This window comes from Equus przewalskii, chromosome 7, assembly GCF_037783145.1.
Source record: "Equus przewalskii isolate Varuska chromosome 7, EquPr2, whole genome shotgun sequence".
Taxonomy (NCBI): domain Eukaryota; kingdom Metazoa; phylum Chordata; class Mammalia; order Perissodactyla; family Equidae; genus Equus; species Equus przewalskii.
The window spans coordinates 71,138,394-71,210,482 of NC_091837.1; the positions used below are offsets into that span (position 1 = coordinate 71,138,394).

Sequence of the window (72,089 nt, forward strand, 5' to 3'; positions counted from 1 at the left end):
TTTTGTTACCTAAGAGTGAACCTCAAAGACTTTAAGTAATTTACAAATGTTCAGCATTAGCAAAATCCAGAAGCTATTAAGTATTCCCTCAATCTGATTCGAATCTTAGCTTTCTTGTTTTAGATTTATCTTTAAGGTACGATGCCAAGGTTCTACACTTCAGCACCTTTACACCCGACTCCAGTGGACTCGAAACCACGACCCCAAGCAAGGCTCTTACGATGCCCTGGTAATTCCCCTGAAACTGCTGGAACAGATCATATCACAAGTTCCCGTTTGCTTTTGATCTTGGGAAATGTCACGGAATAGACACAAGTCTTGGTGCTTTAAATAGAGAAATGCCTACAATTTATTTTCTAGTTTTAAATAGTTATTACATTCTTATAGTTCCAGGATCACACTTAAAAACCCTCAAATTTTCATTTTGAATAGAGGCTAACTCTCGTCGACTTATCCAAGAATATTCTAATTCAACAGATCCTCCCTACGACTGTCTCTGGGGCATAGGTCATGTCTATTTTTAGGTTTTATACAGCCTTTAAGATGGTGACACTTTTTTCCACTTGATGTTCAATATTAATATATGCAGTAAATTATGCACAACACTGCTAGAAGCTTTTAGTAAACACTGAAATGTTACTGGTAGGCACTGAACAAAGATTTACATAATCTTGGCCTTCATTTACTGTCTCAAACTAGCAAGCTTCTTTTTACCACGCCAGTTCTTGTTTATTCAGCTGAGTATCATAGCTCCTTGAGACTTTCTATTTAAAAAGGTGTTTACACACTCTTACACAGATTGAAGATTTATAACTGTAAACACAAAGGCAGCAGGAGCTCATTAGGTATCAGTTACAAACATCCCCATTTTCCAATAGAACTCTAAAAAACACCCTGAGGGCCTAAGAATGTGTGGTTTCTGGTCAACTAAATTCTCCTCTTTTGCCTTCCAATCCCCATGTCTGATCAATGAACTCTACTATTTAAAATGTATACCCACTCGGCCTCCCTACGGATGCACTGGCGTGCAAATGCTACCTTTAAAATGCAAAGCAGATAAACATTAATATGGAGACAGCATAGAAAATCCTAAATGGCAGGAAAATTTAACATTTTTTCACAATTTTCAATTATTTCACATGGTGAGCTGAAGTCACTTAATGAGAATAATTACTCTTAAGGTACCCAAGTAGTAAAGTATGGCAGTTTAAAGAGATCAGCATTTTTTCTTTAGGTGAGGAAGATTGGCCCTGAGCTGACAAGTGTTGCCAAACTCTGTCTTTTCACTTGAGGAAGATTGTCCCCGAGCTAACATCGGTGCCAGTCTTCCTATATTTTGTATGTGGGATGCGGCCACAGCATGGCTTGATGAGTGGTGTGTAAGTCTGTGCGCCTGTGCCTGGGATCCCAACCCACGAACCCTGGGCCACCAAAGCAGAGTACATAAAGTTTACCACTATGCCACTGGGCTGGCCTGAGATCACCTATTCTTAATCTTTATTAAATGGATCCCCTTATTAGGTCTCAATGACCCGCCCTATATTTTGTCAGTGCTCCACTGCCCATAGGTACTTAATCACTAACAGAAAATGGCTAAGGTATGGAATAGTCATAAAACAGAATATTACAGCAAACAGCAAATTATGTTGTGGAAGTACACTGACATGGAAAAGATGTTCACAACATCTATTATACACATATATTAAATATATTATACACACATATATTATAAACATCCCTAATTCCCATTATTAAAAATTTTGGAATGAAAAGAAGTTGTTTAAGGGAGGAGGGATTAGGTAGCAGATTGAGAAGCAGTATCTGTCTTTAAGCTAACAAGTCCACTAATAATAATTTCAAGTGTAGTAACATATCTGTACCTATTTTCTAAATCTAATTATTCTAGCCTTCTTCACTCTTGCTGAAAACCTACTTTGCAAGGGAATTCTTTTGATAAAATCCTTTATAGAAAGAATTACATATCGTTACAGTACCTAAGCTGTCTAGCCAAACCAAATGTTTTCAGTTTAGCATCTATCCTCCAAGGTCATGAAAGTGGAATAATGTCAAGTCCTTCAACAGGTTTGCCTAATCCTTGATTATTCACACTGCAGATTATCCAGGGTGGTGCAGCGATTACCTAGTAACACAGGTCCCCAGGGTTCTGCACCCTCTCCATCAATACTTCCATAGCAAGAAAATTAACACAAACATGCAAGGAAAGCAGATCCAGAGTAAGAACTTGGAGAAGTGCTTATCAGTTTTGCTAACATTAATTTCAGACAAAGTTTAGGCTTTCTCTGGCAAGGAAAGCCTCCAAAGTAGATGATTTTCAAGGTCCTCTGAAAGATCTTGACCTTATATTAGGTAAAAGTTAAGAAATTCATATTTGCTGGTCATTCAAGCTATGCCGGCATTGCATAAAAACTGTAACACACCCAAATAATTATCGTTCATACTTCTGGAGGCTAATTCTAAAAATAGCAAAATAATTCTAGGGCAATGATGTTTTCCATCATCAAATCCATATACTCCAATCTTTTGGACATGCCTAAGAAAGTGTCCAAAATCTACAACAGGAAGACTTACTATGACCGTCTAACACCTCTAAGCACTAAGAAGGAATAGAATTTTGGTTTCTTTAAAACAATCTTAGAAATGTCTTTATTCTTGCTTTTTAACAAATGGCAACAATTTACTCCAATCAGATCAAATCAATTTCATTAATGGAGTAATGTTTTTTTATCAACCAAACAAAACCTTTCAGAAGGTACTTAGCAACTGAAAGTTAAAAACTTGCACCTTCATATTAGAAAAAAATTAGTTTTACAGATTTGGTGATAAGAATCCATAACAAAAGACAGAAACTGAGTAGAATCTAAGTTGGACTCAGGATTTTAGTTGACATTAATGTATAAAAAGTCATTTACTATTTTACTTAGAATTCAGTTAATGATGATTATTTGTGGTCAACTACACAAATATGCAACTAAACAATCTAAAACTACCTAAATCCCTAATTTTACCATAACGTACCACTCATTTAAAGAAAAAGCTAAATTCAGATAGAAGCATTAACAACACATTCAACACTAAGAACACACACACAAAAGTCACTACCAGAAAGAAAACAGGTAGCTAGAGACAGAGAAAACTTTCTAAGAGGAAATTTTCAATTCTGGCAAACAGCTAGCTATCGTCCAGTCTAAACTAATAATTACATGAAAAACACCAAGGAGAATACATTCAAGTTAATGGAAACAAGTCTTTATTAAGTAACTTTTAATATCAGAAAAATAAAACTCTTATAATTCTCTTTACAGCAAATATATAATATCAGTGCTTTGGCCATCTTAAGTTAAAGGCCCTTTATCATAAAATATATGGTTTTAAACTTTACTCAAATTGAATTTATAATCCCTATGACTTCCCTACATATACATAACAAAAGAGTGTAGTAAAATTAGCAAATACTAAACTATATTGATAATTTATCATTCTTAGTTTGTGGTTTTTAGAAACAGTACACGCACCTAATATATGTCGATTCCTTGGCTTATTAGTTGCAGTGTACAATGCAACAAAATACAAAATACATGCTTGGTGAACATTCGTTCATATCTACAAGACGGCAGCTAAAGATTAGGTTTCAATACTGACATTTAACTATTCTACAAGCAATTAGCATTACATCATAATATGCCATCAAGGCAATTTTTTATACTGAAAAAATCAAAATAAAAACCGTTATTTGTAAACTTTTATACGAAATGTAACTCTTCAAGTGGAAATAAAAAATAAAATTTGTCTATTTACTATTCAATACACATAGGATTTCAATTTTTGTTATACTGAGAAAAAAAGCTCTTTTGTGTTGGGAAAATAACGCTTCAAAAAATAATTAGTAGAAAAACCCACCAGTATCATGTTTTGTCCTTTCAATGCCAGCACAGATTTGGGAACATACTGAGGATGAAGTTATGGACATCCACAGGTGAAATGTAAAAGTGGAGTTTACAGAGCTCTTTCCCTGTGATTGGAAACAGTTTTGAAATGAAGTAAACTGACGGGAGCTCGTCACAGCTGCTTTTGTGAATTATGCTAAGGGCGTTATTATCCCTGTCTCCCCCTCCCCCAAATTACTAAAAAATAAAAATATATTTATAATGTGCAAGACAAGTATGGATTGAACATAAAATGTTTCACATTTTGAACTATAACCTAAAAATTAATCAATAGCTTGATCAGACTAATGAATGGAATGTTTGCATCCTCAATTATTAGCCAATATAGGTGCATCCCAAAGCCCTTCCTGAAATGGGAAAACCCAGGCGGCCATTTCCACATTCACAGAGGGAGGCAATGGGTAGGAATTCACAATTGACACAACTGCATTCCTGATCCACTGATCATACCAGCCGTGAGCACTCTGGGCGAGATGAAGGTCAATGTAGCAGTTTTTGTCCCAAATTATAACCAGTGATTGAGTAAACTGCCATCAGCCCTGTTATTACCAATAAGTAATCGCAATGCATTAAAAAGTTACTTGCAATCCTGCAGAATTAGGCATAAGTTGTTGTAAAATAAAAAACAAACAAACCTGTTTTGTCAAAACTGGCAGTGTAAAGAAGGCAGCACTGGAAGTGTCTGAATCATCTGTAATGCCAAGTACCCTCCATAAACTCTTAATGTGGTTAGGCTTTGGGACCCATTGTTTTGAAATCTTAGACGTATATACTTTTCTCATAGGCTCACACAGCCTATGATTATCTTCACTCAGCCGAGTTGAACTTCAGCATTAGCAATTCTTATACAAGCTATGTCTCTGGGTCTACAGGATAGTATTAATAATTCAAACCAAACTAATAGACAAGAGACCACTTAGGTTTAGTGTTACCATAGCAGCCTTTTATAAGTTTACTAACAACTTTAGCCTAATCCCAATAAAGCCTGATAACAGTCATAAGAATTCATTAGGAAGTTTACTGGGGGTACCATTATACCCATGCCTTTACGAGTCCATATAGAGATATAGTATTTATGTATATATATATAGTTAAGAGTGAATTTGGATTGCCTGAGTAACAGCTGTCTGGCAAACTGGACATGATGGCGTTCTCTTTTCACAGATCTTGTTGGCACATTCCATGCAGAAGAGGTTGTGGCCACATGGAACTAGGGCAGCAATAACTTCATTCTCAAAGCAAATCACACAGTCGTGCTTTCTTCTTGATTCTGGAGGTGAGCTAGAGGTGGAACCACCATTCGAAGAGGAGTAACTATTGGTACCATTAGAAAAAGCAGGGATGTATATTGGAAGGCCAACATGGTTGCCTGTACTAGGTGGGTCGCTCCTAACCCTCCGAGCAAGTGGGTGTTCAATGCTCTCAGGAAATGTAGGAGACAGACGAGGAGTAGATGGCTGACTTCCTCTACGCTGAGTCTTCATGTTACCAGAAGGATCACTCCCAAAGCCAGAGAGTGGGTTAACTGGTTCAAATGGAGTCCAGATAGTTTGAGCGGATGTTGGTAAAGAGTCAAAGGCAGGAGAATCAACTGCAAGATCTTCTGAGCCTACAGATGGTAGTGTATCTCCAAACCAAAAGTTTCCTGTGCTAAATGGGCTTGTTGGACTAAAGTCAGCCAGCCTATTGCTTCCAAAGTAGGAATCTGTGGAACCACTTCCCAGAGAACTGGAACTATCATTTCGATAATTTGATATCATTCTTGCACGACTAGGAGGAACTGGATTGGAGGAGAGCCATGCAGAGCCAAGAGTGCCACCTTCAAAGCTTACATCGGTACCGTTGTAATGGAAATCATTCTCTTCATTGAGCTCAATGTAGTTTCCTGTACGCATGGCAATATGCATTTCTATTTCTTCTCGTGCTCGGTCAACATTTTCGGGCATCCCTGTCACTTCAAAGACGGGCTCCTTGTCTCTGCTTGGAGTTACTATGTATGTGTGGGTCTGCTGCTGAATTCTTTTTATAGTTGCTCCTTTGGGTCCAACTACCAATCCTACCACACGATAGGGGACCCTGACCTGAACGGTGGTCTGACCAGGCAGATTAGGACTACATGACAACCCTCCCAGGGCAGGGCCATTTTTGTTTCGAGATGCACGAATCATGGAGAAGTGCTCTGCAGCTGAGAGGATTTCTCTTTTGGCCATGGCAACATCTTCTTTCCGTCCAGTGACAACAAAAATGGGCTCTTCACCACGAACAGGTGTCTTGATATACGTGTTTGTCTTGGCTCTCAGTGCTTTAATTTTACAACCTGTTAGAAAGAAAACATTTCAGAAGAATCAACATTTACTTCAACAATATTTATAAAAACAATCACAGAAAGCTCCTTTCAAGCTAGATAGTCTGTTCCTGGGCAGTTTTTTTTTCTTTAAGTTTTAGAGTTTTCCCTTTATCATTAAAAACATCACTAGATGATGATAATGCTTTCTAATCCACTAATGCTCCTAGATCTTGTCTGCTCGTCTTTTACTTGGGAAGAGGTGGCACCTTGACTGGGAGGTCCTAACTCAGAAGTCAGGCTTCCCGTTTTCTTCCTCTCATTATTAGTCATTGCGAATGACGCATGAAGAGCTCTACACAGGCAAGCTCTACCATGAGTGGCTCTGACTTTCAGAACACTACTAGTTTACTACCTTGCAGAGTGTTGGTGGCAAAGAAAAACCACTAATATATTTTCTCATTTAACCTACACAATAACTAGACTATGACAGTCCTTTTATTGCTAAGGAAAATGAAGTGCAGAAAAATTGTACAACTTATCCAAGTTCACAAAGCTACTAAGTGGCAGAGCCAGAGTTAAACCTCGTCTGACATCAAAATCTATGGTCTTTTTTTAGTCCAAAAGCCTCAAATTTTGCAAAACTATACGATAGGACAGAAGTTCTTTAACTGATTTCCACTTAACTGTCTTATTTTAACTTAACATTACTCTTTCCTCTGTAAAACTCAACTGATGACAACAGCAAAGTGCTCATCTCACTTCTGCTCCTATCAGTTGAGTTTTAGGATTACTACGAATCAGCTGTGTTTATCTCCATCTGTTTACGCTAGTTGTACTCCTACCATACATTAACTAAATTAACTATTACATAAGCCAGCGAAATATGAATGCAAAAAGACGTGCTTGTGTGAAAATTAAGTTGATTATTTTTGAAAATTTCAATAAAGATGAGTACCTTAAAGAAAAAAAAAAGGTGCTGTTGAACTACATATGAGTGAGACAAGTGTAAAAGCCCGGAATAAAAAGCTAAAATAGGATGACTTTTCACTCACTGTAAAGTTCTTGCTAAACTCAAAAGAAACAAATCAAAATTGTATGGAATATGGGCATTGGACATGGTTTTACTGAAGGACTACTTTGATTGGCAGATCCATTCTCAAATAAAAGGCTTTGGCCCCAAATCCTAAGTATATTTAAGTTAAAATAAAATATCTACCACACATATGCATAACTATCCCTAATTCTCAAATCAACTTTCTGAATAATCACCCATTACCAGTGCCAACTGTGTAAGATTAGAGGGCTTCAAACTGTAACTTAAAATGCCAAATATACAACTAAGGCATAAAACTCTGGGATTATACTTTTCAAAGATCTCAATATGAAGCTTGCGAGAATAGATGGGGTCTCATGAACATATCATGCTATTCTTAGTTCCTCAAAATAAAGAAGTTAGCTGCTGTTGAAGACACATGTCACAATTTGGACAGGTCTTTTTCTTTCTTTTTTTGCCCCCAATAAATTAATAATGTACAAAAATTAAGTCTTTATATACATAATTTCTAACATGCATAACTACAATATGGCCCCCTCCCTCATCAAATAGGTCTTATTTTCAGTGTCCTCATTCCAATCCATCCTCTATATTCACTATAGTCAGATGATGCTTTCTAAACAAAACAGACCACATGATCACTTCTTTGCATAAAGTGCGTTAATGGCTTCCTTTTTACCATAAGGATAGAGTCCAAACAATATTAGCAGACAAGGCCCCTCTTTACCTGGTACCTGATCACCTCTCTAGCTTTCTCTACCACTCTCCTTTCCTCTCCCTCACTTCCTAAACTCTGCAGTATGCTTCCACCATATTAAAACTCCCATCCATGCTTCCTCGCTTCCATGACTGGAATGTTCCTTTCTCCTTGCCTTTTTACTCCCAGCTCTGCTTGTCTAACTCCTGCTAGCCCTTCAGATTTTAGTTTAGATGTCTCCTCCTCTAATGAAGCTTCCTCTCCCTCAGGACTGGTTTGTGTCCTTCCTGAACATTCCCAAAGCACTGGATGGTTGACTGTAAGTATCTGCTATGGGGTGGCCATACACCATTTGTTGCAACAGAGATCACTGTTTTTAATATAAGAACACTAGGCCTTTCTTGTACATATTGCTTTGCATCTAAGTTTCTTTTGCTGAGCTTTTCAAGACTTTCACATTCTGGCCCCATACTGCTAATGCAACCTTGTTCAAGGGAGTTAATTATGCCAACTTCAATTATAGCATATTCAACAGAACTTTACTCAGCCTACCATTGAACTTTTGAATCTTAACCGCAAATGAAGATCCTGTTCCCCCGTCTAACAAACTGTGGAACTTATGAAGAAATGGCTGCCTTCTCACTGCTAAATTCTCGGTACTTATCATGAAAACACTTTCAGAGTCAGGTTTACTCTAACCTGAAGGCTACATTCATTTGAGAAGACTCAGGGGCAGGCGGCAGAAACTGGCTAAAAGCAAAACTGCAAGCAAAGCACTTAGTACAGTAACTAGATGAGGTAAGAAGGGCCAAGGGGAGGGAGTGGCTTGGGGGATATCAAGAAATTACTACAATGAATCCAACTTATGCTACTGTAAAACACGACGACTGCATTTTGTGCTACTATAAGTTTACATCCACAATGAACTACAAAGAAGGTTAAATTGATAGCGTAACTTTTGAGTATAAAAAAATGCTATACCTGCTTTTGCTCCATGATAGAAAGTGAACTGGGAGACCAGAGCAATAAAACTTCCTTATCTACTTATCATCTATACCGGCTCAATCTCCAGGAGACTCCCTCACTCAGCACAGTAGGTACTGCTTGGGGCTGAGAAGTGAGATCACTTTCCTTTGGGTAATATGTGACTGATGGAGAGACGCCTAAGAAATTCTGAAAGGGGTGATGTGAACGTGTAACTGTTCATACTACACACGCAGGGCTGTTAGTGTTATTATCCGGACACATGAGTTTATACTCTGGGCTACAGCTTGACAAGAAGGCAGTCTGCTAGCATCACATTCCTAACAAAGAGGGTCCTGATCATGCAGAAAAACACTGGGCAATTTCCATTAAGGAAAAAGAGAGAACTAGCCTAAGGGTCTAGGGTTGGCCCCTCTCAACTCTTACTAATATTGACCATGAAAGAGTTGAATTAAGAAACTTCTCTAGGGGCCAGCCCCGTGGCCAAGTGGTTAAGTTTGCGTGCTCTCCACTTCAGCGGCCCAGGGTTTCATCGGTTTGAGTCCTGGACGTGGACATGGCAACGCTCATGAAGCCATGCCGAAGCGGCATCCCACATGCCACAACTAAAAAGATACAACTATGTACTGGGGGGTTTTGGGGAGAAAAAGGAAAAATAAAATCCTAAAAAAAAAAAGAACTCTCAGAGATACTTTCACAACATTGAAAGCACAAAAGAGAAAATACTAAAAAAAAAAAAAACCTCAAATACTTCAGACTACAAGCAACTATCAGTTGCACCTCAGTAGAATACTTTTTGTTTAATACCCAGTAGGTATATTAACTAAGAAAACATGTCTAAAGGTACACAGAACACTATCTTAACTATGGTTGGTACTAATAAGTAGGTGTTTAATACATGGATCACTAGGAAGACATAAGACGAATGTTTTGACCACGGACCACTTCTGAAACAGGGGAGTAAGACAGGCCTACCCTGCCCAAAAGAGCCATGTGCTTAGGTTTTGCAGATCAGGGGAAAGAGGCAACAGGTTAGCAAAGCCAACTCCTTTTAAGCCACTCCCAACAAAAATCCAATAAAGTGTTCTTTCTCTCTCCTAAATTTTACAAGACAGTTTTAACAGAGTAGCCTAAACTCTGATTAGGACTATAGGAAATCTCATCAATCATAATATTGTTTCTATAGAAACCTACATATTGTTCAAAACAACCAACACACGATTTCTTGAAAATATATACATTCTAAAGTTGAGGACAATTTGAATAGGCAGAGTTCTAAATAGGTGACACAAACTAAAGGAGACAAAACAAACCGATTTTATTATTTTGCAGGTGGAGGTCGTAAAGAGCTTCCTGGAGTATTTTAGATTGAGTTTCTATTTGCAAATTCAAAGGTATTTAGAAAATCATGGAAGAATTTATAATCTTAAGAAGGGCACAAAATTCAGAAGCATAAAAGTACTGATAAGTTACTGTCCTTTTTTTTAATTGCTGCATGGTAAAAGTCACCAAAAACAAGGTAAAAAAATTAATGATTTACAACTCACATCACAAATGATTAATTTCTCTCTCTCTTGCACACATACTCATACACTCATACTACATATCAAACCACCAAAACAACAGAAAAAGTGGTGAAACAGTTTACAGAAAAGGAAATATGTAAGTGGCTCTAAACTTGAAAATTCTCATTTTCATGTGAAATGAGGTATCATTTCCTACCTATAAGACTGTCAAACATTAAAAGCAAAGATCAAAAACAGTGCTAGTGAGAATGGGGCAAAGGACCCTCATATTCAGCTACTGAGAGTATCAGCTGCCTGAGGGCCATTCGCCACAGTATCTATCAAAATCACAGCTGCAGGTACCCTTCTGCCCCTATGACCTCACTCATAAAAGGGATTCTGTAAAAGACTTGCAAAACAGCTTTTGTATTATATTACTTACTGTATTAGTATGAGGCTAGTACAGCTTATAATGGAATAACATGCAGTCATAAAACTAGTTGACTCTGGGTAGGAGGGAGATTTAATTTTCCTTGTACACTGTTATTTTTTATAAATTGTGAGCCATACAAATGCATTACTTTTTCAAATAAACATAATTAAGTTAGATAATTTTTAAAAATTAAATATAAAGAAATCATACATTTTACTAGACTTAGCATTTTAGACTTCTGGCCAGTACTGAGATTATTTTAGAATTGTATGAACAGTAGGGTAAATGACTTCATAACCTCAAAGCTGAACAAGGGTTTTTAATTTTAAGAGTAAGGACTAACAATTGTTTTCTTACAGCTACAGATAAAAACCAACATATGGCAAGCCGTGTTTTCATGTTATAATTTTATTTTGATTTGGAAGTAAATTCCGCAAATAAAAAAAGCCTCCCACTTACCTCCCTGGCATAAGAACCCATTTCCCCTTTCTATAGCACTGTGGCTGCGGCTGCATTTCACCTGAAAACCCTCTAGCTGCAGCCAGAATTCTGGTCCTCTCACTCCCTGGTAGAGCCAAAGGCCTGTCTTGCTTTTCCAGGGTACAGGGAATCTCCCCTACCAGCGGCCTCAGCAATCAAGAGGGAGAGGTCCTCTGATGCTGGGAGAGGAGTTGAAAGGGAGAAGGGGAATTGAAAAGATCCCATCTTCAGTGTTTCTCAAACCACGGCTGCAATCACCATTTAAAAAAAAAGCAAAGAACTCAATGTCTTCCAAATATTTCAGTGATGTGCACAATGGGCTGCAACATAAAATGTTCGTCTGCTGAGGGGTCACAGTCAGAAGTTTAAAACTGCTAGACTAGATCATCTTTAAGGCCACTTTTTCGTTCCATGAAACATGTGGAATGATGTACTTATAACAAAAGAGCCAGATGTGGGGCTGGCCCCGTGGCCGAGTGGTTAGGTTCGCGTGCTCTGCTGCAGGCGGCCCAGTGTTTCATTGGTTCGAATCCTGGGCGCGGACATGGCACTGCTCATCAGACCACGCTGAGGCAGCGTCCCACATACCACAACTAGAAGGACCCACAACAAAGAATATACAACTATGTACCAGCGGGGCTTTGGGGAGAAAAAGGAAAAAATAAAATCTTTAAAAAAAAAAAAAAAAAAGAGCCAGATGTAGAATTACAGTCTGCAATGTAGATGTAATTACGGTCCAAATCATTCACCTTAAAAACAGGAAGACTATCCAGACTATCTGGGCGGGCCTGACCTAATCGACAGTCGTTTAAGAGTTTTCTCCACCTGATCTCAGAAGCAGCAGTCAGAGAGAGATGCTCTGGCTAGTCTGGAAGAAGGCAAACAATCCATATTGTGAACAGCGTATGGCGACCTCATGGCTAGGAACTGGAGGTGGCCTCTAGGAGCTGAGAGCTAGAAGGAAAATGGAGGCCTCATCCAGAAATCTCTTTCTGTTCCTTAACTGCTTATTATCCACTTTAGTTTTCTAATGCTACCATAAGAAGTTACTGCATACATTGGCTTCAACATGACAAATTTCTAATTTTTACAGTTCTGTAGGTCAGAAGTCTGACATGGGTCTCAACAGGGCTAACATAGAGGAGGATCTATTTTCCTTGCTCCTTCAGGTTATTGTGAGACTTCAGTAGCTTACAGTTATAAGACTGAGCTCCCTGCTTCCTTGCTGGCTGTCAGCTGAGGGCCATTCCCAGCTTCTAGAGGCCATCCACATCCCTTGGCTTGTGGCGCCCCTCCTCCATCTTCAGAGCCAGCAATGGAGGTTGAAACCTTCTCACGCTTTAAATCTCTCCCCTTCTCATTATCTCTGACCCAGCTGAGAAAGGGTTCCCACTTTTAAGGACTCATGTGATGACACTGGGCCCACCCAGATGATCTCAGACAACATTCCCATCTCAAGGTCCATACTTCACACATATATTCACAGTTTGCAGAGGATGGGAGTGTAGGCATCTTTGGGGGAAGGAGGTTTATTTTGCCTACCACATTACTATTTTCCTTTCCTCCAATTATTTTCTCTTCCTTCCAAGTCCCTGGCTACTGAAGCAAGGAAAGTATTTGGCTCATGAAAATTTTAAACCCTAACCCAGGAATAGTAACCCAAAGCCCGGGAAAGTGGCTAGATTTAGAGGGGAAAAGTTTGGGGATCACAGGCATTTGAATAGGGAGAAGGGATGGAGCGAAAATTCAAAACAGGTAGTAAAGAAATGTATAACCCAGGGTTTTGAGAAGACAGGTGTTTATATCAAGAGGTGAGTAATTTGGTAGGAGATGCACAAGTAAAAGCTGGCCTCCACTTATCCTAAGGGCTTTGCCTAGGTGTTCCTAGCTAAATCTCGCCATCCCTGGCCCAAAAACATTCACCAATTGTGACAAAAAGGATCAGCCTAATCGTTGAACTTACCCCTTCAAATATTAAATTCCCTATAAAGGTGCAGGTGCTGATTCCAGGTGATACAAAAGAACTATCATAATTTCTGCTCTCAAGGAGCTCAAAGTCTAGAGGGGAAACAGTCATGTAAACTATACTGACATAACTGCTTTAATGAAAATAGACATACAAAGCAGTGGGAGTATAGAAATAAAGACGACTGTAGTGCTTACAGTACAGGCACGAAGGCTTCAAAGGGGGGCCGCCCGGGGCTGAGTGGTTAAGTTCATGCACTCTGCTTAGGCGGCACCGGATTTCGCAGGTTGGGATCCTGGGCAGGGACATGGTACCACTCATTGGGCCACGCTGAGGCGGCATCCCACATAGCACAGCCAGAGGGAGCCACAACTAGAATATACAACTACTTATTGGGGGGCTTTGGGGAGAAGAAGAAGAAGAAAAAAAGAAGATTGGCATCTGAGCTAGTATCTGTTGCCAATGTTTAAAAAAAAAAAAAAAAGGCAGCTTCAAAGGCATTTGAACGTAGGCTTGAGGAAAGTGGTTTTGCCAGGCAAGGAGGAGAGTGAAGGGAACTACAAGTGCCGAAGTGGGAATCAAGAGGACAAGATGGCTATCAGGAGACAGCACCTGCTAGGGACCATGGGAGCTGCAGGAGACCTGGAGGGTGGAATGGCAGGGGAGAGGGCTAGATGGGGAAATGGACGTCCTCAATGTCAGGCCAGGGAGTTTAAACTCTATCTTGTACGTGCAAAGAATTTGTTTTGTTTTTTAAAGAAAGAAGCCTGAATGTTATGTGAAGTGTTTCTGATTTTAGACAAAGAGGATTCTGTTTTCCAGAAATTAAATTCACTGTTTTCCATTCATTTAATAAATTAGCTACATATATATTACAAGGCGAATTAAGAAAGCTAAAACCCCTACAAACAAACACCAAAACTGTGTTATCTGTGTATTTTCAGTTTGCGTCATCCTCGGGGTATACCTTTCTTCAAAAATTCCCCGAAGCAGTTTTGTTTTGAAGAGGAAAGGATCGTACTGGAAAATGAGCATACACACACACTTTAATGAAAATGAGGAGTGGGAGTGAAACTCCTTGAATAGCTCTTTTTACCTTTGAGAAATTCAGAACTCCTTGGCCTGATATTTAGATCCTTCCCCCAGGGCCCCCCACCCGTCTTCCCATGAAGTGGCCATGAACCTACCTTCTCCCAGATTTTATTGTCTCAACACGCATTGTTCCTGTTCTATCTCAGCTCAGATATTTCCCTAAATAACCCAGGAAACTCTCCTTGTATGTCCCCCTCCCGTCCTACATCTTCTGAGTAACAAACATGGCCATTTGGAAAAGATGAGATTGTCTGTGTGAAAGGCTCTATGAACTCAAGAATAATACAAATACAAATACGACTCTTATTACCAGATCTCCCACACATGAATCTTCCAAGGTCCAGTTTAAATGAAACAATGTAGGGAGCAAAAAAACATTATCTGCAGGCCTAGGTTCCAATCTATCACCAGTTACTCGTGGTTTCAATGTCAATCAGGTCATTCAAACCCTAGGGCCTTTCCAATATTTATATTTTTTGACTGAGTCCCTGTTCTCCTAGGAAATAGTCACCTCTTCCTTGTAAAGTCTCAAAAGTACCTGGGACAATCAAATGCTACCGTATTTCACATACATATATCTATTCTGCCTTTCCTCAAGGAAAGGTAGGTTGAGTAATGGGAACACAAGACTTTGGACAGACCACCACTAACCAGCTTTGTGAATTTTAATAGGCCACTAACCCTCTATCTCTCCTTCATATGTGAGGAACTATAATTAAGGATACTTCAACTCACTTGTTTGTTGCAAGGATTAAACGAAATAATGTACTAAAAATGCTTATTACAATGCCTGTAATTCAAGTAGATGCTTAGTAAAGGGTAGCTTTTTGGATTATTCAACCTCTCTCTGACCACCTCCCCCACTACCTTCAAGTATTTCATGAGTAAATTGAGCCAATAGGCTTAGCTTTGAAATAATAAAAATTTGTAGCACACTTTTCAGTTTTCCAAACTTTCCCAGATACATTCTGATTTAATCATCAAATAGAGTGCTTTAGGAAGGGCAGAAAACAGCTTAAGTGAAGTGTTCAAGACCTCTCAGGTGGAAAGTCAGATCTCAAACCCAAGTTGTCTTAATTCTACACTCCTCTCACTGCACCATACTATTTTTCTCTAAAAGCATTAGAGGAACACATTATTTCATATGTTTCATGATGTATTAGAATTAACAAGGGGGGGTCATATTTAATGATTTTATAGAAAATGAGGTCCTTTTCCTCTTGGAAGACTATTTAAAAGTCTAGACAGACGACTCAAAAGTTCCTTTAACTTTACAAGGACTCAATTTCAGTGTTCTATCTTCAAAGATCGATGAATATCAGCTAAATCCCAATAAGGGAGTGCTTCTTATGCACACAACTTAATCCAACATTTAAATAAATTGTTTAGATTAGCATTGCAACGCATCCCTAAATGCACAATACAGAAATAATAACTTTCCTTTCTAGGTTTCAAGCATCCTTCTTGTAGCTCTTCTAAGGTAAAATTTTCTGAAATTTTTTGTTAAGAATACTGTCTCATTATGACAGCACTTCAAACAGCTTCATTAACGTGATTTTAGTTTTGCTTATTACCAGTATTCATATGGACATCTAATGCCTTAAATCAAGCAGCATCTACTGTCCTTAAAATCAAAACTCCAAACAACTTGAGGTTGACTTGCTCCTTAGGTAAGGAGTTAGGGATAAAGGAAAGAGGGAAGAAAACCCCAAATACCACAATATGGAACCTAAAACAATAAACAATAAAATGGCAAGTTTCTAATCCAACAATTCAGTTCAATAAAATAAACGGCAACCATCTACTTTGTTTCAGGTATTTTAACTGACATCAGGGATGCAAACATGACTAAGATTCAGGCTGCCCTCACTGACTTATATCAACTTTAAGCACCAAAAGGACTTGATGTCTACACATGCTCATGTACAGATATTGACTTGTCATTTCCTTTTCTTAGATTGTTGGTTGTGGTGCTGTTCAAGTGTTCTATATCCCTGCTGATTTTCTGTCTGCTTGTTCTGCTACTCACTGAGATAGGCGTGTTGAGGTCTCTAATTCTACTAGCTTGAGACCCTGGTTAAATCACCTGTATCTCCATAAATCTGTTTCCTTATCTGTATGGTGGAAATAAGAATGGATCAAATGAAATGACACACTGCCTGACACACTTAAAGGTTTATTATTTTTTAAAAATCAAATGAATCAATTTTCTATAGGAAGTTCAAACATTTAAAGAATTTCTCTCAAAGATAAAATTTATATTTAGGTTGTGAAAAGCACGTTAAGATGTTAGAAACTTTACAAAACTAGGAGGATATGTTGAAGTCCATCTAACTGGTAATTTGAAACCTAGTTTACTTTCGCATGATTTTAGGGACTCTTTTTGGACAAGAATTAGAATATAAGAGCTACAAAAGATAATCTAGTTCAATTTCATTTTATACCTGAAGAAAACTGAAGCCTAGAGTTGCCTAAAGTTGTAAACTAATGACTCCTAAATACATCATTCTCTCAACCTGCCTTATTCTCCTAGTTGATTCTTGGGAGTGGAGAATTCCCTGCAGGTACAAGGTATTTTTACAAATACAGGTTAAACTAAATCTAAAATCCTCCCTCCTTCTTCACTCGGTTAAGACAAGAGGATCAAAATACTTAATTTAAAAAAAGGCTCATATTTGGCCTTTCACTAAAGCTGCAACACCCAGAAAAGGGTGTAAATTAGAGATGAAGGCACAACAATTTCCCTAACTGGGGATTTTTAAATTAAGTTCATGCACATCAGAGGATGTTAATAGAAACCTTAGAATTACTTCTGTTTGGCTACCATATAATGGAATCAAATTCATTCGTAAATGATTCTTTTCCAGACTAGCTTAGCTCTTTACCAGCAAACACATTTCAAAAGCTCTGACTTTAGATAAATTTTAAGACATATTGTATATTTCTAAAAAATATACTGTAGATCATTTAGTTATTGGTATGCCCTAGGAAAAACTTACTAAAATGACAATTTTTGGTTTCAACTAGTATTTGTCCAGAGTACAAATCTAGCAGTAAAAAAAATTTATAAACTCTACCCTACCTCATATATAATTTATTATCTCTATACTTTCCATTGCACAGTGAATTTATACTAATGACATCTTCTCAAACTTGATCCTCACAACAAATGGGGGGTGGGGGAGAGGGTGTTTTAGGGGTTTCCTAAACCGAGACTCAGTGAGGTTAAGAGATCTGTCTAAGGTCACATGCAACAAATGGTGAAATCAGGCGTCTAACAAGTTTTCTGATTCCAAGTTCAATGTCCTTTCCTACAGTATACTAAAGGGCACTGGTAGAAAGGTAGAAGATAAGCCAAAGGGGAGTGGAGAATGGTACAGAAAGGGAGACAGTAATAGAAAGGTCAGCGCAAAGGGCAAACACTTTTACACTGGTAACTGGGGAGATTTTCTAGTTGTTTGGAACTATTCCCCCTTCGACCCCCATTTGTTGTGAGATTAAACCTCCAACCGTGTTCAAGACCAACTACTTTATGCTTCTCTTCACCTACCTCTGCAGTTTTTATTAGAGTTCTCTTTATTATTTTAAGGCCTGGTCTCATTATTCCATGATACAACTTTACTTGTGGTCAAATCAGGCTTCCCCACATACAATGAATTGTAGGTTTTGCTTACTGGACAAAGGCGACAAACCATGCCCACATGAATTGTTCTTAAATCCCAAACACTGGTATGAAAGGTCCTATGGTTATGCAGTGTGACTTAAAATTCTCAAAATCAGTCATGAAATGAAGCCTTGAACTATTCAAACAGCATTAGGCTGTGCATACATTCAATTTAGCATTGTTGGGCTTGGTAATACTAATATTAGAAAATTATGTTAAAGGCTTAGTTATCAGATTTAATCTTTATGAATGTCTAATATATGGTACCTAGTGGTACCATGGGAAGACAGTTAAAAGTAAACCCACAAATTATGGTATATAAGCCATTTGGAAAGCATTAAGATGCAGTTTAATAAAAAATATATCGCTTTAGAATCACCCAAAGATCAATGGGGTTTTAAAACAGATTATCCATAATCTATTTGGAGTTTTCTAAGGAGTTTTTAAACTGCAATTATACTTACCTATTTAGTATCTTATGAACATTATGTATTTTTTTCATTTTGAGTTTAACTGTAAATTACAAATTCTACATGGCATAAATTACATTTTAAAAAATTCTGTAACAGTTCCACAGGTTATAAAATATTACTCTCTCCTGTGGGCACATGGTTGTAACGCACTTTCTCCCTCACTTGAAATTAGGTGTGGACAGATGACATGCTCTCATTAATGAAATATGAGTGGATGTGATAATTACTACTTCCAGGTCTAACATTTAAAGACCAGAGTGTACTATGCCACTTTCATCCCTCTGGCACAAGGGAAGACCAGCCAACACTTGAGATGGTGGCTGCTTCGTTGGCCTGGGTCCCTGAAAGACTGAAATGAACAGAGTCCTTGTGAATAAGAAATAAACCTTTCTGGTCTTTATAGCCTTTCTGAGGAGAATGAGGTGATATCTCATCGTGGTTCTGATTTGCATTTCCCTAATAATTAGTGACGTTGAACATCTTTTCATGTGCCTGTTGGCCATCTGTATATCTTTGGAAAAATGTCTGTTCAGATCCTCTGCCCATTTTTTAATTGGTTTGTTTTGTTGTTGTTGAGTTGTATGAGTTCTTTTTGTATTTTGGATATTAAAGTTATAAACCAATGTTACTTCAATTAAAAAAAAGAGAAATAAACCTTTTTTAATATTGAGATGTTGGAGTTCTTTGTTATCACTGGATAATTCAAGCCTATCTGGACAGAAGTGCCATGTATCCCATAGGCATTCAGAAATCAGTTGGTTCTAGTTCTGTCACATTAGAAGAAGATAATGTGTGAAAGTGTGCTCAAGCTGAGAAAAGGTGAATGAGATTAAACAGAGTGGTTTAAATTAATTTCAGATTTAACTTAACAAAAATACGTGCTTATCACTTACAGTTTCATGTATATCCATATATTTGTGTATCATTCAGTCTCTAGAAGTATTGTACATATGATTGTAGCCAGCTGCAGAAGAGGAATCCAAAGCCTAGGGGGTTTCAGTGACTTGCCCAAGATCACACAGTGAGTTATCAGCACAGAGTAATCAGAATTAGGAATTTTAATTTCTGATTGCTGGATCTTTCCAATACACCACAGCTGAGTAGAGACTGTTAAGGGCAATTTGGGGTAGTTTACAGTATGTATTTTTATATTAAAACATACATTCTAACACAATTTTGTATTCACTTTAAGGCAAAAGCATTAAATTCTTCAATCTGTACAAATATCAAATCCACTCAAAACCAAATCCACAAAATATTAAGCACTGTCTTATACCTCAATGCTCCCTTTCCTTGAAAACTTAAGATGTAAGAAGAACTACCTAGAAGTCCAATCCATAAACATTGTTAGAAATTTTTCTAAATAGACATCTCTAACAGAATAACAGTTCTCAAATACCACACTCCCTGGATCATTTTTAGGTTACTGGTAACGAGGGGGTAGAAAATACACCCTTGAATTACCACTTTATTTTCCATTTCCTCTCTAGTGAATCAAGATAGTTCATTAGCTGAATAAAGCAGGAAGAAAAGGCAGTAGATTCCCCACCTATCTGCAAAACAATTATAACTGAACCTTTCCCAATGGGCCCAGAGCTAGTACAAACTATTATCAATTTAACTTAAATTTTAAAGCCTAGAAAAGCCACAGTATTTAATTTTTAAAGCTAGCGTGCGTATACAAACAAATTAACTTTCTGAACTATAACAAATGCTTAGCAAATTTTTAGTTAAACACATTAAAACTGTAATATTAGAATGATAAACTGTGTCTTCTGGGTATTAGAGACATCAAAATTTTATTAAGCAAATTAATGTGGATAGTGACATATCAAGTTATGCATACTAGAAATATAGCATCCCAACTCAAGATTGGGGCAGAAATTAACCCCAAATATTATTAACCTTCCCAAGTATGATGCTTCAATACTGAGGCAGCAAAGTAGAGGGAGAACTTTATCTTTGATGACAAACTGATCTAAATCCAAGTTCCATTATTTGAGCAAGTTACCTTTCAGAACCTCAGTTTCTACATCTGTAAGACAGGGATTACTGCCTAGCAGGGTTAACTGATACTGGGAAAGCACCTAACACAGTACTTGGCAAAGAGAAGGGCAACAATCCCCCCGTGCCCCCTGCCCCTGCTCAATAAAAGAAAGAGACACTGTACTTTAGCATTGTTCTGAAACTGTTTCTCCTCAAGAAATATGTCTTCTTGAAGAGGGAATTTATGTGTAGCAAGATCAAGCTTTCTCTTGCACAAACATGCGTACACCTTATTTCAGTTGTGTTAGAACTTCAAGAGTGGTTCCACCCTAAGACACTGGGAAAAACTGTCACAAGGATGCATTTAAGACAATTTAAAACAATGTAATATACTAATTGTTTAAAAAGCGACAATATACACAACCACTGGGGATCAGTGGAGATAAGAGTAGCTCAATAAAGAAGAAAAACATTTCCAAAAGGGTCTCGCTCAGTGATAGCCAAAGTAGCATGGAAGATGGATTCACTGGAGTGCAGGAAAAAAACCACCCAATTTCCATTTTTACCTTATTCTTTAAAAAAGTTAAAAAAAATGTATAATATATCAACATATATAAATATTCAGATATTGGGAGTACAAGTTTAAAATTTTTTGACAGTATACAATTAAAAAAAGCTGGAGATGACTTTTTTAGACCGTGAAGTTAGAGAACACACATACACCATCAACTAAAGTCACTCAAATGAAAACAGTTGAAGATGCACATTAATCTTAAACAGTAATATAAAATCTTGGGCTATAAGTACTTAAATGAACTTATGACAATATTTATTTATAATATAGTTAAGAATGAGTAGTACTGAGTTCTATTTTAATGCACTTTTTAGTCTAACTAGCTATCAGCAACTATACAAACTGGAACAAAGTCTGCTGACTTAAACCTGTTAACCACTGTGAACGTGTCTTGCAGGCACTACATTCAAAAAAAGTTAGGTCTTAAATCTGTTGTCAGGTTTACTTGTGACGTCTATATTATAAAAATTTTTGGTTATCAATAAGCCTGTTTAATTCTTGGCTTTATTTTACAGTACTGTTGGTTTCAAAATGAGATACAAAGCTTAAAAAAAGGGTCAATTTAACCTTTCCAAATAACCATATGCTCCCAGGGAGTATAAATATGAGGTCAACACTCTGTCAACTTTCATCACTATCAAAAGCAGTGGTTTGTTCTTTTGAAAGACAGTGGAACCAACAGCCATCTACATGAGTTGCTAGTCTATGTGACTCAGAATTCCATTTGTCCTACTCTTTGCTTCAGAGCTGAAGTCACAAATATCTCCATCTGTGACATAATTATTTCCAAAACCAGTTAAGAGATGTCAAACAGAAAATTATGACTTCAGGTAATGAATAAAATGGCAAGAATAGATAATTCTTAAGGATGAAACTTTAGTTCATCCAAAGCAAACAAGTAAATTAAATGATCTGCCCCGTTTACTCACTTAGGGAAAAGGGAAATTATCACACTGTAAAAGGATGGGAACCTTAGAAGTTGTCTAATTCTCTGGAGGAGTGGGAAAATACTTTACAGGTTTTATTATGGTGCTGCTGAGGCCTGGGGGTGGCAAAGGGGTCAATGGTCCACAAGTTGAGTGGTTCAGAACAGGAAAAGGGCAAGATTTTCTGCTCTTAAGATAAGATAGAGGATGATAACATACTTTTAACAGTACTGTCAACTCTGGGAAAATATTAAGTGCAAAAGGAATAGTCAGCAATTTGTCTCCCCATCCTGACATAAAAAGATTCAATTTCTTTATTAACCAATAAGCACAGCTCTAAAAAGAAAAACTAAAGACTTTATCTCATTTGCTATAATTTAATAGATGGTAAAAAATAAAAACTTGGAACAAATACAGTTTCCTTTTTTAAAATAATGGATTTGTATAAAGATAGTTTGCACAATTAAGGACTATTTTATAGTGCTTTAAAGGCTATAATACAGAGGACAAAAGTTTGTATTAAACTAAATATACAAAAGATATCATTATCTTGTCCCTTAGTACAACCAGTACGTAAATGTTCTCTTCGTCATCCTAAACTGTCACCATAAGCACACTGAAGCAACTTGTGCTGAGGAAGTGGCATCCTAGCATGGCATTAAGGGTTTTTCGTACTCTAGCCTGAACACACACCTCCCCAGCCCCTTTTCACCACTCTTCCTTACAGACCCTCAGTATCAAAAAGACAACACAGCTTTCCAATCATACCTAGAGATTATTCCTCCGCACCTTTCCTCACCTTGTTCCTCAGTCTCTTCCATCTCCATTTGTTAAAGTCCTATCCATTCTCCAAAACCCTCCTAGGTTGATGTTCTCATATGTATGACTTTTGCTTGTCACATACTACTGTTAGTGCCATAACTACACATTAGTTTAGTGCTATTCCACTCTTTATTAGACCGTTTGCTTCTTAAGGGCAGCAAGTTTGTCTGAATCAACCTCACATTCCCAACCGCCATAAATTCAACGCCTGACAAAATACAAGCTTAATACATAGCAATTCCTCAATGTTCTTAATTGAGTGCCCAACTCATTCTGGGTCTATAAATCTAGATGTTATAATTTTATCCTACGTAAGGTGAAACAGTGCTCTGCTGGAATAGTATCTTAAGTGTTTCAAACAAACAAGGCATGCGAGACTTATTTACCAAACTATAAGAATAAACTCTCAATTGCCTGGCACTAGCTTTGAACAGTGTCTTTAAGTACAATCATCAGGCAGTCTGAAATACGCTATCTCCTTTATCCAGATTTCAGATGGGTTTTTCTTACATTTTTAAATCCTAGAGGTAAGAATGAGCCAACTCTGATATTTGAAACCACCATTTCGACAGACCTCTTATTTATGTGTACTTTAGACCACTTGGGAAAGATGAGATCATTTAAGCAGCAGCGCCATCATTTCTCTTTATTTGACCCCAACAATGCTCTCAACCTAACATTAAAGAGACATGCATCGAGCAGGCCCAACTATCTTGTAATAAGGCAGCTGCAGGTAATATCTGCTCCTTTAATAAAGGGGGAAAAAGCCACACTAAAGAGCACAGGACCTTCCCTAAAAATGTCGGATACAGAGGTACTCTGGGCATCCCCTTCCCCCACCTTCACAAATCTACTCCTGGAATCTGAGACATAGGTCCTTTGTCTGAACAATGTGGGAGGAGTCTGTCTGCAGTACTGGTGTGCTGGCAAGTGAAGAAAATTTACTGAAAACTGTATAAACGCATAAAGTTCCTTAACTCAATTACCTTACTGTTCAATTTTTCTTTATCGTGTACACTAAACTGTTCTAATAGGTAGCCAATGTGCCTTTTCGAGAGCTAAAATGTATCAAAAGGAATACAATAAGATCAACAGAGAGTTGGGCTGCTCTCCAAAAGCTAAGTTTCTGAATAGCGGAGGGGCGGAGGGGGGCGGCTGTAATACCCACCACTTGAACATCCCCTTCCCCTCTGGAATGAGCTCTGTCTACAGACTCCATTTCTGTCAGTTTCTTCATCCGAACAAGCTGTTGTAAGGGAAGCTGAGTGCTTTTACAAGACGGTCGGCTGCGCAAACTTGCAGTCTCGAAGCTTTCCGTGCACAACACTGAATCCACAACCGACCCGACCTTTTACCACCTTACTGAGGTTTTTGGTGCCACGCCAGCGTGGTCTTCCACGAATACGGCCCGACTAAAGCGAACACAGCCGGAATGGGTGGCTCGAGAAACTTAACACCTTTTATCATGCAAAGATGCGGAACATCGTGGGTTTTCGCAAGGTGACCCATCTTCTCGTCTCATGGACCCTCGGGCTCCTCCCAGACCCCTTCGCGGTGGACTTTGGGGACTCGCCGGGTTCGCTTTTTCCGCCCCAAGCTCGTTTCTTTCGACTCCCCACCCACGCCCGGGGCCATGCCCAGCTGGCCCCCCTCCCTGCACTCACCCTGGCGACCGACAATCTCGGCGACATGCTCGGAGCTGGGCACCGGAACGCACTCGGTGGTGTTGACGCTCTTCCTCCGGAGCAGAGCAGCCTGCTCCCCGTTCAGGGCGGCCGCTGCAGCCCCGCAGCCGCCAGGGCCGTAGGCGTGGGACAGCATCGCCGCCATCATGCCCTGGGCATCGTCCCCTCCGTAGAGCACCCCCGCCGCCGCGGCCGCCTCCCGGGCATCGAAGCCGGCGGCGGGCAGCAGCACCGAGCCCAGGGACCCGCCTGGGATCGGCTGGGTCTGGGAGGCGGCGGCCGCGGGGGGCGACAGCAGCAGCAGTGACGGCCGGTCCTCCTCCTCTGCCTCCTCCAGCTCCTCCTCCTCCAGCAGGTCTCCGTCCAGCTCCGCTTCCTCCCCCTCCTCCTCGTCCTCCTCCAGCTCCAGCTCGGCCGCCTCCGGGGCCCCGGGCCGGCCGGGCGGAGCCCGCTCCTCCGGAGACAGCCCCGCCGCCCGCCGGGCCTGGCCCTGCGCCGCCGCCGCCGCGGCCCGAAGCGCCGGGGCGCCAGGCTCCGCCGGGCTGGGGTCGTCGAGGCCTAGCGCGGCCAGGCGCTCCCTCAGCAGGAGCCCGTCCCCCTCGAGCTCCGGGCCCCCCGCGGGCGGCGGCAGGGGCGGCGGCGGCGGCGGGGGCGGCTGCGGCAGGGGCGCCGGGGCCGCCGCCAGGGCCAGGGCCGCGGAGCTGCCGCTCGGCATCGCGGCGGCGCGCTGTCAATGGCGGCGGCGGCGGCGGCGGCCGGGTCAGGCGCGGCGGGCGGCGAGCCCCATGGCGGCCAGGGCCCGGGCCCTGCTCAGCGCGCAAACACCTTTCCTCTGGGGAGGCGGCGGGGCCGGCGACCCGGGATGAGGAGCGCCAGGGCCGCCCGGAGACCGGAGAGGGCGGGGTGGAGGGGCAGGGGAAGGAGGCAGAGGCAGGTAACTAGGTGGGTGGGTGGGGACGGCAGCGGGGCGGGCTGGCGGAGGTGGCAGCGGCTCCCCTCTCAGGCTTTCTTTTGTTTCATGGCCTTAACCAGCCCCCGGCGCGCGCGGCGGCGGCGGCGACGCCCCACGCCGCTCTCCGAATGAAGCCGGCGCGCTCTGATTGGCCGCTTTTGGTCTCTGGGAGCCCGCCCTCTCCTCCCCGCAGCCTCCTAACTCCTTTCCCTAGCCCCACCCCCCCACCCTCTTCTCGAGCCCCGCCCCGCTCCTCCCCAGAGCTCTCTGATTGGGTGACCGGGACGAGCCAGCCCCCAAAGCTTTCGCCTTCCGTCCTCTCCCCTCCCCCCTCCCCTCCCTCCCCTTTCCCTAATGGCTCACGAGTAGAGGGACTGTGATTGTTCGCTTTACACGTCACTCTTTGTGACGTACACAGGTGGGGGCGGGGAAAAGGAGGCTGAAAGAAGAGGCCGACGGGAGGTTTCCGCGCAGGCGCCTGCAGTTGAAGCGCACCCCTGGGTTTCTTTCCCCGCATCCCCCTTGCCCACCTGGGTCGGTCGTTTAGCGCGCTGTGCGAGTGGCCTTGGAGTGGAGCGTAGGCATGAGTCCGTCGGGCGTTTCCCCAGGTTGAGAAAGAGATTTCCCTCTTTCAGGATAAGGGCCCAAGGAGAGTCATCGAAGCAAGGGCCAGCGAAGTGTCCTCCCATTCAGCCGCGTGGGTGGCTTCCTGAGCTGCGTGGCTCCTGGGCCTTCCCTGCACCACCGGGGAATGCTCTTCCCGCGGGGCAGGGTCCTCCGATACCCAGCTGGCCCGGCTTCCAGTGCAAGGCCGGTTGGTTACATCAGGAGCCTTAAATGCTGAACAACAGTTCTTTGGGGCTTTTCAAGGAAATTAAATCACTGTTTCCTCCTGCCAGATGCTCTTCCCACAGTATTATCCGGGTGATCCCACACACTATCTTTTCTAGGGGTTTATTTTTAAATGGCTTTGTTAAAAACAAAGCCTATTGCTTTCCTTTCCTCCATCTTAGACTGACACCTACACCGCGACCCCCCCCTAATGGGGGGGCATTAGTACCAGATGGTCTCCTCAGGTTAGTTTTAACAACTAGCGTTGTTCTATAGGGATATAAGGCGAGCAATATTGTGTAATTTTAAGGTTTCTAATGGCTCCATGTAAGAAAGTAAGAAGAAATAGTTTTAATAAAGATTGACTTCAATATATTCAAAATATTTCAACATGCGATCAATATAAAATCACTAATGACGTATTTTATAGTTTTTTCATTGTGTTTGAAAGTGGTGTGTATTTTACACTTACACGCACAGCACATCTCAATTCAGTTTGTTTCACACTAGCCATATTTCAAGCAGCTCTAGACTTCTCGATTTTTGAATTATAACTTGGGACCCTTTCTGTATTGGGTTTATTTATGGTATCTTACTGCCTCAAACTCATTTCTTATGAGTGAATGTTAGTTGAGCACCTACTTTTCAACATTGTCTTGAATGTTACAAAGCCAGTAGGCCCAGAGAAGGCCGAACTATGTCTTGTTTCTCTATTTTGTGCCCTTATGGCCATGTGTCCAATCCTACAGCTTATCCCACCCCTCCAATCGAAGGCCTAGAGAATTTTAGCTAAGACTAAGGCTTTCCTGTTGCTCCAAGGTTTCCCTAGTCCTCATATAACCCTGTATGTTGCTTCTCTAAAAATTCATCCGTAGCAATAGGTTCTGGAGCAGTGATTTCGACCCTGTCTGTACATCAAAAGGAAGAAGGGCTTTTAAAAAAGGGAAATGCAGAGAAGGGGAGGCAAACTCTGGGTATTTGGATTTAGTAGATCTGGAGTGGGGCCCTGAACATGTTTTTAAAAGGTCACACAGGTTCTGAAAGCTTGGCCAGGGTTGGGAACACTGATCTAGGGTTTAAGTTTTGGGTTTACAGAAGGAATTGTGCTATTAATTCTGCTGAAAAGGGTCTGTTTCTCCCCTACCTTCCCAATTAGGCACAATTTTCACTGACTTACTACATTTACACCTTTTTTGTGATATGCCCCGAGGACATAATATTCCGTGGCATCTTAATAAAGGTACTGAATCTTTTTAAACACACCAGTGAATAGCTTATATAAGTAGACATTTACTTAAAGAACATGCAAATATGCTTGCTGTTTGATATTTCAGTTTAAACAATAACGATTATTTGAAGGGTAGATCTTCTAGCAAAGTAAATCTCATCAAGGGAGAAAGTCAAACATGCAGTGACCACTCCCAGGACATATTGGTTGTTGGAATGACACATGAAACTCTCAGAAGTTCCTTTTCCCATCTCTTTTCATGAGTTGTCATTTAATGCACATTTCTTGGTCTTAAGTTCTCTTCCCAAGGACCCAAAGCAAAAGCTTAGTGGAAGTGACAGTTCTCCAGCCATTTTTCTTTTGGCAGAGGGAGATATATAGATTCATGGAGATAAGATCCCTTCAGCCAAGATTTTAAACAATGCTAAATGGCTTAATTTAGGTGTTCATAATGTAAAAATTGCTTTCTGCTTCATTCTCACATAACAAATGAGGTTTCATAAGTTCCCATACGCAAATGTGTACATTCATGCATTAATTTATATTTGATCAATATTGTGATTTATGAACAAGGCAGGAGATATTGAACTTCATGGAACTTCGCATTTGGGTCTAAATTTATTGTCTTGTATTAAATCTTGTTTATGAAGCAAATTTAAGGTTTGCTTTTTCTCTAAATATATGACTGGGATTCTTTCACTTAAATCCATTAAACAACACAATCCTTTCTACCCTACCCCAGTCACACAACACATTAATTTGCACCTGAATAGCGTTTCTTTTTCGTTTCTACGCTGCTGTTTATGATAGATAGATACACTGGGGCAGAAGAGTTGCCTTAGAGATCTTAGGACAAAAGGAAAACTCTATTATTGGCTACATTTTATCAACTAGCAAGGCAACTGCTGAACTAGCCTTTTAAATCTATCTAATTGTAATGATATTAAGGTTGGAACAATTGCAAACTAAACAAAGCTTAACAAAGATGTTTGTCCTAGTAAGAAAACTGGGATAATTATACAACAATTTTGAAGCCATGCCGCAAAGACTGCCACAAAAGCGTGGTGAAAGAAGCCAATGACACTCTCACCCAGAACCCCAAACTAAACATCTGCTTCATTTTAAGGCAGGATGAGTTTCTTTAGGGTAGGAAGTCACCTGGGAGCAGCAGTACCCAGCTCCAAGATAAGTGTTCCTACAGCAGACAATGAGCATGTCATTCTCCTTGAAATGGCACCCAATTGCCTAGGAACAAAGTCTCTTACTAGGAATTCCAAGCCGTCTACACTCCGATATCATTCTTCCAAGTGCTTGAAACTGTTACATAAATATGCTTGGAAAGTCTCTCCTGTATTAACAAACAAACTTTTCCTTGATGGCACATCCCCCTCCTGTCACCATTCTGCCTTCTCTCTTCCAAATCAACTGCCCCAATAGCTGTCTGCTCTCCTTCTTTACCGCACACTGCCATGCACCCGGGGCTCTTGCTGCCTCACTGAAATTGTACTCATCTTGTCACTGAATCCAGTGAGTACTTTTATCCTTATCTACCTTATCCTTTCTATGGCAGGATTCCACACCACTGACTACTCCTTAAAGCACTCTCTTCCTCTGCCTTCCTTCTGCTTTCCCTCCTATTTCCGTAGTCATGCCTCAGTCCCCTTTGCAGGCTATGTCTGTCTCATTCTTTGGGTATTCATCAAGGATCTGTCTCGGGCCTGCTTTCTGCTTACTCCATACTTTCCACCTGAAAATCTTATCCATTCCCGAAATTTCTGTTACCTTGTTGACAATTTCCAGATCCATAAATCCCACTGTTGTTTTTTTAAAGATTGGCACCTGAGCTAACATGTTGCCAATTCTTTTTTTGTTTTCTTCTTCTTCTCCCCAAAGTCCCCCAGCACGTAGTTGTATACTCTAGTTGTGAGTGCCTCTGGTTGTGCTATGTGGGATGGCACCTCAGCATGGCTTGACAAGCAGTGCCATGTCTGTGCCCAGGATCCGAACCTGCAAAACCCAGGGCCTCTGAAGCAGAGCATATGAACCTAACCACTTGGCCATGGGGTCAGCTCCAATCCCACTGTTTTTTGGATGTCTCCACTTGGCAATTCAAATTCAACCTCAGTTTAAGCTCAACTTCCCAAACTGAAATCTCAGTTAAAATCTGCTTTGTTTTTTTCTTCAGTGAGGAAGATTGGCCCTGAGCTAACATCTGTTGCCAATCTACCTCTTTTTTTTCCCTCCCCAAAGCCCCAGCTCATAGTTGTATATCCTAGTTGTAAGTCATTCTGGTTCTTCCATGTGAGATGCTACCATAGCATGGCTTGATGAGTGGTGCATAGGTCCATCTCCAGGACCCGAACTGGTGAACCCCAGGCCACTGAAGTGGAGCAGGCAAACTTATCTGCTTGGCCACAGGGCCGGCCCCGTTTCTCTTCTCTTCTTGGCCTCAGCCACAGAGGCCTTCTAGCAGCCATTCATATATCCTTCACATTCTTATTATGCCTCCAGGCTGGTATATGGCTCTTCACTTAGCTAACTCCCGTTGTCCTTCAGGGCTCAGCTTATATATCACTTCCTGTAGGATGTATTCCCTAACCTTCTAGGTAAGGTTAGCGTCCTTGTAGTAAGCTCGCATTGTGTCCTACATGTCCCTAGCAACACTCTTCACCCCTTGTTGTTTAATTGTCCCTCTTCCTCTGTTTTCATCCTTATAAAGCCAGTGCCTACTATAGTCCCTGGTACATATGAGGGGCCAGTATGTGTTTGCTGACTGACTAAATGGATATTCTTCCAAATGAACTCAATGCTTCAGCTAGTCTGAGCTTTTGACCATTTTTCAAACACACGTTGTAACCTCCCGTCTTTGTGTCTCAGCTTGCGCTGTTTTTCTGCCCAAATTACCCATACGTTCTATCCCCACCCTTCCCATCTCTACCTATTTTAAAGCCTCAGCTTAAATTCAACTTCTTCCGACATACTTTCCTAATCAATACAAACAGGGCTAGTTGTTCCCTCCGTCTCCCCAGGAAAATGAACATGAAGGCAACACTTTGCATGTATCTTCTCAATGTTTAAACAGCCCCCTAAAGTCTCTGCATGGATTGCTTTGGGTTCCATAGACCTCTGACACAGACTGGCTAGATGTTCACTAACCCACTTTCTCTTCTCCCTGAGCACACAGAATACATTTCTTGGCCTCCACTGCAATTGGGAATAGCCATAAGACTGAGTTTTACCAAGTGTACAGCAATTCCGAACTAGCCCTTAAAAATCCCTTACGCATATCGTCCACACTCCTTTCCCATCTGGCATGTAGATGAGCTTCTATGCAGATGACCATAGAAGCCACATGTTAAAGATGGCAGAGCTGCAAGATGAAAGGAGCCTGAATCTCCACGTGGAGGAAAAGTCCTCTCCAATCAAATATCCTTGTTTTAGACTTTATGTGATAGAAAAAAATATTTGTATCAAGTTTGAAGTGTTACATATTTTTGTGTACATTTGTTATGGCAGTTAACCTATCTTAACTAATATAAAGTGCTGAATTAAAAACCTCTGGTTTGAAAGGAAACAGTAAAATAATCAGTGGTTGCCAGGGTTTAAGGGAGAGGGAGAGATATATAGGTGGAGCACAGAGGATTTTTAGGGCGGTGAAACTATTCTGTATGAAACTATAATGGTAGATACATATCATTATACATTTGTCAAGACTCATAAAATGTACAGTACCAAGAGTGAACCCTAATGTAAACTATTGACTTTGGGTGATAATGACGTGTCAGTGTAGGCTCATAGATTGTAACCAATGTATCACTCTGTGCAAGGTGTTGAGAGTGGGGGAGGCTGTGTATGTGTGGGGTCAGGGCATATATGGGTACTCTTTGTACTTTCTGCTCAGTTTTGCTATAAACCTAAAACTGATAAAAACCCCTTGTTTTGCACATTTATAATATTTAGTTTGAGCTATTCATGTGCTCTGATCACAAGCTGCCTGGGAGTACCCCATTTTGTACACAGAGTCTGATAATATTTATTTACATGTGGATCGGTCCACTAAGATGACAAAGCAATCCTAAATGTGTATGGACCAAACGATAGAGCTTCAAAATATATGGAAAACAAACAAACAAAACCAAAAAACATGATAAAGCTGAAAGGAGAAATAGACAAATGCACAATTATGGTTGGGGCCTTCAACACTCCTTTCACAGCAATGGATAGAACTGTTAGACAGAAAATCAGCAAAAATATAGAAGAACTGAATAATACCATTAGTCACAGGGATCTAATTGATGTTTAGAAGCTGCTCTATACAACAACAGCAGAATACACATTCTTTCAAGTGCCCATGCAGCACTCACATACATAAAGCATATCCTGGGCTGTAAAACAAATTTCAACAAATTTAGAATTGAAATCGTTTAGAGTATGCTCTCTGACCGTAATAGAATCCAACTGGAAATCAGTAACAGAACAAGAAAATCTCTAAATATCTGGAAATTATACAATGTGCTTCTAAATAAGCCATGGGTCAATGAGGCAGTCTCAAGGGAAATTTTAAAAATACCTAAAACTGAATGAAAATAAAAATATAGCATTTAAAATTTGTGGGACACAGCTAAAGAAGAGCTGAGAGAGTAATTTATGGCACTAAATATTTATATTAGAAAAGAGGAAAGATCTGAAATCAGTAATCTAATTTCCTATCTCAAAAAAAAAAGAAGAGGAAAATAAGCCCAAACAAGCAAAAGAAGGGAATTAATAAAAATAACAGCAGAAATCAGTGACATTGAAAACAGTAGAGAAAATTAATGCAAGAAACTGATACTTAAAAAAATAAAAATAATGTTGATAAACCTTAAGAAAGACTGACAAAGAAAAGATGCAAATCACCAGTATCAGCAATGAAACAGGATAGCACTACAGATCCTGCAGCCATTAAAAGGATCAAAGGAGAATACTACAAACATCTTTCTGCTCATAAATTTGACAACTTGGAAGAAATGGACCAGTTCCTCAAAACCCATAAACTATCAAAATTTAACCGAGATGAAGTGGACAATCTGAATGGTCCTATAACAATTAGGGAATTTAATTCGTAAAGGAAAAGCTCCTGAAAAAGAAATTTCCAGGAACAGATGGTTTCACTGGAGAATTCTACTAAATATTTAAAGAGGAGTTAAGACCAACTTTATACAATGTCTTGTAGAAAATAAAAAGGGAGGGACTACTTTGTAATCATTTTATGAGGCTGGTACAGATACAAAAACCAGACAAAGACAATACAAAGAAAACAGAACAAAACTACAGACCAAAATGTCTCATGAACACAGACATAAAAATCTCAACAAAATATCGTGAAGTCAAATCTAGTAACATATAAAAAGAAGCATACACCACCACCAAATAGAATTTACTTCAGATATTTAAGACTAGTTCAATATTTAAAAGGCCATCAATACAAAACATATATTCACAAAAAAAACTTGTACAGGAATATTCATTGCAGCATTATTCATAATGGTTAAAAAGTGGAAATGACCCAAATACTATCCACTGAGGAATGGATAAACAAAATCCAGTATATCCACAGTGGAATACTATTCAGCTATAAAAAAGAATGAATTATTGATATATGCTGCAACACAGATGAACCGTGAAAACATTATGCTAAGTGAAAGAAGTCAGGCACGAAAGGCCACATAATGTATGATTCTGTTTATAAGAATATCCAGACTAGGGAAATACATAAAATCAGAGAGCAGATTAGTGGCTGTCAGGGACTGGGGAGTAAGGAGAAGGGGGTGACTGCTGAAGAGTATGGAGTTTCTTTTGGGGTGATGAGAATGTTCTGGAATTAGTGGTGATGGTTCAAAACCTTGTGAACATATTAAAAACCATGGAATTGTACACTTTAAATGTGTGAATTATACTGTATGTTAATTATATCTCAATTAAAAAGCCAGTCACTGTAATCTACCACGTCAACTGTCTAAAGAAGAAAAATCAGATTATCCTATCAATTGACGCAGAAAAAGCCTATCACAACATCTGATCCCATTCGTGATAAAAACTCTCTGAAAACTAGGAATAGAAGTGAACTTCCTCAACTTGATAAAGAAAATCTACAAAAAACCTATAGCTAACATTATCCTTAATGGTGGAAGACTGGATGCTTTCCCCCTAAGGTCAGGAAAAAGGCAGAGATGCACACTCTTATCGCTCTTATCTGACAAAGTACTGGGATTTTTCACCAGAGCAATAAAGCAATAAAAAGAAATAAAAGGTGCACAGACTGGAAAGGAAGCAGTATTCATTTACATGGAATATCATGTATAAACAGAGAGTTAGTTAAGAATCCAAAAGGGAAGGCAATCTCAATTAAAAATTTCACCTTTCTAAATAAAAGGAGAAAAATCACAGTTAATCCCCAAATTTATATGAAACTAGTTTAAAAGTTTCAAAGTAAAGGAGTAGTTATCCCCAAAAAAGTACAGTCGAGAAAAGTGGCTAACCGCCACCAAAAAGTTGAGAAAAGTAGAAAGAATTTAATTGGCTAATTGTTAAGTCCATTGAAACACAAAGATAAACTATAGCATATACCACATAAACTATATAAAACTGTAAAAATTGATAAAACAGAAAATTAGAAAAACTAAAGAAGGAAATGAAGTGCAATTTGTAGAAAACAGGGAAAGAGAAAAATATTGAAATGAAGCTGGAATAAGTAAATATATATTAATTGATAGGCTAAAGAAAATGTCTTTACAAGATTAAAAAGGAAATCTGATAATAACATTGCAAACAAACAACATGATTTGCATACATTTTAAGTTTTTGTTTAATAATAAATTATGTAAAGAAATTTGATTAGAAACACATATGTAATTATCTTCTTCTTTCTTTGATTTCTGCCCTCATTTTGAATGACATCAACATGACTTGGGATTCTTTACCCTTCTGTATTCCACTCCATTTCTGTTATCTACCTGTCTGTAACATTTAATCATTGTGAAATGTCTGTTTTTCTAACTTCTGAGGTTCATCAATTTGGAACACAGCATCTCTACCACTAAGTCCTAACCCACAGACTACATCTTCTGGAGACATAGGAAATATACCAAACAAAGGCGAGTTGGCTACTTTTAAAAAAAAAATTTTAGAGTTTTTATTTTATTGAGGTCATAATAGTTTATAACATTGTGAAATTCCCGTTGTACATTATCGTTTGCCAGTCACCATATTTACGTGCCCCTTAACCCCTTATGCCCACCCCAGAACCCTCTTCCCCTCTGGTAACCACTAATGTGTTCTCGTTGTCCATGTGTTTATCTTCCACATATGAACGAAATCATACAGTGTTTGTCTTCCTCTGTCTGGCTTATTTCACTTAACATAATACCCTCAAGCTCCATCCATGTTGTTGCAAATGGGACAATTTTGTCTTTTTTATGGCTAAGTAGTGTTCCATTGTATGTATATACCACATCTTCTTTATCCGTTCATCAGTCGATGGACACTTGGATTGCTTCTGTGTCTTGGCTATAGTGAATAATGCTGCGATGAACACAAGGGTGCATAAGTCTCTTTGAATCATTGATTTCAAGTTCTTTGGATAAATACCCTTCAGTGGGATAGCTGGATAGTATGTTATTTCTATTTTTAATTTTTTGAGGAATCTCCTACTGTTTTTCCGTAGTGACTGCATTACTTTGCATTCCTACCAGCAGTGTATGAGGGTTCCCTTTTCTCTATGTCTTCTCCAAAATTTGTTGTTTTTTGTCTTGGTGATTATAGCCATTCTAACATGTATAAGGTGATATCTCATTGTAGTTTTGATTTGCATTTCCTTGATGATTAGTGATATTGAGCACCTTTTCATGTGCCTATTGGCCATCTGTATATCTTCTTTGGAAAAATGTCTATTTGTATCCTCTGCCCATTTTTTGATTGGATTGTTTGTTTTTTTGTTGTTGAGTTGTATGAGTTCTTTATATATTTTGGAGATTAACCCCTTGTCAGATATATGATTTGCAAATATTTTCTCCTGGTTGGTGGGTTGTCTTTTTATTTTGTTCCTGGTTTCCTTTGCCTTACAGAAGCTATTTAGTCTGATGAAGTCCCATTTGTTTATTTTTTCTTTTGTTTCCCTTGCCTGAGTAGCCTGAGTTATTTGAAAAGACTTTTCTAAGACAGATGTCAAAGAGTGTACTGCTTGTATTTTCTTCTAGGAGTTTTATGGTTTCAAGTCTTATGTTCAAGTCTTTAATCCATTTTGAGTTAATTTTTTTGTATGGTGGAAGATAATGTCCTACTTTCATTCTTTTGCAGACGGCTGTCCAGTTTTCCCAACACCATTTATTGAAGACACTTTCCTTTCTCCATTGTGTGTTCTTAGTTCCTTTTTCAAAGATTAGCTGTCTGTAGATGTGTGGTTTTATTTCTGGGCTTTCAATTCTGTTCCATTGATCTGTGTATACCAGTACCATCTCTCTGATTTTTGTACCAGTACCGTGCTGTTTGGATTGCTATAGGTTTGTAGTAAATTTTGAAGTCAGGGATTGTGATGCCTCCAGCTTTGTTCTTTTTTCTCAGGACTGCTTTAGCTATTTGGAGTCTTTTGTTGCCCCATATGAATTTTAGGATTCTTTGTCCTATTTCCATGAAGAATGTCATTGGGATTCTGGTTGGGATTGCATTGAATCTGTAGATTGCTTTAGGTAGTATGGGCATTTTGACTATGTTTATTCTTCCAATCCATGTGAATGAATATTTCTTTCCATTTTTTATGTTATCATCAATTTCTTTCAATAATGTCTTATACTTTTCATCATATAGGTTTTTCACCTCCTTGGTAAAATTTATTCCTAGATATTTTATTCTTTTTATTGTGATTGTAAATGGTATTGTATGCTTGAGTTCTCTTTCTATTAGTTCATTATTAAAGTATGGAAATGCAACTGATTTTACTTAGTTGATTTTGTACCCTGCAACTATGCTATAGTTGTTGATTACTTCTAATAGTTTTCTGATGGATTCTTTAGAGGTTTCTATGCATAAAATCATGTCATCTGCAAATAGCGAAGAGTTTCACTTCTTCATTGCTTATTTGAATACATTTTCCTTCTTTTTCTTGCCTAATTTCTCTGGCCAAAACCTCCAGTTGAATAGTAGTGGTGAGAGTGGGCACCCTTGTCTTGTTCCTGTTCTCAGAGGGATGGTGTTCAGTTGTTCCCTGTTGAGTATGATGTTGGCTGTGGGTTTGTCATCTATGGCCTTTATCATGTTGAGGTACTTTCCTTCTATCCCCATTTTATTGAGAGTTTTTGTCATAAATGGATGTTGGATCTTGTCAAATGCTTTCTCTGTATCTGTTGAGATGATCATGTAGTTTTTATTCCTCATTTTGTTAATGTGGTGTATCACATTGATTGATTTCTGAATGTTGAACCATCCCTGCATCCCTGGTATAAATCCCACTTGATGTTGGTATATGATCCTTTTAATGTATTGCTGTATTCAACTTGCCAATGTTTTGTTGAGGATTTTTACATATACGTTCATCAGTGATATTGGCCTGTAATTTTCCTTCTTTGTGTTGTCCTTGTCTGGCTTTGGGATCAGAGTGATGTTGGCCTCATAGAATGTGTTGGGAAGTGCTCTGTCTTCTTCAATTTTTTTGGAATAGTTTGAGAAGGACAGGTATTAAATCTTCTTTGAATGTTTGGTAGAATTCTCCAGGGAATCCATCTGGTCCTGGACTTTTTTTTCTTGGGAAGTTTTTGATTACTATTTCAATCTCTTTACTTGTGATTGGTCTGTTCAGGTTCTCTATTTCTTCTTGATTCAGTTTTGGGAGTTGTTGGCATGTAGTTTTTCATAGTATTCTCTTATAATCCTTTGTATTTCTGCGGTGTCCATTGTAATTTCTCCTCTTTCTTTTTTTATTGTGGTAACATTGGTTTATAACATTATATAAATTTCAGAGGTACATCATAATATATTTTGAATTCTGTGTAGATTACATTATGTTCACCACCCAAAGATTAATTGCAATCCGTCGCCACACACATGTGCCTAAACATCCCTTTTGCCCTCCTCCATCTCCACTTCTCATCTAGTAACCACCAATCCAATCTCTGTTCCTATATGTTTATTTGTCGTTGTTTTTATCTTCTACTTATGATTATGAGTGAGATCATATGGTATTTGACTTTCTCCCTTTAACTTATTTAACTTAGCATAATACCCTCAAGCTCCATCCACATTGTCACAAATGGCTGAATTTCATCATTTCTTATGGCTGAGTAGCATTCCATTGTGTATATATATAACATCTTCTTTATCCATTTGTCCCTTTATGGGCACGTTGCTTCCAAGTCTGGGCTGTTGTGAATAACGCTGTGATGAACAAAGGGGTGCATGTATCTTTATGCATTTGTGTTTTAAAGTTCTTTGGATAAATACCAAGCAGTGGAATAGCTGGATTCTGTGGTAGATCTATTCTTAATTTCCTGAGGAATCTCCATACTGTTTTCCATAGTAGCTGCACCAGTTCCTCTCTCATTTTAAATTTTATTTATTTAAGCCTTCTCTGTCTTTTTCTTAGTGAGTCTGGCTAAGGACTTTTCAATTTTATTTATCTTCTCAAAGGACCAGCTCTTAGCTTCATTGATCAGATGAAAACACACTGTTTTTTTGGTTTCAATTTCATTTGTTTTTGCTCTAATTTTTATTATGTCCCTCCTTCTGCTGACTTTGGGCTTTGTTCTTTTTTTCTATTTCTGTCAGGTGTAGTTTAAGATTGCTTATTTGAGATTCTTCTTATTTACTAAGGTGGGCCTGTATTGCTATGAATTTCTCTCTTAAGACTGCTTTTGGTGCATCCCATATGAGTTGGTATGGTGTATTTTCATTTTCATCTGTCTCCAGATATTCTTTTATTTCTCCTTTAGTTTCTTTAATGATCCATTGGTTTTTCAGTAGCATGTTGTTTAGTCTCTACATACTTGTGACTTTCCCAGCTTTTTTCTTGTAGTTGATTTCTAGTTTCATAGCATTACAGTTGGAAAAGATGCTTGATATGATTTCAGTCTTCTTAAATTTATTGAGTCTTGTCTTGTTTCCCAACATATGGTCTATCTTTAAGAATGTTGCATGTGTACTTGGGAAGAATGTGTATTCTGCTATTTTTAGATGGACTGTTCTATATATATCTATTAAGTCCATCTGATCTAGTTTTTCATTTAATTCCACTATTTCCTTGTTGACTTTCTGTCTGGATGATCTATTCATTGATGTAAGTGGGGTGCTAAGGTCCCCTACTATTATTGTGTTGCTGTTAATATCTCCTTTTAGGTCTATTAATAGTTGCTTTATGTACTTTGGTGCTCTTATGTTAGGAGCATATATATTTATAAGTGTTATGATCTTTTGGTGGAGTGTCCCTTTTATCATTATATAATGCCCCTCTTTTTCTCTCATTGCCTTTTTAATCTTGAAGTCTACTTGGTCTGATACAAGTATGGCAACACCTTCTTTCTTTTGTTTGCCATTAGCTTCCATCCCTTCACTCTAAACCTCTATTTGTCTTTAGAGCTGAGATGTATTTCCTGGAGGCAGCCTATTGTTGGGTCTTGTTTGTTAATCTATCCAGCCACTCTGTGTCTTTTGCTTGGAGAATTCAATCCGCTTACATTTAGAGTGATTATTGATATATGAGGACTTAATACTGGGATTTTATCACTTGTTTTTCAGTTGTTCTATATTTCTCATTTCTTTTCCTGTGTATTTCGGACTGTGAATTCAGTTTGATGATTCTCTATGATGGTTTTCTCAGTTTTCTTTTTATTTATCATTTGTGTCTCTGTTCTGATTTTTTGTTTAGTGGTTACTGTGAGGTTTGTATAAAAGATCTCATAGATGAGATAGTTCATTTTCTGATGGCCTATTTCCTTAGTCTAAGCTAACATTCCGTCCCTTTCCTCATCCTTGTGTAAGTTATTGTTGTCACAACTTATTCCACTTTGTGTTGTGAGCTTGTAGTGAAAATGAAGTCAGTATAGTTTTTTCCAATATTTTCCCTCCTTTTATCTTTAGTGTTATAATTGTTTGCTAACTTGTTCTGATAGAGAGCTGCAATTTTCTGATTTTGTCTGCCTGTTTATCTCCTTGCTTAAGGCTTGTTAAACCTTTTTCTTTTCAGGTATGAGGGCCTTCTTGATCATTTCTTGTTGGGGGGTGGTTTGTCTTATGGCAATGAACTCTCTCAGCTTTTGTTTATCTGGGAAAGCTTTTCTTTCTCCATCATATCTGAAGGATGTTTTTGATGGATAGAGTACTCTTGGCTGAAAGTTTTTGTCTTTCAGAATTTTGAATATGTCATTCCACTCTCTCCTAGCCTGTAAGGTTTCTGCTGGAAAAGCCACTGAAAACATAATAGGGGTTCCTTTGTAGGTTATTTTCTTCTGCTTTGCTGCCCTTAACATTTTTTCTTTGTTGTTGACTTTTGCCAGTTTTACTAATATATGCCTTGGAGAAGATCTTTTTATATTGATGTAATTAGGAGTTCTATTGGTTTCTTTTACTTGTAATTCCACCTACTTCCCTAGGTTTGGAAGTTCTCAGCTATTATTTGTTTTTGAACAAGCTCTCTACTCCTTTCTCCCTATCTTCTCCCTCTAGAATACCTATAATACTTACGTTGCATTTCCTAATTGAGTCAGATATTTCTTGGAAAATTTCATTTCTTTTTAGTTTTAGTTCTCTGTCCTCCATCTGAAGTGCTTCTATATTTCTGTCCTCTAAATTGCTGATTCCGTCCTCCATAATATCAATTCTGTTATTTAAGAACTCCAGACTTTTCTTTGTCTCATTCACTGTGTTTTTATCTCCAACATTCCTGATTGGTTTTTTTTGTTTTCAACCTGTTTTGTGACAAATTCCCTCTGTTCATTAATTTTATTCCCAATCTCATTAAAGTGTCTTTCTGAGTTTCTTGTAATTTGTTGAGTTTTTTATGGCAGCTATTTTGAATTCTCTGTCATTTAGATTGTAAATTTCTGTGCTTTCAGGATTTATTTCTGGGTGCTTGTCATTTTCCTTCTGGTCTGGAGTGTCAGTATACCTCTTCATATTCTTTGATGGGGTGGATTTGTGCCTTTGCATTGTGGTAGTATCTGGTTGCAGATTCCACCTGCTGCCACTGGAGTGAGGGAAGGAGTTGTGTATTCTAAACCCACTGTGATCCCTGGCAGCTGTGCCTGTCCTTTTGAAGCTATGCTGACAGGGTCTGTCTGCATTATCCTGCTTGCCACCACTGCTTTACTAAGGTATGTGCGGGTGCTCTGGTGGGAGTCCCATGCTCTGGCTGACCATGGTGTGCCAGGACGGGGGAGGGGTGCTTTTGTGTGCAGGATCCTGGGGTTGCCTTCACTCTCCACTTGCTGTCTGCCCTCCTGGGCTGCTCAGCTTAGTGAAGATGCCCTTGAGATTGCTTATCCTCCTTGGTGTAGAGATTTCCCATGGGCTGGGAGGCAGCTCTGAGAGTGAAGGAATTCCTGTGAAGGACTGCCCACCCCTCCTAGCAGAGCTGCGTGTGGTCCTGAACTCTAGGTCACTCCCATTTGGGGAGGAAGAGGAGATCCTCTTATCTCCTTCCACTGCCTCCTGGGGGGTCCAGCGCCCCCACTTTGAGGCATATGGCAGAGTGGATTTCTCAGAAGTCTATTGTGTTGTGTGAATGTCCTCTGTTGGTTTATGAATGTACTTTTTGTTGTATTTTAGCGGGGAGAGTCTAAGGGAAATGCCCACTCTGCCATGACGCTGACATCACTCCTCTTAGGAGTTGGCTACTTTTCATTTTGACAAATCACTTACCCTGTAATGCCTTCATTTCTTCACAGATGAAATATGGATTCATTCAATCATTTATTTATTCAACATATAATTATTTAGCTTCTACCATTTCTGAGGCACTGTTCTAAGTATCCAGAACATGTTAGCAAACAAAGGAAAGATCTCTACTCCTGTGGTACTTACACATTCTATTAAAGGGACACAAAAAATAGCTAACAAGTGTAATAAATAAGTAAATTATATGATATGTTAGAAGATGATAATGCTATAAAAAAGAAACAAGAGTTGAATAGTGTAAGGAGGGTGTGGACTGCAGGAGTCTGGGTGCTGTGCAGTTTTGAGTAGGGTGGTCAGGGTAGGCCTCATTGAGAAGGTGATATCTGAGCAAAGACTTGGGGGTTGAGGAGTTAGCCAAGTGGAAATATGGAGGAGGAACATTCCAGGAAAAGCATCACATGTAGAGTGAAAGTCTAAATTGGGAGCCAATGATACAGAGCTTTGTAGGCCATTTAAAGGACTTTAGCTTTATTCTGTGTGAAATGAGATTTCATTGCTGGGTTTTAAGCAAAGAAGTGATGTTTTCAAATGTGTTGAGAATTTTGACTATAAGAGGCACTAACAGGAGCAGAGTCATAAGGAGCTGTAGGATTCAGGACGTATTTTGAAGACTGTGTCAACTGACTCTAAGCTTTTGACCTGAGCAACCAGAAGGATGATGATATAATCAATAGGGAGAGCTGCAGGCAGAGCAAGTCTGGGATTAATATTTCCAGGGTTTCATGAGCTTTGGTGGCCTCTGTTGTGGTTGGAATCCAAAGTTTCTTCTCTGATTTGGTATTTCTCATCATCCCTACTGCCTGTCCTCCTCTTCAGCTTTGCCACTCTCTAAGTCTTAGCTTTAGGGGAGGTGGATCAGCCTAATTTTCCAGGCAGTCTATTGGCTGGTTCCTCTTACTTAGCACTTAGTTGTAAATCTCTGCTAAACTTTCTCCCTCAAGACACTGGTCCTCAAAAGAATATGAATGACTCCTAGTTGGGAAAAAAAAAAAAAAAAAAAGACCTCCTAATACTTTCATTCTTTTTCTTAAAAATTGTTTCATATAATTAATTTTTTCTTAAAATTATATTTTGCAATAATTTAACTTTTAGAAGCAAATTTGATGCTCACTTTGCAGTGCTGGAGGGTTAATTTCTCTAGGTAAGGATAACATGGAAGCATTTCTCCTTCTAGTTTTCTTTTTTTGAGAGAGATTAATCTTGAGCTAACATCTTCTGCCAATCCTCCTCTGTTTGCTGAAGGAGACTGGCCCTGAGCTAACATCTGTGCCCATCTCCCTCTACTTTATACGTGCAATGCTTGCCACAACATGGCTTGACAAGTGGTGCATAGGTCTGCACCGGTGAACCCCAGACCACCAAAGCACCGCTGGGCCAGCCCCTTCTTCTAGTTTTTCACAGACTATTTGAAACTTGATTAGGAAAAGCTTCCCCTAAGGTTGAGCAAGAAAGACACTTTCCATATTAATCCAATCTCTGACTTCTTTATTTTGGGGTCATGTGTAGGAGTGGTTGAGTTTACAGTGGATAGAATGAGTTTTAAAATATGCTAACAGTCTACTAAGACTTGGGTTGAAATTAACTTATTTTAGTCAGGTCCCCCCGAATAATTGTGATAGAGGTATTGGTCTGTGGGGTCAGGTTTGCACTAAAGTCATTGCACAACAAAACTTCCCCAAGGCTACATTTTTATGTTTCATTTTCAGACCGTTGGTGCCACAGGAGCAATTAAAACTTGTGAATAATGTCTGTATCCCCCTTGATAAATAATGTGGATGGCCTGCAGTCTGTTCACATTCATGACAAGGGATTTAATAGGCTATTGTATTAGTAACAATGTGGATGCAAATTGTAAACATGTATCATCTCCAAAGTTTCACGCAATTTTCAAAGCAGTGTCAGTTGAAACAGATGCTCTAAATATCCCCAAATAAACAATCTTTAGATGATTTCTCCACTTTCTCCAAAAACATTTTGTCTCCCAGTAACTTCTATTTATTGTAATATTTATTGTAATACAAATAATATTGTAAAATCTACTAGAAAGTGAACAGTGATGGATAAAAAGCTTAACATAATGCCCTCTAAAATTGATTTCTTATCTCTTTAGTGCTATAAGTATATCAATAGCACCTCCCGTATGCTGGAATGTAGTAATAAGTTCCCTCTGCATGTTTACTAGAATGTTTATTAGGAGGTAAACTACATGTATGCTAGTGAAAATTTCCCAATATATTTATGTACAATCTCAGAATTTTACAATTGATGTCGCCTTCACTCATGAAGATCAGTAATCCTAACAGGAAAGTCCAAAGATTTGAAAGTCTTAAAATCTAATTAATGTTTTGCCAAGAGGGGAAAACTCATTAAGAATTATTATGTCTCCTAATACATAGGTTAGAGGAGACAGACATGGTTCAACAAGTATTGACTAATTTCTGCTTATAAGGCTTGCACTAAGCATATGGAGAATAGAAAGAAATATAAATCATGGCCTTGACCTCAAGAGGCTCACAGCCTAGTTGGCAGGATGATCAAAAGTTAAAATGTATGTGGGCATAAGAGACAATAATCTAATAATAAAATGGATATCAGCCTAGCATATTTTAGGCATTTTGAAAGAAATATTATTTTTGTGAGATAATCAGGAAACGCTTCACGGAAGAAGTGAAATTAGGTGGTCATTCAGGGGAGGTGAACTCTAAACAGGTGAAAAGGAGGGGGAAGGCAGCATATTGGTGAGAAATATCCTGAGAATCAAAAGCAAAAGAGAAGCTTGCAGGCTTGGGAATAGTGGCGGTAAGATTGAGAGGCGAGGAGACAAGTTTGGTTAAAGTGTGGGATACATATAAGTCAATGAAAGGAAGCAAAGCCCAGAAATTGAAAAAGGCTAAGTTGTTAAGACTTTACTCCGGGGCCTGTCCACTATGGGGAGGTTGGTTTCTGGGGTAAGGATTCAGGCAGAGTAGAGATTAAGTCCCAGCTCTACCACGTGTGAACAACAGGTGATTTAACTTCTTTCAACCTCAGTTTCCCTTCTATCCAATGCAGATTATATCTACCATGCAGAATTGTGAGGGCTGCATGAGACAGCATGTTCATTGTCACATTAGCTGTCATCTCCCTAGTAAACGGGCAGGGCAGGAAGACTACAATAAGGGCTTGTGAAGAGGAAAATGACATTTTTAAAGGGATGGTTTGGTGGTGTTTTGGGAATATTAAGTCTGTGATCATGTGTAGGATGAACTGAGAAAGGGGAGCAGGTGTGCTGGAGGTGAGAGAAGCCAGGAAAATGAGCTCGTCAGACCACACACAGAGACACAGGGCCTTGAACCAGCCATCCTGGCTATGACCAAGCCAGTAGAAATGACAAAGAGAATATCAGGAGGGAGGAATGAAGGGATTTACTGAAGGTAGAGCCAAATGTAAAAAACGAAATCCAGAAGAATGATGTATTGATTTCAGTTTGAAGAAAGAAGCATCAAAGTAGCAGAAGAAATTACTAAAGAAAACCTCTAATGGACATTTGTTTGCTGTTTCTGTTTCGTTTTGCTTTGTCCGCCGCCCAGCGTCCTAAGTTACTCTTTTCTTTGGGTTAGCTCCTCTCTTATTTTCTTAATGACATTTATTTTATCTGGCAAATCAGAGTCCTTTATTTTCTTAGCACGATGATTGTTCTGGAGGTGAGCATGTCATAAGGGTGGGCCAGAGTCCTTGCCCAGGATTATTCTAACTAAAGATAAATCATCTTGGCCTCTATGTATAGAAACTAGAAGGATGTCAATCTGGAGAAAGCTGATGGTAGGAATATATGAAGCCAAATGGAGACCATGGGAGATTAGAGAAGCAGAAGGACAGATTTAGAGGTTTGGGGATGTTGAGGTTAGTTTCATTTTCTTTTTTTTTCTTTTTCTTTCTTTTTTTTTTGAGGAAGATTAGCCCTGAGCTGACATCTGCTGCCAATCCTCCTATTTTTGCTGAGGAAGACTGGCCCTGAGCTAACATCTGTGCCCATCTTCCTCAATTTTTTTTTTTTTAAATATGTGGGACTCCTACCACAGCATGGCTTGCCAAGTGGTGCGTATGTCCTCACCTGGGATCCGAACAGGCAAACCCCGGGCCTCCGAAGCGGAATGTGAGCACTTAACCGCTGTGCCACTGGGCTGGCCCCAGTTTCATTTTCTATGATCCACGGAGTTGCCCTGATTTCTGCAGGATCTCTTTTTGAATTTCTTTGAGCTAATTTCTATCCCTTTAATAAATTCCTTTCTGTTTAAGCTAAATTATATAACAGAGATGCTACTGCGCAAACGTTAAGTTTTTGCAAGCCAAAATATTATAAACAAAATCAAGTCAAACAAATTGGGAAACATTTGCAACAAATACAATATGACAAAAAGGGTAACTATTCTTATCATGTGGAGAGAGTTTATATGTCAATAAGAAAATATTAACATTCCAAGAAAAAAGTGAGCACAGGCCATGAGCAGACCATCTACAGCAGAAGAAATACAAAGAGTCAATAAATAAGAATCTGCCTCAATAACAATCAAAGAAATATAAATCAAAACAGCAAGGTACAATATTTCCCTAATAAATGGCATAGGTGAAAAATATGGTAATAATGCTTGGGTACAATGTACGTGTGTGTAGGGGGGTTATTCCACTTTTCTTGAGGGCGTTTCTCTGCTTTATGTCTCAAGAACCTTAAAAATATTCATAAGCTTTGATCGAAACATTCCCCTTCTAGGAATTACCCTAAGGATATAACCAAAGATGTGCATAGAGATTCACATACTAGGACATTTATTGTAGTGTTATTTATATTAGCTAAATTGTAAATGTCTAATTGGGTGATGGCTGAGTAAATAATGACGAATGGACAGTCAATGTGATGAAAAATTATGAGCCAATAAAAATCACATTTTTGGAAAATGCTTCGTTGACATGGGAAGTGCTCACTAAACATAAGAAGGGAAAACAAGTTGGATGTAAAATGATGTGATATGGTCCCAATTATTGTTATTTTATTCGCATATGTGTCTGTATATATGTATTAGAATGCAAAATGGGACTTTTTCTACTATCTTGAACTTTGGCCAAAGCCCAAAGCCGAGCATAATTGATAACAAGTATCCTTACATTCTCAAGAAAGGGATTAAGACACAGTCTCACAGTATTTATTATAAATTGAAAAAAAAGAAAAGAAAAGAAGCCTAGTAATCATTGTTACCACCAGAAACAGTCTCTATAAGAGATTTCTTAGAAAGGATTAATTGAAGTGAATTTATGGGGGAAGAGTGTGCTTTTTTGGCAAAGACCCTGGAGACTGCTGCTGCCCTGGAGGGATCCAAAGGTGGGAATTTGACTGGAATAGTCCACAACCATGGGGTGAAGAAAGAGAGGGGAGTAGTGGGAATAGGCCTCACTTTCACCTCTGGAATAAAGATGTGTGAATGATCCCATGGTGTGAGTGGGGTAGGGTGAGAAGAACGAAAGACCAGACCATTGCCTCCTTCTCTGCTCCAAATTCCTGAGCTACAGAGAGGCCTGGGCTCAAGGAAGAGAGAAACATTGACTTGATCTAGATTGAATTAGACTTTGTAATTCCTGTACATGAAATCCTTCCAAATATCTGAAAGTGACAGGAAAGCTATGGACTCTGCCTGGATCATGGCCAAGGACAGGAAATGGAGACCTGATGAAACAAACTTGAAGGCAGTGGCGGGGAAAAAAGAATCAAGCTGCTTCATCTTTGTACTCCACCCAGCCCATCCTGCATAATAATCACTCCTAAATGCATTGATCAAGGTTGGGAAAAAATATATCAAAACCTTATCTGAAATCATCTCTGAGTGGTGAGAGTATAGGTATTTTTTAACGTCTTCCTTAGATTTTTTTCTGTATTTTTCAAATTTTCCAAAATAAAACATGTACACTTTTATAGTAATAATAAGACATAAAAAAGAAAGGTGGAGAGGAAATGGCTCAAGAGAAAAGAGAAGAACCAAGATCAAGATTTTAAAAGGGAAATGAATCTTCTACTTAGTCTGAGCCCCATGTTATATCGGTATTTCTGTTGAAATGCCTTTTGTGTCTCTCCCTCTTTTCATTTTCATGCCATCGTTCTGGTGCCTACCCTTCTACCTCCCACTTAGAAACTGCAGTGACCTCATAATTGATGTATTTTCCTCATACCAACCTCCACACCGACAGGACCATCGTCCCCAAACACGTTCTGCTCTCTAGACTCTTTCATCGCTCGCCAGTTGTTCCAAAACAACCCCTACCAGCTTCAACCAGGCCACTTTCTTCACTGTCTCTTCTAAGGGCTAAGCTTAACCCTACTTGGGCTTTTGTTAATTTCCAACATCCAGAGAGATCTTTCAGTCTATTCATATTGTAACTGTTTCCTGGAGATCACCTTGGTTCCCATACCTTCTCTCATTTCAGATAGCAAGAGGCACTTGGTTGGGGAGCTGATTACATGTTAAACAGAGTTCTCTACTTTTTCATACATGTAAATCGAATAACAACTTATAAACTCCACAAGTGGGGGAACCAGGCAGCGTACTTTTGTGTGTATATCCCCATGTCACATACGACATTGTTTAACACATAATAGTCTCAGGAAGTATTGTTGAATTGATTGAATCTGAGTAGTTATCATGGAACTATTTAACCTGTTAATTCCTTACCAGAGCTACTAGAACTCTGGCACTTAAAACAGCCTACCAATTCCTTTTCTGAATATGGTAAACTCTCTAAATCATCTTTTCTCCCTTTTCACCTCTAGTATGTGGTCATGTGAAAGTAATTTGACAGAGTATCTAAAATGTAGAATGAGAGAGTAGACTTATAAGAGAAAACAATCCTTATTTAAATCCATTTGTATTTGCAGTGAAAAGAAACTTCCATATTCCTATTCATGTTACTATTACTTTCATTTTACTATTGTCATTTAAAAGTTAATTTCGGAGCCTCCAAACAAGAGTTATTAAAAATATAGAAAACTCTTTTACCCCTTCCCCTACTCTTCCATCTAGGAAAGTATTTTTTCTTCACCTTTCTGAATAGATCCAAGGAAATAAAATAGAGGTGCATACCTGTTCTCTCCATCCTTAAATTCTTTTATTTCTAAGTAAATTTACCCTGACTCCACACGAGCCAAGTATTAATTAAAGCGCAAATAAGAGAGAGAGATTGGACATAAACAAAGGTCAAGTGTTGTCTCAAGTCCACAAAAGGGCCATGTCCAATGGGACTGACAAACACTACATACTTCTGTGAGCTGCATATTTCAGAGGCCATGATATAGTGTAGTGAATTTGATTTGACCTCATTAGCAAACACATTACTGATCATAGTACTGATCTAGCTTTAGTTTTTAAAAGCTGTTTTTTTAAAGCTCCTTCTTTGACCTCACACAGAAACCCACAGACAAGTTTTCCTTAGTTCCTACCTTTTCTTCCACTAGAACCCAACTCTGTTGCTCTCTGCAGCAGCAGTGCTGTAGTGTAGACCAGGCCTGTCTCTTGGGTTGAAGCTCAGGGAAGCAGCCTGAGTTTCTGGAAGACCCTAAAACCCAGGGAAGGTAGGCTTTTCCATCCCTAGCCCCTCTGAACTCTCCTCCATATGCAGCCTGGGTTTACCTCCCAGAGTCACACTGGTCCTGCTCTCCCACTCGTTTAGTAAAAACAAAACTCTCTAGGTTCCTGGTGTTTCCCTACCATTGCGTTGGCTGGCAGGATGCGGAAGGTGAAAGCCGGGCTATGGCTGCTGACGGCAGAGGCTGAGGTGTGTTCACTGCTGGAACTCAGAACTCATTTCTCCATAGAAACTATGGTGTACTGTTAGATAGGTTCTAGAGTGCATTTAGAATTCCAGATGAGGTATGTGAGCCAAACGGACTTTTATGAGTTCTCCTGGACACATACCTACTCCTTTTAAGGTTGTTTCCTCAGAAATGTGGCTTTGAGTTCCAAACAGTTGACCATAAATTGTCTTTGTGGAGAGGGAGCCCTGGGGCCTTATGACTCAATTGTTTGCTGTGAATTCAGACAGGTGTGGGCCCCTTTGAGGGACCAGCCCACTCCACCTCTACTCCAGGACCAAGACTTCTGAGCTGTTGGGGAAACCAGGAACCCCCTTAGAGTGAGTACCTAAAAGGGAAATAACAGACCTTAGGTGGGAGAGGGTGCACATGACCTTGATGCAAGGACCATGACTGGGGCAGGAAGGGCAGGAAGCTCAGGGAAGGTAGGAGTGAAGGTTTCCAGAAGGTCTTTTGGCCCAGCCCCAGAGACTTTAATAGTGTTATATTGTTAAGTTCGTTTCTATAGACTTGTGCCAGAGTCATTGGCAGGAAGGTTGTAATAAAAAGCAAGTGGAGCAAAGAACAGAATCTTTAGAATTCTCTAAGAAATGGAGGCTAGGGGTAGAGTTTTCTTGTGGCATAGAAACAGAGTCCATCACAGATATGTGTGTGTGTGGCATTCCGCTGTTCAATTGGAACAAAACAAATTTGTAGTTATAGCCAAGGCCACACCAACCTGGTGATGACAGGAGGCGTGACAGCAGCCAACAGGGAAAGTGGAAACCCTTATCAAATGATGAAAGAAATGGAAGCCATCATAAAGTAGGAGGAAAAATGATCATGAATTTATGATGTCTTATGAATTTATGAATCTGTATGAGGTCTTATAGGATCGGAAGGAAGAGGTTCAAGGATACTGGGATCCAGAGATTAAGATGGTGGGGTCTGATCTAGGTTTATCAAATAATTGCTGTTCTTGTCACTCTTTCGATTGTGCCCTGGGGACACTTGGCTTCTTTTATATATCCCATGGTATACAGTGTCATGCATAAAGTAGCCCTTAATAAGTGTTACTGACAGCCTAAACAAATAAAACTAAATAGAATGAAACTAAATAAATATATCGAGGTTCAGACAAGAGGCAAAAGGTATCATATGCTGCAACATTGAAGACACCCTGTGTAGGTTTGGAAGCTGACTTTAGCCTTTGTTGGTTGTTATAACTGTTGAGTGTGCCCGTCCGGTCTTTGCCTTCAGAGGAACTCAATAGAATTATGAAAAGAAACCAGGCTTTCCTGTGATAGTTTAAATTTGATTTTATGGTCTTTAAAAGAGGTCTGGTAGGCCTCTAAGCCTTCTCTCCTAACAAAGCGTGTGGTGGGTAATAGTGAGGAGGGACAGTTGCTGGCAAGGTCTCGATAGTGATGACGGTGGCAGTGGTGGTGGTGGGGGTGGGTAGGAAGGCATTTTTGATGAGAGGTGTAATGTATATTCTAGCTATTGACTCCTGTAGCCAGAAGGAGCTCTTCCAGGCTCTTGGAGTGGAGTATGACTACAGAAATTGGTCCTTCTATCAAAACTATTCAGCTTACATGTTAGGTTTAGCACTTGAGCTGAGTGTTGGGACAGAGGACTGCCTTGCTCTAGTCTATATAGTAGACAAAAATGTATTCAACCAAAGTACTTCATAAATGTCAAATGATCTAACTCATGAAGAGTGCCCATTCATCATCCTTTGAATAAAGAACGTCTATTGAGTTCCTATTTTGTGCTAGGATCATGTCAGCCCTCTGGAGGTACTGGCAATGGCTTCAAGTTTCTGTGCTTTTGTGTTTGTAATTCCTCGAGAGCAGTGACTTAGACTATCTCATTCATTTTTTGAAAAAAATTTCTCTGAGACCTCTTTCCTGGAATTTTTCAAAGTGACAGTGGAAGGTGTAGCCCTCTTTCTTCTTAGTTTCCAGAACTGTTGGCAGACATATCCCTTGCCACTTGGAGGGCCTTGAGAGAATGAGCCCAAACTATAGGTAGAAGCCAAGTGGAGAGGGAAAGCAATGACGATGGAAAGAGGGACAGGCCAGGACAGACAGCAGGTTCTAATGAGTTTAGAATCCAGTCATGAGGTCTTTGCTACCCTACCTTTCCATCTTCAGGTTTTATGGATCTATGAAGTCGCCTAAGGTAGTTTGACATGGATTTCCAAGACTTGCAGCCAGAGTCCTGATTTACACAATGTTCAACACTGAACCCTCCTTTCCTAAACCTGCACCTCTGTAGGAAACCTCTTGTATCCTGGTTAATGGTTCTACTCACCATCTTGTCTCCTGAGGTCAGAAAGCTGTGTCATTCTGGACTCCTTCCTGCCCATCACCCCTGATAGTCAATGATAATCACCAAGTCCTCATGATGTTGCCCCTAAATATCGCTTGAATCCAGATCCATGCTGTAAAATCCATCCTCCACATAGCAGCTACAGGAAGGTATCAGAAATGGAAACCCAGCTTTATCAATATAATGCCTAAGCTTCCCACGACCCAGTCCTACCTTCTCCAATTCTCACTTTTCATTTTACACTGTGTTGATCAACAAAAAACTGCTTATTTCAAACACAAACCAAGTCTAGGCTCTTGTGTCCGTAGCTATGACAGCTTTGATGTTGAAAAACAGAGGCTGTCTGTTTCCATTGACTTAATCTTCAACACAGTCTTCAATACTTCATTTTGTGCAAGATGAAGCTTAAATTTTGTAGGTTGCCATTTAATGCTTTCCCTATCTTTACAAGCCTCCACCCCCAACTCCATAAGAATTGTTGCTTCAGCCAGACCATTCTATAATACAGCTGCCTACAAACATCTTTCGCCTTCTGGTTGTTTGTTTACACAGATCTTTCTGCCTGCAGAGCTCTTCAGTTCTTTGCTGCCCATTCACTTGTATCAACCCTCAAGGCATTCCAACCCACACTGATTTCTTGCTCTTCCAGCCTCTAAAGTTCTTATTGTGGCACAACTCTTTTGATCACTTATTACACATTGCTTTTTATGGATATTTGACTCTTCATGAGTAAGTCCTACAAGTTTCCAAGCTCAGCGAGGACAAGGACCAAGCCTCAAGGCTCTGAGTGTGCCTTGCACATTGTTTTGTAGATGGTGGGTACTCAGTAGGTGTTTGTGGATTTTCTTCTACTGGATGGATCTCTTGAGTCACTGCAGCTACACATTTTGGTGAGTTTTTAATAAATGGGTTCAGAGAAGACAAGGCCAGTCAATTTTAACTTCCAAATGTAAAAGTTATTCGAGGTCAAATTCCTTAGTTGCCACAAAGGGGATAATCACTTTCCTGAGGTGCCTAGCAACAGTCTTAAGTTCTGCTGAACAAGTTCCAGGAGTCTGTAACTTTTGTGTCAATGAAAATTATAATTACTCAGTATAATTGCAATTACAAGGCCATGGAAATCATGAATATTATAATTCACGCATCTGTGAAATTGCCATTTCAGGGCTCATGAAAGATACAAGCTCAAGACAAAGGAGAAGAAGAAAACCTTGGAAACAGATTTCTGGTCACAATAAAGGAGTCTGGAATTATAATTTTTAATTCTCTTTACATATGCTCCTATTTATTTTTGAGTGTTTCACCTTAAATTGGAGTACATGAACATAGAAACTCTTCTGGTATTTCCATATATTTTGTTTTCCTGCTCTCAAGATTTCTCTCTTGTCTGTTTTCATGGCTTTATTACCATTATAATGAGAATTTTGGTTAACATCCTGATCATCTTGATATATAAGACATTTTTCTTTTAAAGATCTTAGACATAAGTTCCATTTCATTTATCCTCCCATAGAATTTAGTATTCTTTCCATTGTAAGTGACATTTACTTGGCTTGTGCAAAAAGGGAATTTACTGACTCATCTAAGTCAAAAGTGTAGGGCTAGATCAACCTTCAGGCACAGCTGGAGTTAGCGGTAAAAAGATGTCATAAATATCTGGTTTCTCTCCATCTTTTTCTTCTGCCAAGTGTTGCCTTTAGTCCTGGGCTTTATGTAGTAGAAGACGGTAGCAACAGCGCCAGGCGCTCTATCTCCTCAAGTTTCAAGACAGTGGGAAAGAGTGATGTTCTCTTTCCTGGAAGTCCAAGCCAATAGATCTCATTGGTTATGTGCCCCCACCCCTAAACCAATCACCATGGCCATGATTTACTTAAAACTGGTGAGGAGGCAAGGAAGGTACCCCCTGGCCTCAAGGATGTAAGCAGCTCCACCAGAATATCATAGACTGATACTGTGAGTGAATTGGACTTGATCTTTTAGAAATCAACTTACTGAAATCTCAGGAGCAATCAACCTTGTTGACCACATCCTGCTTTTTTTTTGAGAGTGATTAGTCCTGAGCTAACATCTGCCACCAATCCTCCTCTTTTTGCTGAGGAAGACTGGCCTTGAGCTAACATCTGTGCCCATCTTCCTCTATTTTATGTGGGATGCCTACCACAGCATGGCTTGCCAAGCAGTGCATAGGTCTGCATCCGGGATCAGAACCAGCAAACCCCGGGCTGCAAAAGCAGAACGTGCGAACTTAACTGCTGCACCACCGGGCAGGCCCCTCACATCCTCTTTTAATAATATATTTCCTAGGCTTTAGACTGATGCCTCAGTCTCCTGGTGCCTCTTTTATCTGGTCACTGTCTCCTTTCTCTGGTCATTAAATGTTCAAGCCTCTCAAGGCTAGATCCTAGGCACTCTTCTAACTGGCCTCTATTCTAGGTGATTTCATTCACATACAAGGCTTTAATGACCACGTAAAAACCAAGAATTTGAAATTTCCTCTGCAACCCAGAGGAAACTCTGCACTCTATACTTCGTTATCCAGCTGCTCACTGACTTTTCATCTTGGTTGTCTTAAAGTCACTTCAAACCAACATGTTCAAACCCACATCCCCTGACCCTCAAATAGACGTGTTCTGAGCACAGTGTTTTCTGTTGTGGTGAACTGATCGACTATCTGTCTAGTTCAGCAAGTTGGAAATCTAAGCAGCATGTTTAACATGGCTTTCACCTTCCCTTCCCACCGCATAGCTGACCTGTCACCGAGTCCGACAAATTTTACTGCCTCAATATCTCTCAAATCCTTCTACTTCACTCCCCCTTTTTAGCCATCTCTGTGTCCAAGCCATTATCTTCAATCATTTCTCAATTCATTTGCAATGCATTTCTATTTTTTATTTTGTAGTTATAGTACATTTTTTCAAGATGCAAATTCAATGGCTTTCTATTGGTCTTAACATACAGAACAAAATCCCTACCATGGTCTACAAAACCTTGCTAATACGGTTTCTTCCTAGCTTATAATCACCCTAACTCTCCATACTTCCCTCCTGCCCTTTGCGTTCTACCACAGTGGCCTTCTTTTACCTTCTTGACACACTGTGGTAGATAGAATAATGGCCACCCAAAGATGTCCACATCCTAATCACCAAAACCTCTGAATCTTACCTTCCATGGCGAAAAGGACTCTGTAGATGTGATTAAGTTAAGGATCTTGAGATGAGGAGATTATCCAGATAGTCCCAGTATAATCACAAGGGTCCTTATAAGAGCAAAGCAGGAGAGTCAAAGGCAGAGAAAGAGATGTGATGATGGAAGCAGAGGTCAGAGCGATGTGAGAAGGGGACTGAGTCAAGGAATGCAGGCAGCCTTTAGTAGCTGGAAAAGGCAAGGAAACGGACCTTGCCCTAGAGCTTCCAGAAGGAATACAGCCCTACTGACATCTGAAGTGTAAGATAATAAATTTGTTTTAAGCCACTAAATTTGTGATAATTTGTTATAGCATCAACAGCAAACTAATACACACACCTGCAAGCTGAATGTCCTCAGTTTGTCCTTCCAGATTTATTCTCCACTCTTCTTTATGTTGCTCTGTGCCCTGAGGCTGACTTGTGAGCATCATGGAGCTCTCTTACCTTCTGGTCCTGGTTGGGCTTGGCCAATGGCAGTTACACACAGGAGATTGGAGGGCAGAAAGAAAGTGAAGTTGGGCTATTTATTTCCTCTGTTACCACCCTGCTGGATCTCTGTGGGCTGGCTGCACCCCCTTGACTGAAGGCCACAGCTCCTGTCAGATGGCCCTACCATACAGCTACATGTTCTAGGTTCTAATAACTGCTTTATTCCCTTGCCCCATTAAGCTGGGGTGATGGTGTAGTGTTGGTGGTATTGGTTAACAGCTCTCTGCTATTGTAGCCTAGGGTACTGCACTATTCTATGCTATTTTCCCTACACTGTGACCTCATCTTGTTAAATAGTCTCTTTATTAAATGTTCCTTAAATTTCCCAGTTCCAAAGGGCCGTTTCCCCACAGGATGCTGAGTAATACAGACCTCGTTATTTTCCCTTCTGCCTCAGGGCCTTGGTACATGCAGCTGCCTTTGCCAGGAAAACCCTTCTTCCCGTCTGTGCTCTCTTCCTGTATTAATCTTCAGATTCTTAAACAACGCTTTCTCAAGTAAGTCTTTCCTTCCCCCGAACAAAGTAAGGTGTTACACAACCTCATAATGCTATGTATCTACACTCCATAACACTTATCACAAGTATAGTTTTATTGTTGTTTTTGTGCTAATTTAATTATTGTTTACCTTTCCTTCTAGAGCTGAATTATTCTATACAGTAGCCACTAGCCACAGGTGGCTGTTGAGCATTTGAAATGTGGCTAGCTTAACTCACTAACTGAACTTTAAATTTTAATTGTAATTAATTTAAATTTAAGAACTAATAATAAAGTTATCAGAAAATTTTTAAGTGTGTTTGAAACAACCTGGGCATGTGAATCTACTTTATCAACTAAAATTTATGAAATCTAAATACAGATAAAATATTTCTGATGAAAGTTTAGTGCCTGAATAGAGATGGGCTGTAAGTGTAAAATATACACTGGATTCCAAAGACTTAGCACAAAAGAGAATGTAAAATATGTCATTAATAATTTGGAAATCTTGATTAGATGTTGAAATGATAATATTTTGAATCTTTGAGTTAAATAAAATACATTATTAGAATCAATTTCACCTGTTTCTTTTTACCTTTTTAAAATGAAGCTACTACAGAATTTAGAATTATATTTGTGGCTCACACGGTTATTTTTCTTGGAAAGTATTTCCCCAGACTAGAGCATAAGGTTCAAGAGGGCAGATTTCTCACCCTCGTATCCCTTTTCACACTGCCTGATGCTTCTTAGCAGATGCTTCACCAATATTTAATACTTGAGTGAATGAATGGAAAAGCATGTATAATCCACCAGCTCAGAGGAGCCTTAGGGAGCACCTCACTTTGAGGGTTAACACATTTCTAGTCTGCATCACTCCATGTCTTAAGACTCCAAGTTTGAGGGGCAACAATGATAAAACCTATAAGTTTAATGAGGTTCCAGCATGTTTCTATCTCCTGGAAGTTAAGATGCCTACAGCCTGGCAGGTACAGTAGCCATGTCTTAGCAACGGCAAACTAGATTTTCTTTGGTTGTGGGGTAGGGTATGTGCTAGTAGTGGTGGAGTAGACTTTGCTGCACTTGGCAGGAAGCAGGCTTCTAGGTGGTTTTGAGAGAAGGTGAGAGCTAGCTGTGCCAAAAGTCTCCTGGCAATCACGTATAAGAACAAACCAGGGCTTCTCCCTCCCAGAAACTTCCCCTTTCCTGCAATGTCCATGTCTCCTTTTCGTGACTCTCCTCCCCTTCTCCCCAGCAAGGTCATCCTTGTCATTTTACTCTGGTTTCTCCCAGCCTAATCCCACAAGGTGTTTTACTCAAGACCTTGCATCCAACTGGAGATGTTTGCTTTGTGGACAGTAGGCTTCTGCTTACCTGAATGGACTCTTCAAAGGGAGATGGGATAGCTTGGTTGGGGCGACAAACAGATCATTTGATTTTTGTTGGAAGGAAGTCAACTGTGTTAATAGGACCTCTGCATTTCAGGTCACACATCTCCATCTCTTCAGCCCAAGCACCTCTTTTCAACTTGCAAAATGGCATCCTCCCGGGTAGCTTATTTCTTTTCCTCTGTTGAACCATTCTCTCTTTGAGAAGAAATCTACATAGACACATGTAAGACAGTGACTGTACATCTCTATGATTAAGGCCCCTTGAATGCTCACTCTGCCTGTCTGACTGGTAATTCTGTAAGTTCTGAGTCATGGGAACGGTCATAGGGGGACTTCCTTTGTTGGCCCAGCCCTACCGCTCTGCCCATTTCCCTGTGTTTTTCACAGATCTCACACAAGCAGAATCCAGCAGCTTATTTTCATTCATTCCATCTTTACACTTCCTTTAGAGCAATGACCTACTTAAGTTAGAGGGAAATACAAACCCCCAAGGAAATTTGCTGACAGCTGTTTCCTGGGTAGAATTAGGTTGGGCATGTGTCTGAGAGAAGCTTATGAGCTCCAAGAATCCTTTTGGCTGGAAATGGAAGTGGAAAAGAAAGGAAAGAAGGTTAAAAAAAAATAGTTAGATAACGACTTTTCCTGGGGAAGTCATTGGAGACTGATGACATGGCAGGGAGGGTTGGGTAAGAAATAGTTTCTCAAGGGCAGATCTAAACTGGAATTTCAATGTTCGGTTTAATCTCCTCCCTCAGTGTCCTGCTCTGAAGCTCTGCTCCTAAGGTCATGGGTCTAAAGAATATCAGGTTCTACACGGAGCAGATAAAGCCAAGACACTATTAGAAGTAAAACACTTTTGGCAGGCAGTAAGTGATAGCACCGTTTGGATAATTTAAGGACAAAAGACAACAGGTAGAAACAAGTTCAGACCAAGAGCCTAGACACGTGAGTTTTTATCTTGAACTTGGCAGGAATTGGCTGTGTATCTTAAGCAAATCATTTTGACGCTCTCTAAGCCTCCTTTTCCTCACGTGTAAAATGTGTGGTTTAGACTAGATGATGGCTAAGATGCCTTTCAGATTTAAATTCCTTGAAACACAATGATTTACCTATTGGCTAAGATAGCTAATAATCATTATTATTTAGTAAAGTTGTTAACAAGTAGTCAAACTAACTTATGTTTTGTCTTCTTCTTTTTTTGGAGGGAGGAGAGAGATGTTTTAGAGGATGGCCAAAAGCCATCAGCACGGCACAGAGAAGATCTAAGATCCAAATAAGCCCCAAACCAGACAATTGGCCTGTGAATTACAGACGACTGATTGGCTGTGGACGGTAGAGTTCTTTTGCTGCCCTCTGGTATGAGTCACAGGCCTCATTATCCCAGGCATCCAACCCTGTGTGGTGATCCTTTATTTATCTATTTGTCTGGTATGTGGGAGGACCAACTACCTCCATGACTAACAGCCCAGAAACTCCCGGCTGAGCCCTAATGTGCACTTTGCATTCTGTCTTCATTCAATTGTAGTGGTGTGAATGCGGTGGACACTGAATAACGTTGGATGCTAAATTCCACAATAAAACATCTGCTGTTATTAGAAGAACTGTCAAAACTAGTTATGGCAGATAAAAGTACTCTTCGGTCCATTTTTAAGCTTAAACTTCTAGTGTTGTAGGATTTTAGAGTTAAAAGAGGCTGGAATCCATCTGATCTAGTCTAGTACTAACACTTTAGAGATGGAGTGAGGATGAAATGACTTGTCCAAGGTTACAAGTTAATTAGTACAAACTCAGAACTGAAAACACCACCAGATTCTGTGGTCTTTCTACTATACTATATCTCTTACGTAAGAACCTGAGTACATTTCAAATATGGCTAATTAATTTTTTTTTTTAAAGATTTTATTTTTCCTTTTTCTCCTCAAAGCCCCCCGGTACATAGTTGTATATTCTTCGTTGTGGGTCCTTCTAGTTGTGGCATGCGGGACGTCGCCTCAGCGTGGCTTGACGAGCAGCGTCATGTTCGCGCCCAGGATTTGAACCAACGAAACACTGGGCCGCCTGCAGCGGAGCGCGCGAACTTAACCACTCGGCCACGGGGCCAGCCCCTGGCTAGTTAATTTTAAATATGCAATACATACACTACAAAATTTAAAAGGCATGAAGGGTTTAAAGTGAAAATTTGGCATCCTGTCTACTACTGTCTTTAACCACTTAGCCTCCTCCCTCTTTGATCAATCTGGACTTTATTTTAGCTTAAGGTGTGAGTCAGGGATCTCTACCATTAAAATGTAAGCCTCAAAAGGGCAGAGATTTTTGCCTATTTTATTCACTGCCATATCCCAAGTGCCTAGAACTAAGCCTGACACACAGTAAATGTTCAGTAAATATTTGCTTAGTTGAATTAAATTAAAGAAAGTATCTATCTAGTAAGAGATCTTATTAAATATCAAATATCTTTTCATCATCCATGGAAATATCATGTGACTATTTTCTCTTTTCATTCCTAGATATGGTGAATGATATGTTAAATTTCCTGATAGTGAAATATCCTTGCATTCCTGGAATAAACCCCAACTTACTTATGGTGTGTTATTTACTTATGAGTTGCCTGATTTTGTTTGCTATTATATTTAGGTTTTTGAATTGACACTAAAAGTGAGGTTGGTGTGAAATTTTATAATGACATCTTTGTTTGGCTTTGTTATCACTGTTATGCTAGCTTCAAAAAGTAGTTTAGAATTCCCCCCACCCACTTTTTTTTAGTGCACTGGAATAGTGCAAGCAGTATTGACTTTATTTTTTCTTGGAAGTATAGTTACTTATGAATTCTCATAATTGTAATCTCCTGTTCCTCAGATTTTCTACTTTGTTATACTTAGTATTTTATAAATTTAGTTATACTATTTTTCATTCAGGCATTCAAAATTAGGCTAGAATTAGTTACCTCAAGAAACGATCAAGAACAAATCATCTCACACCATACATTCTTTTTAACCAAGTTTCAACCAACTTGAGAGTTTGGGTAATGTCACTGTAACTTTTCTTCCTTCCTTCCTTCTGAAACAGCACATAAAACATTGACCAGCTTAAACTAGTTTTGCTTCCTTAAAATAGGTTGTTGATTAATTAAAGCTTGCTCAATAACAGAGACAACACGGTGCATGTACCAGGCTGGAACCCAGGGCCCCAGGAGGACCCTGGAACCAAGAATCTTCAGAAATGTTGCCACGCTTGATTACCATATGTGGACTGATTCGAGAGTAGCCAATCAGCTTATACGAGTCCAGCTGCAGCTTAGTGGCCCCAACTCCCTAAATTTCACCCTGAACCTTGGATTGAAGAGACAGATTTGACAGCTTGCTTTGCCTCTTGTCTCTTTACCAGTCGACCTTGCAATAAAGCTCTTTTCTTTTCTCAAATCTGGTGCCGTGGTATTGGATTCTATGCACATCAGGTAGCCAGCCTTGGCTCCTGAACACTTTTTTCTTTTCTCCCTCCTTCCTTCCTTTGAAATACTCAAATCTTTGCTGCAGTTTTAGCTTTACTTTTTGTGTAGGCATATTAAAAGAGCCCCAACTCCTAACTATGCATTTTCCTTCTTGAATGCTCATACAATCTAAATTGCTTGTCTCCTAGATGATGAAATGCAGGCCCAGGAAGTTCAAGTGCCCTGCCCACTTTTATTGTCATGGGAGAGTCAGACTAGGTCCTGGATTTCCAATGCCCTTTGCTTTACCCCACTGCTTCCCTCAGTTGGTTCTGCACATGCTCCTGTGTGTGTGTGTGTGTATTTCTCCTGTTTTGCTCTTCCCTCCAAGCCTTCTTTCTTCCACATATAAATGTTAAATACTAAGCATGTGCCAGTCACTGTTCAAGGTGTTAGGAGGTATGAAGATGAACAAGGCAGTCTTTGTTTTCTAGAAATTTATAGTTTAGTGACGGATTCAGACAAGTAAACAAATAATTACAATACAGCGTGAAGATGGTGCATATAAAATGCAAATGGACAGAAAGCACAGTGGGAGGGAATCACTAAATATGACTGGAGGGTCAGGAAAAGCTTGACAGAGTCTTAGACTTGGCCTGACAAGGATGATTCTGCTCATGTTTGCTATTCCTTGAACTCAAATGTTCTATCAAAAACTATGCATATCTAAAGATATTCTTATTCCAAGGAAGCTACTTCTGCCTAGAAAGTTCTACGGTTAGAGACCCTATATTCTCTGTACTATAATTCTTTGTAATATCTCCATAACTCTTCCTTTCTGTTGATAAACAGGGGGCTCCAAGCCACTTTGGAGTTCTCCGCCCCATCCTATATAGCTTCTACTCTCAGATCCTCTAGATAGAACCATCCTTTTGGCAATATTTAAAGTCTTCAGCAGTTATAGTGAGGTAGGAATTTATTCTTGAGAGGGCAGAAAATGGAGATGTTTACTTTTAGGTTTAAAACAAGCATTCTCTGGCAGTTGGTCAAACTGTGTTCACCTAGAGCATTGAGGTTAACACTATTGATCTATCTAGCCCAAGGAATTTCTCAGTTTATTTATCTTTATCATCATTCCTAAACTAGTTTTATTAATTTAACACATTGCGAGTGCCCACCATGTGCTTTTCTCTGGATAAGGCATTGTGGGGATACAAAGAATTAGAAGATTTGCTCCCTGCCAAAAGTGTTTGGTCTAGTTGGGAAGACAAGACAAATGGAAATCAAAGATGAACAATAAAGCAAGTAGCTTTATATGTCTCAAATGGGTGGTATAGACCATTATTACTATTGAGGCAGGAGAGGGAGTGATTGCTGTAGAATATACCACTGCTTATTTGCCCCAGATTTGTCCATCTTCAAGGCTTATGGTTAATTTTACATGTCAAGTTGGCTAGGCTGTGATACCCAATTGTTTGGTCAGACACTAGACTAGATGTTGCTGCGAAGGTATTTTTTAGATGATTAACATTGAAATCAGTAGACTTTGAGTAAAGCAGATTATCCTCCATAGTGTAGGTGGGTCTTATCCAATCAGTTGAAGGCTTTCAGAGAAAAGACTGAGTTCCCTGAGGAGGAGGAAATCCTGCCTCCAGTCTACCTTCAGACTCAAGACTACAACGTCAACTCTTCCCTGGGTCCCTAGTTTGCTGGCCCCACCTATACAATTTGGATTTGCCGGCTCCCATAATTGCATGAACCAATTCCTTAAAATAAATCTCTCTTTCCCTATACATACATCCTATTGAGTCTGTTTCTCTGGAGAACCAGATTCTGAAGAAGTCCAATGATTCTCATTCTCTTTCAACCTGATCCCTAAGGTAAGAAGCCCTGGTACATATAGATGTTCCCACTGAGATGCAATCTCATTTTGTTTTTTATTCATTCAAGAAAAAATTTATTAGCTATTAGTATGATGGATTAAGAGTGTAGGTTTTGAAATCAGCCTATCTATCAAGGTGTATTTTCTAATGAGCCTCCATTTTCTCATCTGTAAAATGGAGATGAAAATGTTATCTACTTTTATGGTTGTTTTGCAGAATAATTGAGTTAGTAAAACCATGCTAAGTGCTTTGAATAGCTCCCGGTATGCAATAAGCACTCAATATGTGTTAGCTATCTTTATTATGATTGTATTCCAGGGGTACTGTGCCTGACTTTGTAGAAACAACGGTAAGTATTATACAGAGCTAGCCCTTAAGTTGCCATTTGGGGAGTGAGAGAAATAAATGTACAGTTCCAACAGAGTGTGCTAGGGATGTTGATATAAGTGTGCACAGGGCCACAATCTATTCAGTGTGTCATCGAGTTGGTGCTCAGAGCCCTGAGTGATCTGGACAAGGAAAATCTGTGGTCTGAGCTGTGAAGGTAGAGGGAATAACCCGTGGGAAGGCTGGAAGCTGAGAAACTGTGATGTATTCAAGGGAACCAATTGCCTGGAGTAAAGAGTGGGAGGGCAAGCTGGTGGGAGATGAGGTAGAAGAGATAAGCCTGGGGCCAGATGATGGAGGCCTTTGTGTGCAGAGGCAAGAGATCCGTCTGATCTTTATCCTGCTGATACTTAAGAACCCCACTTCCCCAAGGGCTTAAAGCCCTTTGCAATATTCTAGAAGGGAGAGCAATATGGCAAAACAAAGAGGCACAAACATACAACTACACACATAAATGCATGAATGAATAAATGAATGAATGAATAAATAAATGCCTTTTTTCTGTTTTTTAGTGGGAGAACAATGAGTTGACCTGAATTTCGGATGTGTGAAATTCCTGTAGAGTAGTGGCTCTCAGTTGGGGTGATTTTTAGCAATGTCCCTCAGGGGATATTTAGCAATGTTGGGAGACACTTTCGGTAGTTGTAATTTGGGTGGGGAGTGCTAGTGGTGTGTAGTGGGTAGAGGCCAGGGGTGTTGCTAAAAGTTCCGCCATGCACAGGACAGTCCCCAACAACAACAAAATCACCAGGAAAGAAAAAAGCCAACCCTGATGGCCTAGTGGTGGAAATTCAGTGCCCACTGCTTCAGCGGCCTGATCTCAGAACCATAACTCCTGTCTGCCAGTAGCCACGCTGTGGTGGCGGCTCACATAGAAGACCTAGAAGGACTTACAACTAGGATATACAACCATGCACTGTGGCTTTGGGGAGGGAAAAAAAGAGGAAGATTGGCAACAGATGTTAGCTCAGGGTGAATCTTTCCCTGAAAAAAAAGAAAAATCATTAGATCCAAAGGTCAATAGTGCTGAGATTGAGGAATCCTGCTGAAAAGAAACTAAGGAGGAGGAGGTTATGTGCCCCTGATAGTAAACCTTTAATGCCTCGAAAAGTATTTTGAATTTTATCATACAGGCCATTAGGAAGCCAGTGATGTTGTTTGAGTAGAAAGTGATGATGCAGGTCTGTTCCGAAGGATGACTCTGGTTGCTGTGTGCATGAAACTGAAGGAGTTCAGGATGTGCCACCTCAAAATAGGCCACTTTGGTATATTGATTATTTTGAGCTGAAGTCACTCGAAAGACACCAAATGCAGGGAGAGGCTTTCTCTGAACTCCCCTTATCTGCCTAAAGACAGATCCTCCAAAAGGAACTCAATTGTCATGAATCCCCTCCTGAGGGTTTCATCAACGAGGGAGGATTGACTCTTAACACAGGAGGGGAAACAAGACACCCAGAAAAACTTTGTCTCAAACTATCATATCTCCCACCTGTTCTTCTAAGGCCCATTCATTTTTCCTAAAAACCATTTACTCTCCCCTAAATTATCTACATCTTCCCTCTTCTTTTGCTATTAAAGTGGTATATAAGCTCCTGAATCTCATTGCTATTTTGGATATTCACTTTTTTTCCCTTATGCCCCATGTGTGTAATATTAAAAATTAATAAATTTGTATACCTCTTCTCCTGTTAATCTGCTTGTTGTCAGTTCATATCAGAGACCTAGTTACTGACCCTAGGAGGGTAGAGGGAAAGTCTTTCCTCCCCTGGAGGCAGGGGAATCGTGTGGAAGGCTGTTTTGATTGTTCAGACTCAAATGTTAGGAGCTCAATTGTTTGGGAGAAGATGGAGAGGAAAACATTGAAAATTGATGGGCGTGAGAAGCCTAGAGAGAAAACTTTTGGAAGAAGATAACATGTTTTTAAAGAAGACATTCATTTTAAGGTAACATTGCAATTCATGCAGAAATATCTCCTGAGCAGAGAGTTATGAGCTTAGGAAAGAAGACAGGACCAGCCATATAGGAGTCAACAGGCTGGAAGTGACAGGCAAAATATTGGTGGTGGACAAGTTCTTTGGGGAAAGAGGTGGCAAGAGAAAAGCAGTAGACTGGAGACAAATGGCAGTTCATGATGTCTCTTCTCTTTCCCTGTTTTAATTTTTTTTTTAAGGGACCCTCATTTCCCACCAATGTTGTCGATGAGAAGGCTGAAGACAGGTGCTGTTCCCAGGTATCCTGATGCTATTGATATTCAAGACCCTTAAAGGACTGTTTATTGAATTGATTGGCCAGGTGTTTCCTGAAAGATTGACTCCCATTTGAGGACTAATCACTGAAAATCAGCCTCATCGTCTTATCGTTTCTTGTTACTTTGGTCCTCAGCCAGGCTAGACAGTGTGTCTGTGATCACAAACAGAACACTGTCTATACCGCCTCCTCTTCCATCCTGCCAACACCTGAGTTGGTGGCATTGCATAGATGTTTTCCTAAATCATGTTTTTATTGAATCTTGATTACTGCCTGCTCCGATGTGGGTTTCTCCCATATTTTACCAGTATTTTTCTCTCCCACATACCATACTAACCACATCATTCTAGAGTCTCTGCAAACTGAAAGCTTGATCTGGATGTATAGCAATGCAGTGAAGCAGGAGAGGGTGTTGAGGGAAGCAGAAAGACAAATTTATTTGATTAAAAAAGAGGAAAACCATTAGAATGGCTTGTTAGTTGAGTTATACAGAGCCTTAAAAAGGAAGGAAGTCCTGTCATTTGTGATGGCGTGGATGGACCCGGAGGACATTATACTAAGTGAGATAAGCCAAACACAGAAAGAGAAATACCACATGATCTCACTTACGTGTGGAATTTAAGATCGTCAAACTCACAGAAGAACTCATAGGTTAGAATGTCGGATGCCAGGGAGGGGGAAATGCAAAAGTGATGGTCAAAGGGCACAAAGTTTCAGTTATGCAAGATAAGTAAGTTCTGGAGATCTGCCATATAGCATGACACCTATAGCTAACAACATTGTTTGTGTATTTAAAATTTTCTAAGAGGGTAGATCTTATGTTAAGTCTTCTTAACATACACAAAAAAGAATAAAGAGGGTGGGAGGTGATTGATGAGTCTATAGCCTTGATGGTAGTGATGGTGTCATGGGTGTATACTTGTCCCCAAACTCGTCAGGTAGTGTACATTAAATACATACAGCTTTTTAACCTGTCAATCATAGCTCAATAAAATGTTTTTTAAAAAAATTGCAGATACTGTTTTAAACGGCTATGATGCAATAGACACTGACCATCTGTTATCAATCTCCTGTAATAAGAATTTATTATAATACTGTATAATATAAAAACACATGTGCACTTTTAAATTTAAACTTCAAGACAACCTTCTAAAGTAGGTATTATTAGTCCCATTTCTCAGTTGAGAAAATCAGAGCTCAGATTGATAAACATCTGAAGCCTCAGAAGAAAATGGAAGCACTAAAGGGCGGATCAGTCATAGTTCTTCCTGACCTAACTGCTATGGTGTAGACAGAGTTCAATATTAGTTAGTGTGTGTGTGTTTGTGTGTATTCCCTTATTTTTCTTCTCTTTTTCACATTGGTATCCTAGTAGGTGCAAGTTCTCTTGTTTCCTTGGAGATGGCTCTATCTTATAGTGCATAGAGTGCCTTTTGCTCTTTTTAGTGGCTGCATAGTATTCCATTCTGATGGCTGTAACTTATTTACTCAGCATGTAGGTTTTTTGCATTAATTTTCTATGAGAAACTATGCTGCAGGGAACAACATTGTGCATAGATCATTTGCACATATGTGACGAGTACAACTGGAGAATACATTCCTAGAAGCAGAATTATTGGGCCCAAGGGCTCACGCAGGTATGGTTTTGATAGTTATTGCAAACCACCCTCCACAGAGAATATGCCCAATTTAACCTCCCACGTACAATGTACAGGATCGTTCTTGTGTTCTTAAACTTCTTATTTTCTGTCCTTCTGATAGACAAATCATAGCTTCTTGCATTCTTCTTTTTTAGTGTGGCTGAACATCTTTTCATATATTCAAGAGACATTTGTATCCAACTTTTAAAAGTTAAGGTTCTTAATGTCCTCTGGGCCTTGGGAATCCTAAGAAAGGTCCGGCCTGTCCATAGGTCTGCTGCATCAGTAGTTCCCTGCCAGTAGGCAGGACCTCATCTTTCTTTTCCCTTAATGATGTTTATTGAATCCATTGGCCAAGAGTTCTCTCTTCTTGTGGCTCTGTGGGAGCTCTCCCTAAACAGGTCCTGCTGGCCCTTCTCCCCCTTTCTGGCCACCAGCCTCTGCTGCACTGACCTAGCCTTCACTTCTGACTTTCTCGGGTGTCTGTTGTCATCCAGGCCCATCTGGAGTTCCATACTCTTCTAGCCTGTCTCTGGCACCTAATCTCAATGCCACCAATGCTGTTAATCTACCCATCATGATGACATTGATCCCCTGTTTGAGAGTATACTATGTACCCAACACATTACATTAGTCAGTTCAGGCTGCTGTAACAGAATACCATAGACTGGGGATCTTATAAACAACACAAATTTATTTCTTGCAGTTCTGGAGTCTGGAAAACCCAAGATTAAGTCACCGGGAGATTCAGTGTCTGGGAAGGGCCCATTTCCTGGTTCCCAGATGACCATCTTCTCACTGTGTCCTCACATGACAGAAAGGCAAGAAGGCTCTTTGGGTCTCTTTTACAAGGGCACAGTCTCATTCATGAAGCCTCTACCTTCATCATCTAATCATCTCTCCAAAGTCCCACCTCCAAAGATCATCACATTAGGCATTAGGGTTTGACATGTACATTTTGAGGAGACGCAAATATTTAGTCTAGAGCAACTGTGCTAAGTGCTTTAACAGGAATTATCTCATTAAGTCTTTACAGGAACCCTATTTTATAAACGAGTAAACTGAAGCTCAGAGAGGTTGAATAAACTTCCCAAGGGCAGACAGGTAGAGTGGAGGAGCTGGAACTCCATCTCCCTTTTACTCTAAAGTGCACGTTGTTAATTGCCCTAGTGGTGGTGCTAACCGGATCTTGACCTCTGAGTTTTGCTCTTTGTTGCTTTCTGGGGCTTGTCACCATCTCTCTTTAGCTCATGTGAACCTTTCTCTCTCTTTCAATCTGATTAAAAAGTGTCATCTTGGGGCCAGTCCCATGGCGTAGTGGTTAAGTTCCTCATGCTCCACTTTGGTGACCCAGGTTTGTGGGTTTGGATCCCAGGCATGGACCTACACCACTCATCAGCCATGGTGTGATGGTGATGACCATCACACCATGATGTGTGATGATGGTGATGATGGTGATGTGGTGGTGACCCACATATAAAGTGGAGGAAGATTGGCATAGATGTTAGCTCAGGGCTAATCTTCCTCAGTGCAAAAAAAAAAAAATGTCTTCTTCAAGTTGGCCAGGTTTATTTTTGGGAGGATGAGTAGGAGGAGGGAACCACTGTATAGGAGACAGAGTCCAGAGTGACTAGGTCTTGAAGTTTTACTATTGAGATTTTCTCCTCCTAAGGCACATACTCACTGGGGCAGAGGGGTGGGGAGGAGGAAAGTCCTGAGGAGGTGGAGAAGGATGATAAATGGCCTCATATTGTAGAGAACCCATCACTCCCATTTGACACTCCAGCCTTGCTGCCTAGTCCGGCCTAACTCACCATTCCAGACTCCTCCATCACTCAGGGGGATTTTTCTCTCAGGAGCCTCTTTATCCTCCTTGCAGTCTGGCTTCTATTAGGTGACTCAGGCCGTTAGATTCATGCATAGGTGGATCCCTTATCCTGTGTGGTCTCGAAAGATTCCTCAAGGAGTTCTAAGGGTCTAGAAAATCAGGGGCTGTCACTAGACCATTGTTTAAGGGCTCCTGAACCTTGCAGTAGACAGGAGATTCACTCTGTGCTGAACATAAGGAAGGCCAACAGGCTATGGGGCCAACTGCACACAGACGTTCTTGGGCCTTAACCCTGGCTCTGTCAAACCATCCCTTCACACAGTCTGTCCCCTCATCTGAGCTGTGCTCTGTGGTCTTGCCTAGAGGAAGGGTAGTGGAGTAAACAGTCTCTTAAAGTTGAACTAACTTCCATCTGTATTTCTGTTCCATGTTCTCTTAGTACCACTGTCTCTTAATTGTCCATCTGATCCTGGCGCTGATGTCTTGGGTAGCTGCTCCTTCACGCTCTCGTTCCAAACAGCTTGGTTCACACCCTTCCTTCCCAACTGCCCTTCTCAGACACACACACACACACACACACAAACACACACACACACAAACACACACACAAATTTGAATGTTCCAAAGTTTTTGGAAAAAGGAAAAAAATCTTTTCCAATAGAAGCTTTATTTTGTAACTTGTGGCACCAACAATTTGACTGAAAATAGGGTTGGTCTGGAAGAATTCTGTGTAGCGGAAGGATATAGAGTGGGGCTCAGTACCTAGGTTCTACTCTGCTAACTTGTGTGACTTCAGAAAAATCACTTCACTTTCTGAGCCTCAAGCTTTCCAATCATCTGTACATGACGGGGTTGGACTAGTCGGCTCTGGATTTGTGAGGAGAGGCAAGCAGTTGTTAGCATGAAGTAAACAAGCAGGGGCACGAGCTTCCAGCCACAGAGGGAAAGAGCACACATCTTTTCCTTGCATAGTCTACCCCAGGTTTTCTTAGTCTTGGCCTTAGTGATATTTTGGGTCAGATAATTGTTTGTTGTGGAGGGGCTGCCTGTGTATTGTAGGAATCTTTAGCAGCACCTCTGATCCATACCAGTAGGACGCCCCCCGCCTCCAGTTGTGACAACCAAAAATGTCTTCAGACACGTCCAAATATCCCCTGGAGTGGGAGCAACATCCCCTCTGGTTGAGAACCACTGGTCTATTTTATGCAAGTTGCACAAATATTCTTCCTGGAGCAAAATCTTTCTTCCAAGGAAGCCAGACAGTAGACGACAAAGTGTACTACCCCAGTCCTCTGTGGCTTGTGAGCTGAGGTCTGTGGACACAGACCACAGCAGGCTTAGTAGCCTCTTCATTGTGGATTTCCCTAAACACTGAGTGCTAGAAACTTCAGAGGCCTCAGGCAAGCATTTCCATTTCTCTGTATTTGCTCTGGTCTTGGACATCTTCACACTGGCTACTTGAAAAACAGTGGTGCCTAATGAGTGTTTTGAGGCTCTGGGAGAGGTTAATGTTTGGCTCACATGAAAAATGATTCCTCTATACTTTTATTTGGAGACACAAGGAGACTAGGTAAATCAACTACAAGAAGTCTATCCTAGTCTAAATGCTAAATCTTCTAATCTTCGCACTAGGCTGCTTGTGACAGGGCAGATGAGCCGTCAATTCGAGGGGCCTGAGTGCTCAGAGGGGCTGGTCAGAGAGAGCACTAAGGACAGAGCAGCAGGATTTGAAGCTGTGTTCAACAATGAAGCCAATGAAACTAGTTCACAGAGTGAGGTGACTGCAGAGGACAGACCTATGAGTAAGGAAGAAATGTGGATTGTTGAATCAGTTTGCTCCTCAGAAAAGAGCATCACTTAGTATGACTTAAACAGATCTGCCTTCTCAGGGGCTCTCAAGAAATGCTATCCTCAAGGGATGAGGGTAAACTGGGGGTTGACCCCCATCCCCACAATCAGCGTGCCTGCCAAAAGATCTGCTGAGGCTGTGCTTCCAGGGCCAGCCTTGAGAGAGAAGAGGCTGCGACGAGATTTTGTGTAGAGGTCAAGTGCAGCCTGAGGGGCGTGTGGTGAGGGATGCTGGTGAGGAAGACAGGTCCTGGCTGCAAAGCCCAGTTCTTCTCCTTCCCTTTCAGTTGCTGATTCTGCAGAGGGGTCCTCATAGCTTTTCAGCAAAATCTCACAGTACCATCCCCCTCTCGATCCATCTGGTTCTTTCAGTAGCATCTTATCCTCCCCCAATTTCTCACCTCCAGATCAGAAACCAGTCTTGTTTGTGATTCCCGAGGGTTGACATTGCAGGTCAAGAGGGAGATGGGTGTGGGAGAGTGTCTGCAGATATGGATGCTAAGAGTGTTAGAAGTGGAGAATGTCTGTTATTTTTATTCCCCCCTCCCTGGGTTTCTGCACCTTACTTGTAAGAAGTGTTCTGAAATCTAGGCCTTCCCCTGTAGCATCCCTCTTCCCACCTCCTTGAACTTTAGATTGTCCTTCAAAGCTTGATTCAAGGCTACCTCCTCTGGGAAGCCTTCCTGCCACCTTAGGCTGAGCTGGAGCCCCTCACGTGTGCTCCTATAACATCAGGCCTTCTATCTTTGAAGGCTAATCCTATTTAGTCTATGTCTGTTTTTGTGTTTATCTTTCCCTGCATTTGCTGAACTCCTTAATGGTAGAAATAAAATCTTTTATCTCTACATACTTTAAGGCTTTTAGTTTTGGCTCACAGTAGGTCTTGAATAAATATCTGTTGACCAAATTAATAAAGAGAATATAGGGGGCCCATCAGAATCTCCTGGGTAGACAGAATCTCCATAAGGCTCCCTCATGGTTAAGAACTACTGACATAACTCAATCCATTCTTTTGTCCACTCTGAAGTTCTTACCCAAAGATGACTTACTCAACGTCATGCAGAATCAAACTAAGTACCCAAATAGCCTTACCCTCAATTGTTCCCTTTCTTTTACATTCTAAAGAAAAACAGAGATGCGTTGGGAAGAGGAGATTTGATGTGAGGCATGAAACAAAATATCACCATGAGATGAAAGTTCTCTGGTTCTTCAATAACAATAATTATCATTAATGATAATAAACCCCATTGTACTTAGAAGTATAGACATTACTAATGATGGTGCAGATGTTTGGGAGAAAATAATGTGGTATCACTCAGCAGGTGGCAGTGTGGGGAATGCCTCAGCCCAGATCAGCCCTGCTTCCTTCCTTGTGAGGTGCGTGGACAGCATCCATCTAAGCAAATGTCTTTACAAAGAGCCATTCTTGGACTGCTGGAGGAGGGACGGAAAGAGGGAGCATTTAGTCTAGTGACCTCGTTTCAGAGATGAGGAAACTGAAGTAGTGACTTTTCTCACGTGCAGCAGCCAATTATTGGAAAAGCTGGACTTACAGTCTGGTTTCTCAATTCTTTGCCAAGTACATTATACACACATTGGTTATTCCTGAACGATCTAGTTAAA

The 72,089-nt window shown here is 40.1% G+C and overlaps 1 protein-coding gene and 1 long non-coding RNA gene across 2 annotated transcripts; one reads left to right on the plus strand and one right to left on the minus strand.

Annotated features, from left to right (window-relative positions):
- Window positions 1-3,245: 3,245 nt before the first annotated feature.
- MEX3C (mex-3 RNA binding family member C) lies at window positions 3,246-25,435 on the minus strand. Its single transcript, XM_008530817.2, has 2 exons — window positions 24,573-25,435; window positions 3,246-6,282 (listed from the first exon to the last, which is right to left on the minus strand). Exons 1-2 carry the CDS (start codon window positions 25,306-25,308, stop codon window positions 5,057-5,059), a joined length of 1,962 nt encoding a protein of 653 aa, XP_008529039.2. The 5' UTR covers window positions 25,309-25,435; the 3' UTR covers window positions 3,246-5,056.
- Window positions 25,436-49,535: 24,100 nt separating this feature from the next.
- LOC103558024 (uncharacterized) lies at window positions 49,536-52,924 on the plus strand. The gene is made up of 2 exons (XR_011542046.1): window positions 49,536-49,675; window positions 52,834-52,924. It is a non-coding gene; the product is annotated as an uncharacterized lncRNA (long non-coding RNA).
- Window positions 52,925-72,089: the final 19,165 nt, after the last annotated feature.

Excerpts from the sequence above, each read along its gene's own strand:
- MEX3C (XM_008530817.2), bottom strand. The coding sequence starts at position 25,308 with ATGCCGAGCGGCAGCTCCGCGGCCCTGGCCCTGGCGGCGGCCCCGGCG. Across the intron at positions 6,283-24,572 it reads CGAGATTGTCGGTCGCCAGG|GTTGTAAAATTAAAGCACTG; the intron begins GTGAGTGCAGGG and ends TCTTTCTAACAG.